Raw genomic sequence first — 72,089 nt, forward strand, 5'->3', positions numbered from 1 at the left:
ATGCGGGCGTCGGTAATAACGGCGGCGTCGCGGCGGCGACGCTTGTGGTGGCGAGGTTGGCTTCCTCGGCGTCGCGGCGCGGCGGGCCGCACTACAGCGCGAGTTCACTCACAATCAGAGGCGCTCCCTTTTTAGTCGCACTCTCTTAACTCGGCGCTCATTTGGGCCGCTCGCGGCTGAATGTCGCCTTTTGAGGCCGCCTGCCGCTGAATGGCCGCCGAGGCAGCCACCTCCCCCTTTTGCTCTCATTTACTGTCCCTCCGACAATCGACGTTTGCGGTGGAGGAGAAAAAATGGCCTCGACGGCCAGGCTTCCAGAGAGAAATTGTGTGCCTTGTGGAGGGAGGCGTGGAGACAGCATCGGCGTGTGTGTTGTTCCTTTAAGGTTTTATCGTGGCAATGTCCATCTTCAGTGCTCTGACACAAGTAAAGTTACGTGAGAGCAGTACATGGTATTAACTCCCAATAGATATAAGGTTCCAATTGATGAATGTCACAATCTGGATAGGGATTTTCTACATCTAAATTCATACTCCGATAGCCACCTGACGGTGTGTAGCGGAGGGTACTTTGAATACCTCTATCAGCTCTCCCATCTATTCCAGCCTCGTATTGTTCGTGGAAAGAAAGATTGTCGGTATGCCTCTGTGTGGGCTCTAAATCTCTCTGATTTTATCCCCATGGTCTCTTCGCGAGATGTACGTAGGAGGGAGCAATATACTGCTTGACTCCTCCGTGAAGGTATGTTCTCGAAACTTCAACAAAAGCCCGTACCGAGCTACTGAGCGTCTCTCCCGCAAAGGCTTCCACTGGAGTTTATCTATCATCTCCGTAACGCTTTCGCGATTACTAAATGATCCCGTAACGAAGTGCGCTGCTCTCCGTTGGATCTTCTCTATCTCTTTTATCAACCATATCTGGCACGGATCCCACACTAGTGAGCATTATTCAAGCAGTGGGTGAACAAGTGTACTGTAACCTACATCCTTTGTTTTCGGATTGCATTTCCTTAGGATCCTTCCAATGAATCTCAGTCTGGCATCTGCTTTACCGACGATCAACTTTATATGATCGTTCCATTTAAATCACTCCTAATGCCTACTCCCAGATAATTTATGGAATTAACTGCTTCCAGTTGCTGACCTGCTATATTGTTGGATCTTTCTTTCTCTGTATCCGCAGCACATTACACTTCTCTACATTGAGATTCAATTGCCATTCCCTGCACCATGCGTCGATTCTTTGCAGATCCTCCTGCATTTCAGTACAATTTTCCATTCTTACAACCTCTCGATATACCACAGCATCATCCGCAAAAAGCCTCAGTGAACTTCCGATGTTATCCACAAGGTCGTTTATGTATATTGTGAATAGCCACGGTCCTACGACGCTCCCCTGCGGCACACCTGTAATCACTCTTACTTCGGAAGACTTCTCTCCATTGAGAATGACATGCTGTGTTCTGTTATCTAGGAACTCTTCACTCCAATCACACAATTGGTCTGATAGTCCATATGCTCTTACTGTGTTCATTAAACGACTGTGGGGAACTGTATCGAACGCCTTGCGGAAGTCAAGAAACACGGCATCTACCTGGGAACCCGTGTCTATGGCCCTCTGTGTCTCGCGGACGAATAGCGAGAGCTCTGTCAGATCAAATTTCTACATCACATTAAATACAGATCTTGGAATTTTGACAGTAAAACTAAACCTCTGATATCCATATCCGTGTACAAATACATTCACCAAGACATCGACAAGTATTTTTATGTTCCCATTCTTCGAGAACTTAAAAATAGGTCAGATCCTTTGCTTTCGATCAAGGTTTTTGGAAGGTTTTCCTTGGTTATGTAGAAAATTCTGGACTGGAACCTATCAAATAGACCTCCCTGGGGATCGTTTTACCCCATTCCAATTTTACTGGGCTTTGGCTGGAAAGATCTAAGTACTACAACTGCCCACCCAGTCCTCACAAAACATGTTTGTCTGCTCATTGCACTTTCGTGTCCACATATTTTTTGTCACTTTGATATCATCACTGCCTCCATTGGTGCCACTGCCTCTGTTTCGACGCCTCCCAAGTCTCCTTCTGATTTCCACTGCTCCCTCTGAATGTTCCAAGTAACATTCTATCTTCTGGCAACAACACTTGAATCCCAGTCAGTTACCCATGTGACTATCAAAACTGCTGTACCAGAAAGCCTAGCAAATAGACACAGACAATAGCGCTCAATAGCATTCCATACAATCAGGGTGTTAGGGGTATAGGTACAGATTTCAATTTCATGCCGATGCCTCAGAAATTTTCCATAATATTGTGCCTCAGTTGTTGTATTCATTAAGATATGTCATATTAATCCGCGTGTTCTCTTAATATTTGCAAGAACACAGGACGATGTAGGAAAATGTATTATCAGGGTGAAATTATCGGTCCGCATTAAAAGTGAATTTGAGAAGAAGGATTTTTGGCACCTTCAGGTCACCCATAAGACTTAAGTCAGGTGTACTGAGGAGATTCGGAAGGTGGTTTTTGTAGTGTGCGTACTGTAAAACCTTCGGTACACGTACCATCAGATTATTTGACTTTTCGCTCTAACGAAGTAGGCGAGTGTCAGCAACATGTCTCGTGGTCTTATCGTGGCGTGTTTATCTTCTGCTGTTAGGTCACACGATAGAAATGCCACTTGCACGCTTAGAGTAGCAGATTGACGGTGACCAACTTTAAATAGAACTTGATTAATTTTCACACACATTTATTAAAATAAGAACAAGCATAAAAATAACTTGGTTCTGGATGCTATTTACAATTGACAGTCTGAAGTTCCTTTGGTCTTGGTATGTTAATCTTATTCTCACATATCTCTGATACTTGACAAAAGTGTCTATACATTTATCTTCATGGCTATGTACAGGAATATGGTAATCTTATTAGGCGCAGACTGAAACTTGACTATAGACTGGTACAGACAAATGCAGACTAATGCAGACTGAATAATCGGAGGTCTGTACACTCGTTATAATACCTCGAGCTTTCAGGTATCACTGTGCGAGTGTGATCCGCGAGGAGAAAAGGTTCTACGTTAGCAGCAATCTCATTGGCTGCGTGACATATTAATACGCGGATCGGCGGAAGCAGAATTTGGTCCGTCTCTAAGACAGCGCCATCTCATAGTGCGGAGACGGACGAGCGCTGCGCCTACGCTGTTGTGCTTAGCGGGGCGCGCTCTAGTGGGAAAGTTGTGTACGCGCTGACTACGCGGAACTATGTACACAACACTTTTAGTCTTCGAATTGCACGTTATGGAGCCGCAAGTACTTGACAATGTACTGGAAGCATGAGGTTGGAGGACCGTACGTGTATTACATTCTACAATAAACCTTCCATCTGTGTTGATTAGATGCTTTGGTTTCCACTGCTGAAGAGCTGAACATCGCAAATCAATAAGGGCGGGGGAAGGGTTAGAACGTAATTATCAGGATGCCTACATGGATTTCGAACAATTTGAAATTGTTTCCTTGCGAAAGGAAAGCGAAAGGCATGTTTTTGGTGCGACGAAGAGGGGCATTTCGTGCGTCGGTGCCCTGTTCAACGGAGGGAGAGGCCAGACAGCTGAGACCATCAGAGACAGAAGAGGCGTATAGGCTGTGGTTTGGCAAAATGCTGTCTCAGTATTAGTGCTGTGGTGGGGGAGCCTCTGTCTTACCTTTGTGGCCAAATCAATCAGGATACTGTGTGGTTATTTTTTCTTCCTTGACTACCGGTGGTACATGGAATTTAGGGCTGCTTGTAAGGTCGCTTTCTTGCTCCCTTCCTCCTGGGGATGTAAGGCTATTAACGAGCAGATGTTGCCTGTGGTTAGAGATTTGTGACTGAAATTGAGTGTTTATAACTTTTTGTGGCTGATTAACTTTGTTGGCGGTCAAGAATTTATCAGTTATCTTGATTCTGGGTTGGGATTTTCTATGAAGCAGAGGTTGGATGTTGGATTCGCAGGATTTGGTTGTTTAGGTTTCGTCTGGCTGAGAGGCTTCCCTTGTGCTCCTGTCGAAGTTCATTGGGAATCTGTAGTGTGGTACAGTCTTCCTCAATATTTGAGGTCAGTCATTTGGGTCTGGTTGAGGCAAACCAGCTCTCAGAAGTCCTTGGCCGCTTCCAGTGGTGTTAACAGACAAACTGAGGGTTAGCAGTGAAACTGAGTAGAAGATCCGCCATACTGATGAGATCCTAGTGAGGCAAGCTCTGTATAGGGTCTTTGCCACCGAAGATGAAGAGTTTACAAGGTTTCATTTATGGTATGTTGCGTGAAGGGATCAGCAGGCTTTCCACGTCACCGTACGCTTCATCCATCTTTCTGGTACTTAAGGGGGAAAGTGAGAGTTTCGTCTGGTGCTTAATTATATGTTAGTCAATGAAAAGGTGGTTCTAGAGTCTGTACTGCTCCCAGATTTGCATAATTGTTTCTCTTGGTTTGCTGAGTTCCAGTTTTTTTACAGCTCTTGACCAAACAAGCCATATTATCAGATTTCCTTAACCGAGGATGCCAAGTATATTATCCCCTGGGATGTCGGTTTTAGGTGGAACGAAAGTTCTTAGACATTCTTTGAAGCCATTAAGTCTGCTCTTAGCAATCCACTCCTTTTGGCTATTCCCAACTTTGTGCTTTTGTTTGCGGTCCAAACGGATGTGTCTAATTCTGCAGCAGCGATATTCCCCTTGCAAGAGTAAAATGTTGAGCGACATCCAATAGCTTATGCGTAGAGGAAATTATCGTCTGCTGAGATTAAATACTATATATACTAATGGGAAGCCTTGGCGGTTCTCTTTGATCTCGAAAAGTTGAAGATTTATCTGGAGCAGAGTTAGTTTCCTCTAGAAACCGATAACCAGTCGTTTACCTGGGTTCTGGTGCATCCCAGAAAATCTAGACTAATTGCTCAGTGGGTGATCCGCATTTCCAACTTTTGATTTGGAATCAGGCATATCTGTGGCTCAGATAATCTGTTGGTGGATGCCCTAAGTCACATGTTCGAGGGGTGAGGGACCGGACTGCGATGAGCAAGCAGCTTCCACTCATGACTGGGTAAGAAGGGTGTTGACGGAGGTTCCGGAGCTGTTTACGAACGTAGAGAGCAAAAAGACGATTCTGCGATTTCCGATATTAAGCAGAGATCGTTGCAAGGAGAAAAGGTGTTTGGGTATAGCTTTTATCGTGGACTGCTTTGCTACGCAGCGAGCGCAAACGCCCAAGGAGCTGCTAGTGACCGGGTATCGTTATTTCCACAGCACTGTGGTAGGCAGCTTGGGCATTTATAAGACTATTGCTAAGTACAAGCAACGCAGCACTTGGCCTACTCTTTGTAAAGACATTCAGATATTGGTGGGGGAGTGCGGAAGCTATTAGAGCCCTAAGCTTAACCCTAATTCCGGTAAGGGGTTTTTGCAGTCAGTCAGGGAGGAGCACCCTATGGGCAAAATTTCTATCGATTACGTAGGACCACTCCCTCGTACTCGCTTCGGAATAGGTACATCTTGGTTATTGTGGAAGTCTTCTTGTTGGCAGGTTCTGAGAAGAAAGGTGACGGCGTCTTTAACTATTCATCACCTGTCTGGAGTTTTTTCCATTTTTGGACCACCCAGAACACTCATTGGTGATAATGCGCCTGCCTTTATTTCCGAGGTATTTAAAAGGTTCTGCTTTGAGAATGCCATCCAGCATGTCTCTACTACACCTTATTATCCATAGCCGTCTTTTGTGGAGCGGATGAACCGTAACCTAAAGGCAGCTCTCAGTATATTTAAAAGCAAATCTCAGAGGAAGTAACATCTCTCGATATCCTGTCTCAACTTCGCATTCAGTACTATGCAACCATAGTCTCTTAGGCCTTATCAGGTTAATCTTGGGTCTATTAACGATCTTCTTACATAGCAGGTTGCTCCAAAAGCTATACAGCAGAACTGGAGGAAACCTAGGCAGAACTTCCTGATTGCACATAACAGGTTGGCCAGACATTACAATCAAGGTCAAAGTGAGATCAGGGCTAAGGTTGGGGCTGGGTGTTCTTGTGCAGTCCCAGCACTGCATCCAACAGGTTGAACTAGCGATTCCTCGCCACAGTTGCTTTCCAACTACGCCGTGCAGCCACACCGTCGTAAGCAGCTGGACGGTTGCTGTCGGTGTCAGTGCGGTTTGTGGCATCAAGTCGGACTTGGTTCGGCACTTTTGCCGTTACTGTTTGGTATGAGGCCTCTTGACACGGCGGTTCTCTGACATTATTCCCGAGTGCGCGTTACCGTAAGCGATTCTGACCGTGTATGTTCCTTGAGTGCCGAAATTTATTTAATTTGTATGTTCAAGTCACTTTCCTGTCATTTGGAGATTCAGTTTGTATGAACTAATGTATGGAGCGACTCGTGTTTTGGAGACTATGATTCATCACGAACTTTGGACTTTGGGTATGGGATTAACTTGTTGTCTGTCAGCCCACTGAGCTTGGAGTTCGTTAAGCACGTTAGAGGAAGTCAGTAGAAGGCGGTATCGGTGGTGTCTGGGTTTGTTTGCTGTCCCAGTATCTTGACTCCCGGTGTTAGGCAGAAGAAAGGGACTGCAACGCCTGAGATGTGGATCTACTAATCACATTGTTGATCCTTATGCTCAGCAGTAAATCTGAATGTGTGAAATATTTTAAATTGTATAAACCGTTGGTGACTCCTTGTGCAGAGAATTGTTGACTTTCGTGAAGATGGTGCCTGACTGAACACCCGATCATAGGAGATTGTGGAAGGGGATAGAGGTGCCTCAACTTAGACGCTCCCTTAGCCTGTTCCAGTCTTACTCATACTGTGACATACGCATAGGACTCTGAACCTGTTGGGCCCACAGCTCTCTTGTGGATTGGCTGCCTGCATGCATTGGCTCACGACATTGTCTTTGCTGAGCGTGCCATCTCCTCCATCACCTCACGTTGCGTTAAATTAAGTTATGCAACCTTGTTACGGGCTTCAGTAACAACGATTGTAATATTTTTGTTTAATTTTTCTTTTTTTTAAAGTGATATTATCCTATTTTGTGTTTTAATTAATGCAAGTTAAGAGTTTCACATTGTTAGGCTAATGATTTTTATTGTCTGGCGCCGGCCAGATTTAAATTTTTGAAGAGCCACGGTTAGCCGTTTGTTCTGTTGATAAATTTTCATCAAGGTTTTATTACGTGGCGCTGGCCAAGATTTCTTAATCAAGGGGTCTTTTACATGTAGAGACAATATATTAATGGGATGCATTTATAAGTAATTGTCATTATTACCTATCATGTTCTCGGTTTCATAATAGTCGGGACTCCGTTTGTAGATTTGAATTGAGGTATAAGATTCTAGAAGGCCAGCTGGTCCATTTTTATCAGAATAATTACACCGCATGTTGGCATTGATAGTTTTTTTCCTTTATTTCCTAAATGTGTAAACTCTAAATTAGAGTAAATACCGTTAGTTCTTGTTCAAGTTTTATTTAAGTTCCCTGTATCCTTGTTGAATTCAGTCCACTTTAAATTTATTAAGTGGCAATAGCCGTTGGGTACATTCAGAAAGCGTGCCTATTGTACAATCTGATGTTTGCACTTTATAATCTTTTATAATAAATGTTTTACGAAAGGTGAATGATGTTTATCTATACCCCAGTCCAGTCCTTCCACGTAAAATATCCTAAGCACCTGGGCGCGATTTGAATATTTTTCACGAATCTAGATACAATAATGGAACAAAATGGCTAAACCGATGTGATTGAAAGTTCTGTGTATTCTATTTTCATATCTAGTCTCCCCATTAATTTTTTTTCTCTTTTTTATAAGCTGAAGATAATGAAAACAGTAAATGAATCATTAATTATTGATAATTTCCACAGTTGTAATCAATCTGTTGTTAGAATTATCCAGAAATTAACAAAAAAGTGTTGTACTGGCAGTGACATTCGATCCCGGGACTTCCTGTTTATAATACCAACGGCTTACTAGCTCGGCTGCGCATTCGTTGGTAAAGAGTGATCATATGAAGCAAATAACAACGCCTAAAATTTTCAAACGCGATTTTTTCGAAAACGGTTGTGATCTGCGTCTTCCTGTTCGCATATGTTAAAGGTCCGAGTCATTCACTGCACATCCAGTCAATATGAATCAAATCGGTGGGGGAGAACTTCGTTCGGTCGCCTGGTTAGCATTGGTGCCAGTGAGAAAATGAAACAATTTAAAATGAAGCGCCTTGCGGAGTGGAGCCGCAGTGAGACTCGGGAAGGAAAGAAAGTGTTTGGAGAGTCGTGTGTGGGGGGAGGTGGGGGTGAGTGGGTGTTGGTACGGTCGCTACAGGCCGCGCCGCAGGGCGACGCCCGCTCGGCGGCAGATACCGCGACCGCCGACTCTGCCACGTCGCGTCCCGTGCCTTCCCGTGTTTCTAAGATTCCCCCAGACGGCAGTCACGATAGCGCCGCGGCTCGCTGTGAAATGGCCCGTGACGCCATAAAGATAATGCCTCGCCAAATAATAACCGCGCAGCGCCGCGCCGCTGCTAGCGTGGGCGGCAGTTCCTCCGCACAGTACTTAGCGGCTGCCTTTACATCCAATGTCCCGCCGACTCGGCGTGACCCCAGGTGGCAGACATCCGTGTCACCTAACAAGACTCCGTGACGCAAAATACAGGCAAGTGGCAGCACTCTGCCAGTGGGCATGTGCAGGGCAATTTACTGAAGGAAAAAATCGCAACACGAAAAAAAATTAATGTAGAATAATGATATTCTGGGAATGCGTCTGTCTAGGTAACACATTTAATTGTTTAATATTGGAGGATCACAGGTTAATGCACGCACCAGATAAGCCATTGCAAAGCTGAATGCTGATACATTAATAACGGGACTAATCTCCTGATTATTGAATGCGAGCATGTAAACTTGAATGCGTTGTACTGTACAGGTGCTCTATGTCTGTTTTTGGGACGGAGTTCCATGCCTGTTTCACTTCTATGGCCAAGTTAATGCTGGGTGTGGATGACGCTGGAGATGGCGTCTGACGGTATCCCATAGGTACTGATTGGCATCGGATCTGATGATCGAGCAGACCAAGACAACATATCGACTCTCTGTACAGTATGATCGGTTACAACAGCGTTATTTGGCCGAGCGTTATCCTGTTGGAAAACATTCCCCGGAACGCTATTCATGATGGCTGCACAACAGGTCGAGTCACAGGACTGACGTACAAATTTTCAGTCAGGGTGCGTCATTTGCTAATCACGAGAGTGCTCCTGCTGTCATATGAAATCGCACCCGAGACTATAACTCAAGGTGTAGGTCTAATGTGTCCAGGTCGCAGACAGGCTGGTTGCAGGCCCTCAGCTGGCCTCCTTCTAACCAACACACGGCTATCACTGGCACCGTGGCAGAACCAGCTTTGAAAACACAATAGACCTCCTCCCCTAGACTTAGAACTACTTAAACCTAACTAACCTAAGGACATCACACACATCCATGCCCGAGGCAGTAGTCGAACCTGCGACCGTAGTAGCAATGCCGTTCCGGACTGAAGCGTCTAGAACCGCTCGGCCACAACAGCTGGCCCTTTGGGATGTGAAACTGCCATTAAAGGTAGAAGACTCAGCCATGATCGAGGCATGATGATATAGACTGCAATGGAAACTAATGCAATAAAGTCACTTAATTTGTATCCACAGGACATGTGACCTGTGATGGAAAAAGTGTTATGATGATCCCTCAATTGGCGAAAGAGTCCGGAATAGTCCCCATTCGGATCTCCGGGAGGGGACTGCCAAGGAGAAGGTGACCATGCGAAAAAGACTGAATAACTAACGAAAGGATGAGGTTCTACGAGTCCGAGCGTTGTTGTCAGAAGCATGAACATGGCAGGGAAGATAGAAAATCTTAGAAGGGTAATATAAAGGCTCAATCTAGATATAGTGAGGGTCATTGAAGTGAAATGGAAAGAAGACAAGGATTTATCGTCAGATGAGTATAGGGTAATGTCAACAACAGTAGAAAATTGTGAACGGGAGTAGGATTCGATATGAATAGGAAGGTATAGCAGAGGGTGGGCTACTGTGAGTAGTCCATTGATAGAGTTGTTTTCATCTGATTCGACAGTAAACCGGCACCAACAGCGGTAGTTCAGATATGCATCGTCAGGTGCAATGAAGAGATAGAGAATGTATATGAGCATATTGAAAGGGTTATGGGAGATGAGAATGTAATCGTCATGGGGGGCTGGAATGTGGTTGAAAGAGAAGCAGTAGAAGAAAGGGTTAGGGGAAAATATGGGGTTGATACTAGGAATGAGAGAGAAGGAAGACTAATTGAGTTCTGCAGTAAATTTCAGCTAGCAGTAGCGAATACTCCGTTCAAGAATCACAAGAGGAGGAAGAGGTACACTTGGGAAAGGCCGGGAGATAAGTGAAGAATTCAGTTAGATTACATCATGATCAAGCAGAGATTCCGAAATCAGATACTGGATTGTAAGGCGTGCCCTCGAGCAAATGTAGACTCAGATGGCAATGTAGTAGTGATGAAGAGTAGGCTAAAGTTTAAGAGATTAGTCAGGATGAATCAGTTCATAAAGAAGTGGGATACAGAAGTACTAAAGAATGGAGAGATATACTTGAAGTTCTCTAAGGCTATAGAAACTGCAGTAAGAAATAGCTCAGTAGGCAGCACAGTTGAATAGGAATGGACATCTCTAAAAACGCCAAACACGGAAAGAAAAACATAGGTACGAAGAAGGTAACTGCGAAGAAACCATCGGTGACAGAAGAAATACTTCAGCTGATCGATAAAAGAAGGAAGAACAAAAATGTTCAAGTAAATTCAGGAATATGTAAGTCACTGAGGAATGAAATAAACAAGAAGTGCAGGAAGCTAAAACGAAATGGATGCATGAAAAATGAGAAAAGTCGAAAAAAAATTATTGTTGGACAGACTGACTCAGAATATAGGAAAGTCAAAACAACGTTTGGTGAAATTAAAAGCAGGGGTGGTAACATTAAGAGTGCAACGGGAATTCCACTGGCAAATGAAGAGGAGAAAGTGGATCCATGGAAAGAGTCGATATAGAAGACGTAGGGGATCCAGTATCAGAATCAGATCCTCAAAAGGGCTTTGAAAGACTTAAAATCAGTTAAAACAGAAGGGATACATTACATTCCACCTCAATTCTAAAATCATTGGGGGAAGTTGCAACAAAACGTCTATTTCCGTTGGTTTGTATAATGTATGAGTCTGGCGATATGCCATCTGACTTTCGGAAAAATCATTCACACAATTTCAAAAACTGCGAGAATTATCGCACAATCAACTTGAAAGTCCATTCATGCAAGTTACTGACAAGAATAATATACAGAAGAATGGAAAAGAAAATTGAGGATAAGTGATGACGATCAGTTTGGCTTTAGGAAGGGTAAAGGCGTCACAGAGGCAATTCTGACGTTGCTGCTGATAATGAAACAAAGACTAAAGAAAAATCATAATACATTAATAGAAATTGCCGACCTGGGAAAAGCGTTAGGCAGTGTCAAATGGTGCAACATGTTCAAAATTCTGAGGATAATATGGGTAACCCATACAGAAATACGGGTAATATACAACATGTAAAAGAGCCAAGAGGGAATAATATGAGTGCAAAACCAAGAACAAAGTCTTCGATTAAAAATGCTGTAACACAGGGATGTAGTCTTTCGCGCTACTGTTCAGTATACATATTGAAGAAACAATGAGAAAATAAATAAAAGAAAGCTTGTGACATTCGCCTGCTTTATTTCTTCATTGATGGTCTATGAACTGCGTTGTTATACCGGCTGAAAAATAGGGTGTATGTGACAGCAGTCAGCTGCATAATGGAATGACGACACTGGAAACTTGTGCTGGGCTGTGGCTCGCACTCAGACTTACCGCTTATTGAGAGCGGTCGCCTTACCGTTAGGCTATCCGAGCGCGCTTCACGGACAGACCCAAACTTCCATATGTCGTCATCCATGTGTATACGATCTGGATTCGTACATCCATTATGTATGTTCTCTTACAGGGCAGGCATTTTAGTTGAAAGTCGCTTCCCCAGTGTCAGTGTATTTATGCGCCGACACCAGACAAGCGACTTTCAACAGAACGAGCGGGAGATCCGGATTCGAGTACCCGTCCGACACAAATTTTCATTATCGTTATTCCATTACGCAATGATGGTTAACCATATTAGCAAATGCGAATACATTTCATGTAGTGCAAACAGAGTCTTTGCTCGATGTACTAGTTTGCAACTCGCACTGTGATATTTCATATGAAAGGTGTTTTTTTTTTTCAAAAGAAGTATTTCAACTCAAAACTCTGACTAGCTTTGGTTCTTCGTGCTCTACGTAGCTGAGAACCTAGAACGAAGCAGGTGATCTTCTCCTTTGTTGGTAGTAAAACCGTCTTCGACATAAACAATACTTGTCTACACCATCACGTATTAGTAGAGCACTTGCCTTCGAAAGACAAAGGACCCGAGTTCGAGTCTCAGTCCGGCACACAGTTTTAATCTGCCAGGAAGTTTCATAACTGCGCGCACTACGCTGCAGAGTGAAAATTTCATTCTGGCAACATCCTCCAGGCTGTGGCAAAGCCATGTCCCCGCATTATCCTTTCTTCCAGGAGTGCTAGTTCTGCAAGGTTCGCACGAGTTTGGAATGTAGGAGACGAGGTACTGGCGGAATTAAAAGCTGTGAGAACGGGTCGTGAGTGGTGCTTGGGTAGCTCAGATGGTAGAGCACTTGCCCGCGAAGGGCAAAGGTCCCGAGTACGAGTCTCAGTCCGGCACACAGTTTTAATCTGCCAGGAAGTTTCATTGTGGGTAAATGATACAACTCTAATAATGTTTTACAACGGACGAAGACACTGCACAGGTTCCCAACAGCTTTCCTGCTTAACGCGGAGGTGTCTTCGCTTGGCCCGTCTGTAATGCTCCATGGTGCTGAGGGGCATTATTGTTTGCGCTGGTATTCCTACTGTACACGTAGAGGCCAAATTAACTGCTCGAGTTTGATGTATACTGTCTAGATTGATACAGCCCTCTCCTAATTGCCAGTAAGAGCATATTACGTAGCTCCGTACCTTTCTGCTCCGGGTGCTTAAGAGCCATAATTTGTCATATGCCGTTGGTGTTTACCACAGGCGACCATTCCCAGAAATGTCTTCGGTGTTTCTTGTCTCACGAAAACTTTTCAATCCCGGATGATGTGGATGTGGTGTGCTCCAATTCGGTCGATAATTTTGCTTTCTGAAAATCTTCCACCCACGAAAATGGCACAGTCTAAGCTCAAAATCACCCTCACAGATAAACAGACAGACTGAAGTGTACAGAAACCGCATTGTCTCATTGATGACTCGAGTGCACAGCGTTCTTCAAAATTGCTGAGAAAAATTGCTCTACTACACAAATAGCTATATCTTGTGATTTCTTGTAGTCAGAAGTGTATTGAGCAAGACGTTTCCAATTTTCTTAAACAAAAAGGAGAGAAAAAATGGCAAGATATGAGTATTGTGAAGAACTTTCTTTAACTGTTTAAGGGGGGGGGGGGGGGGGGTAGGACGTCAAACGGGCCGAATTGGAGCAGGAGAGGCACCACAGGACATTTTAATTTCCACTGTCTGTACTTTAACAAGCAAATTCATAAAACTTTGTCAGCATGACCAGGAAGGATTCAGGATTCACACTCGTAGCAGCGGAAGTTCAAAAACACAACAAAATAATTTTTTTACATGTGAAATTTCATCATTTTTTCACTTACTATTGGCTGCATTTGTTGCCATAGGTACACTTTTCTTCTTAAGTAAGAGAGACTGTTCGATGAATTTTGCACAGAATACAAACCATACTTACAGGTGTCTGAAACTCTAGAATCTATTTAATTTATGAAAAAATGAATGAGCTGTTTCGTTTTAAACTTTATGTTTACAAAAAATTAAATTTTGTAGTTAATTATCTCAATTTTTACCACAGTTTTTAATAGATTTTGAAAATTCTAGAGTTTCATACAGCTGTAAGTATGGTTTGTACGCTGTGCAAAATTTATCAAAGAATCTCTTTTACTTGTGAAGAAAAATGTATCTATAGTAACAAATGCAGCCAACAGTAAGTGAAAAAATGATGAAATATCATATCTAAAAAAAATTTATTTTGTTATGTTTTTGCACTTCCACTGCTATGAGTGTGAATCCTGAATCCTTCCTGGTCATGCTGACAAAGATTTATGAATTTATTTGTAAAAGTATAGACAGTAGAAAATAAAATGTCCTGTGGTGCCTCTCCTGCTCCAAGTCGGCCCGTTTGACGTCCTACCCCCCTTAATGAGCGGGCTCTTTACAAGAGAATGATGTTACTACTTTAATGTTAACATTTAAAAGATACACAATTTCTTTTAATTCTCTCCTATCAGTGGTGTCAGCGTTCTCATTAGGGAAAGCCAAAAAAGTTCCTTGCTCATTCGTGGGTGACGTTCACATGAGAGTTGCAAGAATTGGAATGGTTATTTTGTAGAACTCGTTTATTACTCAAGAGGAATTGGAAAACCGCTTCTACATTTGTCATCTTCTTTGAAGATTATTTCTTTGTCTTCATTTAGCTATTTGCATGCCGGAAAGGAATTCATAATAAATTAATAAACACAGGCGCAGCTCCGGCTGTAGCTGAGTGCGTACGTAATAATTCATCACGACGGGCATCAGCCGCCGCGAGCACTCCATTACGGAACACCGCGTGGGCTGCACCTGGGCCGCACCTACTGTCATCCCATCGAGTTGTTCGACAATGGGGCTGCGACGGGCGGATGGACGGGTCACCATCGAATCCCGAAACAGCCACTGCCTGCAGTGACTTCAACAAGGTGAAATTTCCACCCGTCGTAAAGAGGCCATCCCAATGTGGTTAGAAGACACGTGTTCCAGAGCAAATTCGGGTGCTGCCAACGTAAAATTGCTACTCCTTCATAAAATTAACACCTTTTTTATGTTTCTCGCCTGACGATGATAATGACCGTAGCGACAGAAAGCTCGCCGTTACATCCGATTTGACTTAGCTCGGCTACCAGGAGAGATTTACTTATTTGTGCGTTTGTTTCACCTGGCGAGACCCTCTCACATATCTAACATAACATCACTATAGACAAGCAGTGAGTAACAGGTCATGAGCTGCTCGTACCATCAATAATAACAATAAATTTTGGGAAACTCTCTAAGATGCAGCACCCAAAATTTCTCACCATTATTTCAGAATCTTTTTCAGTAACTTCAGTGCTCAAATGGGTACAGAAAACAAATATCGAACGACAGTGTGTCACATAAAAGAACCAATGAAATGGGGGAAAAACTCATCTCCTTTTGTGAACAATTCAACTTGCAATTCGGCCGGAGTGGCCGAGCGATTCTAGGGGCTTCAGTCTGGAACCGTGTGACCGCTACGGTCGCAGGTACGAATCCTGTCTTGGGCATGGATGTGAGTCCTTAGGTTAGTTGGGTTTAAGTAGTTCTAGGTTTTAGGGGACTGATGACCTCAGCTGTTAAGTCCCATAGTGCTCAGAGCCATTTGAACCATTTGAGCCAACCAACTTGCAATTAATATCCACATATTACAAAGTCCTTCTAAGTATGTAGAAAACTTGAATTTCTACTAACACGATGTTAGGGGAGTTCCAAATTGGTCGTGCTGTGATAACAGTCCGAAACTGAAAAGGAGCTCTGAACGTCAAAGTAAGAAAGTGCGCCAACTTCGACCTCTCAGAGATCAAAGTGAGATGTGATCCAAGCAGACCAGAGGGGAATATGAACAAGAAACCTTGAATGAACACGGAGACTTCGAAGCAAGACACAGATAAGGTCCTCAAAAACCTGTCTAACATGGAGATCAACAACTGGGAAGAAATTAAAGAATCCTCAATCAAAGCACCTGAAAAAATGGTGGGCCCTCCGTGGAAACGGAGGCACAGGAGATGGAAGGAACAGTGATAATAATAAGGAACACTTGAAAGAGATTTAAAATTCTGGAGGAGCTGGCACCTTAACAACATTGAGGAAAATTAAGAAGACTTCACGAGAGAAAGGAAATAAACAGCAAAGATAATTAGAGCAGAAAAGATAAAATAAGGCAAAACAGAGTTGAAAAAGTGGAAAAAGGGTAGAAAAGGAACAACACCAAGGAGTTTCACACGACCTAAAAAGAATTTATATGGGTATCAGCCAACAAGTCTGTGCTTTCAGGCGAACTGTTGGAAGCAGAGTTACAAGCGACTAAGAAAACTGTTAATGCTTGTCAGAGGATTTCAAATTCCTGCTAAACTCCGAAGAGCCTCGGGAAGGTCTGGATGCTCAGAAACAAATCCACGATTAGACTACAAACAACCGATCCTTAGTGAAGTCACGGATAATAAAGCTCCAGGGTGTGAATGTATCGTGACAGAAATGTGAACGATTGGAAGGCAAGTCGCTTCAAGTGGAATACACCGCCTTATAAAATAAATACGGAAAACTCAAATCATGCTGCAATATTCAAAATGTGCACTCATACATGCAAAATGGCTGTGAGCACTATGGGACTTAACATCTGTGGTCATCAGTCCCCTAGAACTTAGAACTACTTAAACCTAACTAACCTAAGGACATCACACACATCCATGCCCGAGGCAGGATTCGAACCTTCGACCGTAGAGGTCACGCTGTTCCGGACTGAGCGCCTAGAACCGCTAGACCACCACGGCCGGCATCTCATACATGCACTCCACAAGAAAGGCAACCAGGCAGATACGAACAATTACGGAAGTATCTCCTTACTTTCATTTGTTTATAGGCCGCTCTCCAAGCCCTGCTGAGAAGAGATGAAGAATAGTTCCCATCATCTCACTGGAGAGTACCAAGTTGGTTTCCAAAAACGCAGGTCAGGTGCGATACAAATATTCTACGTCAAGCGCATTCTGAGAACTAGAGCAGTAAGAAGCCAGAATATAGCATTAACTTTTGTCAACTTCAAGAAGCATACCATTCGACTGACAGACAATCTAGATTTGCGGTTGTAATGAAATTCCAAATTGACTGAAACCCGAGCAAAATACTAATAACCTCTGACAGACACCAGCTCGAAAGTTAATTTTTTTGGAGAGTTCTCTAAGCCCTTCTAATTAAAGACAGGTGTTATGTAAGGAGATGGATTATCCCCAATCCTCTTCAATATCTTCCTGGAGAAAATCATGAAAACTGATGAAGAGCTTCTGAGGTTTGAAGAAGTAAATAAGACACACCTTGGGAAGCAAGGTAGAAACTTGAAAAAGTCCATAAATATGAATTTGCGCAGATATGTGGAAGGTAGCTGGGAAGAAACCACAAGCAATAGAAGAAATACTTCAATTAATCAATGAAAGAAGGAAATAGAAGAAAAGTGTTAAGGAAAGACAGGATAAAGCAATATAAGTCATTTAGAAATGAAAACAACAGAAAGTTGAGAGGAGCTAAAAAGAAATCGCCGAAGGAAAAAACTGTTCTTATCTTAAAGCAAATGATTCCCAGCAGTTAAAGCAATGAGGTCAACTTTAAGACGATGAAACGAATACAGCTGTTGAACGCAGAAAAGAGTACCAACAGCTGGAAAGAGTATATTGACGATCTTTACAAGGGAAAGGGTTTTCTGAAGTGATTGAAGAAGAAACGAGAGTAGATCTGGAAGACTTAAAGGGTACAGCACTAGAGTTTGACAGCGCTTAGGGACACTTGTGGTTAAATAAGGCAGAAGGTGTCAGGGTATGGATGAGACTTTGACATACCCCTGTGATTTATTTATGCATTTATTCCATTGTAGCCCGTTACCTGTAATTTAAACATTGGCTGTGTTGATTCCTACATAGATTGTTACACACGTTATGCAATAAATATTATTACCTCCTATATAATACCACGATACCTCCTATTACCTCCCCAGGGATTCACAACATTTAATGAAAAAGATGTAACTCGACAGAGACAGGGTGGCCCTAGCAAACGTGAGAACTGGATGCTGTAACTCATACAAGATAACAAACAGTGTGTTCCTCTAAATACGGAATGCATTTACCATTGTTTATTACAATATTCTCTGCTGACAGACATGAATAACGCATTAGTGTTGGATCAGTTGGATCACAAGAAATGCGGAGAAAGATAAAACTATTAACTACTGACATGGAAAGCTATAAATCTAACATGCGACTACCTCAACGAAGATTGAGTAATTCAGATCGATGAGAGAAATCCGGAATGTGCACATGTTTATCGATACCTAAATCCGTGGTTATTACGCACTGATTGTCTGTGTCCCCCAAAATCAAGAAAGAATTACACTCCAAATAACATCTGGGATTCATTCGCAATGAGACTGCAAACGCTCGCTAATGTGAGGGGTTCTGAAAGGTGCCTAGCTGTAACTATGTTCCAATAAACGCATATGCTTTATCGCACCCTGCTCGCCAAAACTGCAATCTCTCACCATACTCAGCATTCTGATGGGTGGAGCAAAGTGACCGGTGTGTACTTCCACAGACTGCGACACATCAGCTGAAAACTCTAAGTTAGGTGTTCTCCCTCCCAAGGAGCACACAGAAGTCTGTCCTCTACCGAGAGCTGATATGAAGTGTGCTGTGTGTTCTCTATCGATATTTGAGTTCGTTCTGTATTTTGAAACTGTGCCGATACTATGACACAAATGGCAACTGCTCAGCAAAGTACTGCTCAATCGTATATTTCTTAGGACGTCAACAATTCCCACTCCAAGTTAAAGTTTCACAACATCAACTAGTTGTTACATTTTACTTCTGGAGGTCTTCATCAGCCCTCAGTTTCTTTCCCATTTGCCGAGCAGTTCGATGTTTTAGCCATTGCAGCTGCGTCATGTCTTCCCCAACTCTACAATCTATTTTGGTTAGCCAATTAGGAGACCTCTTACAATTTTCTAGACGCATAGTCCTCCACCTCGCTTAAGGTGGCAACAGATGGGTGGCTGAAGGAGGAAAGAATTTCTGTTCACGAAGCAGGCTATTCTTTTCTCACAGCATGCCAAGATGTTTACCTACCTCTGACTACCCCTCACATAGCATTCGTGGAAAGTGGGTCTTTGGCGCCAAAAACTTCCTTTGTAGATTGCTTGCCTCGGGCGCTCTTGCTTGTAAAAATCGCTGCCTTCACCCAAATGCACGTGTATGTCAAGCCACGTTAGGTGTTTCCATGACTGCAGACTTGGACCCACAACATTCAGAGCACAAAGCAGTATGTGAATTCGGCAGGAAGGAGGCTAGTTGTCGCCAGTTCCTGACAATAACAAGACACAGCACCCAGTACCCAGTTTGTTGCAGTCACTGTGGTTGACATAGTCAGCCGGAATGGCAGCCATCAGCCGTAGGACACCCTAGCATTGTGTCACTGTCTTGGCCCTCCATCAGTCACTCAGCTGAACTACAGAAAAATTCACCCAAGACCTCCACCCGGGAAAAAGGTAGTTAGACAGAGTTAGATGACTTCATCTGGCAATCACTGATGTTATTTATTACATTCATTAATTTTTTATCAAAAAACAGGGATTTAACTCAGTTCTGATTTCCAATCAAATTATGATTAGCAGATGAGATGATCTATCCAGCAATATATTGTCACGTATCATCACTGCCATTTCTTGGAGAAAACGTGTCCAAATTTAGTTCCACTGAGACTTGTCACAGTGCGTCTACATCAAGAAAATTTATCATTGGTATTTTCTACCCTCAGTGACAAGGATTTCTCAGGATAACCAGAAGAGGTTCTTTTCCAGGGAAACATCTTGATATTCACCATATTCTCATTCTGTACGTTATCTCAACTGTTCACCCCAAATACTGGAGTGAAGGGGATGAAAGCCTTAGTTGTCGGGAACACAGTATGATAATGCTAGCTCGTCCTCTTTATAGATCTCCACTCTGGTTACTCTCTAGATATTTTCCACGTTCGTACTTAGATGTTCCTACGAACTGGCGTAGATTCTGACTCATTCTTATTCACATCCAAGGATGGTTTGCTTGACTGTTCACTTACACTCTTTATTAGAAAAATTCTTTGTCAAATCACATTCACTCCGTATTTTAAACAATTGTGTATATTTTTTTACAAACTTTCACACATGTGTCTATTGCGCATGACAACACAGATAATACAAATATCTATTTAAACACAAAACTGCGAAATTCAGTTAAGATTCCAGAATCACCAGTGCATAGATTCTTTGTAAAAAATTGGAAATACAATTTGAGCTTCTATTGCTCCATATAACAGATAACATCAGAAACACACAAAAAATCAACAGCATTTGGTAAACTGTAAATATGAATTAAGTGGACTATCAAGGTATCTTCATGAAATAAAGCCATTTAGCAATTTGTGTAACGTGCACAAAAATAATAGTACATACTTGTAAATAGAATTACTAATAGTGAATAAAACTTCTAAGAATTAACCTAAAATGTCTGAAACATGAATTACATACTCTCTACAGGGGGACTCAACATTTCACAATAAAGATACAAAACTTTACAGTCGTTAAAGGCAAGATTCCAAATATCACATAACTGATGGTGTTGTTAAGAATATGCCATTACACTGGCACTTGTGTCATGTACTGAAATCACAAAACAATAATCTACACATTCAAATGTCGCTGTTAATTATCAGGACATACTGGTCAGTCGCTGAAATGGAAAACTATAATACACATTACCAATCATCTCTTTGGGGTTTCTCTTAGTTTGTTACATGAGCTTGGTTTGCTTCACTTTGTCTGCGTGAGCCAAAGACATGCAGTTTCTGTTCACTGGGGGCAAGTCGAATTCATTTTTCGTGTCTAACTAATGATGCATGGTTCCAGACAATCTTGTGAAACTCGCTTCAGTTCAATGTTTCTCTAGCCTACTCTACCTGTTACCGAAATCTCGTCATTCACTACATTGTTCAGTCTATAAACTGCCACAACACCATCTTACTATCAAGGGGTTCAACCCAAAAGCTATGTATCCACCATCTCTACTTGGTTTGATTTTCACTCATTCTTAATATGTCTATTGAATGAATAAAATGCTGACATCGCAACAATGCTTCTTAACATTTCAAACAAAATATAGTGTCCTTGTAGTTGCTTAAGAAGTATGTCTCCAAATAGTAGTTCATCTTGAGATGCCTAACGTTGATTACGGGAAATGTGATCGACCTCAGTTTCTGTCATTTATCCCCCCCCCCCCCTCCAATACAAAGATGCTTTCACATTAGGTGCAAATTGTCTGATAATCATTCTCTCCTTGGCATATGATCTGCTTTATGTTTGTCCAGGATTGCCTGTAAAGGAAGTAGATATATTCTCTTTATTCCGTCATGCAGGCAGTAAAAATGACAATTGTCATAATGCAGATACCATGTGGATATCATTGTACCAGCAACCATTTCTGTCGAAGTGTGCTTATCATTCAATTGTGTTGTTCTCTCCTGAGTAGATAGATGAATCGTGGGGCCGTTGTGGAACTCGAACGGCTTCTCCTGGCATCTCCCCACAGGGATTTCGATCGTCTGGAATAGGTAGTCTGCTGTGTGGTTTCAGATAGTGGTGTCCCATTGTGCAGTCCCACTCAGGATATGGGCCATGTGTCCTTGATTAGCTGATTGGGTGAAGATGGCAGCCTGGCTCATGCCATAAGTCATCTTGGGGGGACACCTCTTCAAAAGCAGCTTCTAGCTCAGGTGCAGACAAGGCTGGACCTCCAACTGGGTCCCCACAGTGCCACACCCATAAATCAGCTTGCACTCTTGTGTCTCGCCTCCACATGTGGCTCCGTACAACCTCAGTGTTATAACTGAGATTGACGTTACTACAAGAATTATATTTTTATAAACCACAAAGCTATTAGTTTTCAACACAAGACTATTTAACTGCTTTAGAAAAGCAACGCAAAAATTGTAAATTAGTTTTTCAAGAGTTAAGTTATATTACCAGCATATTCTTAACAGCAATTTCTTACGTATCAGTTCATCATTTTAGCAATAAGATAACATTATCATTTTTCCGTAACAAAATGAAAAGAATGGGATTAATTCTTGTCTCATCTTAATCTATTAATAACATGTTTACAATTTTGTCGTCATTGGGAGTGCAGGTAGGTTTGTCAGAAGGTAATGGTTACAGTTTCTACTGTCATTTCTTTACAATATGCTGTTAACTGCGATATGCACTATTAATTAGGATATTCATTGACGTAAGTGCATTCGTCTCAGTATCATCTGATCAAGATTCACATGGACTCCATCGACCATCTCACGACCTTATTATTAACTAGTTAATTTCTTTACTGCTTATGACACAGTCGTTTCTCTCTGACATACTAGTAAACACAGCAACAACATCGACAACACTCAACGCTACATTACTTCGTAAAAACTATTTATTATGTTAAGTTAAATTCTTGAACATTTCATCCTTACCACCACCTTACCTTGGTTGTAACCATGTACTTAATACTCACCTCCTGGAGTTTATCTTTTGTTCGTCTGCATACTTCGCAAGTCTACATAAATTATGATGATGGTTCTCCTTTGCCACGCCTAAAAAAATGGATCTCTCACATCATTCTCCTTTCCCTTTTTGCTGAGTGGGGATCTTCCATTATGGCGATACTCTTCCTGTCAATGACAAAATTATACACAAAACTAAAAGCTCTTCATTTCGTCACTGGCCTCATATCAACTAGGTCCTTGCTTCATGTTACTACAACATCATCAAGTCACTGGCTCAGTGCATTTCTCACAACGAGCTCCACTAATTCCCATATTTAACTACTCAGTACACTTGACCTCAAAACAACGCGAATAAGTCTTGGACACTTCATCATCATTTTGGGTACTTTTCGTCAATGACGTGCATAACATTGCTGTTACTCGGATCAACCTGAAGCTACTGATCACACAGAAATCGGTACTCGCGTAAGTTTACGATTGCTATTAAAAGGACAGGGCTACACACATATTGTAGAGATATATTCATCCTTTTTATGGACAATGAGACAGGTTGCATCGTATCTAAACATTGATACTATACTCCTAGAACTTTGTAACGTTCAAAATTGTTGTTCCCCATTCGACTTACGACTTCATAGTGTCTCATGTTCGACAACATTACTCTGTACTATTTTCTTATTCGGTAAGCACCACAATAGATACAAAAGAATTAGTTGCATTGATATCTACCCTTGTTCAAGTATCTCCTTGATCTCATGTTAGTCCTTATATTCACTGAGGCTGTTGAACCGATACCCACATTCTTTTCCTATACACACTCTATATTACTTCACGTAACCCACCTAACATAAAGCGAAAATTTATATACTAAGAAAACACTATTCTTCATGACAGAACACTCTCCTTAATACCACCAATATGCACTTCCGATCTGCTCTGAACCTTTCTGAAACAGATCACCTCAGGGGTAGTCCTCAATGTCACGGTCCTGTACTTCATGTCAAATACCTCTTATGAACTGCGTCTCCCTGATTACCAGCGCCAGACTACCTTATGTATTTTCACCATAAATCTTTCCTCTTGTTCTTCTTTCACGTTTCATCATTTTCAGAATCGTACTCAGTATCAGTCCGCACATCCTCCTCAGGTGCATGCAATAGAACATCATAAAACTCTCTCAGATTGTAAATGTCAAAGTTTGGACCTCTATCTTTGAGGATGTTACACCCCACATATTAAGTGTCCTCATCATCTGACTAACTGGTGACCACGTCCTTCTAGTCGTCGTTATTGTCTTCATACTCGTTAAGCCATCTTCTTCACTCTCATAGGTTAATGACTTCGTAGTCATGTTCGCCAGAGAGACTGATAGTTGGTCAAGTGCACAGTTTCTTTTGTCTTAGTACCTTGCTTCACCGTTGTTCATACCTCTTCACCATTCATCTTCCCTTCCTAAAGTCACTGAATGACATCATCAGTGTCCAAGAGTCCTAAAACACTGAATCTGTCTTCTCCAATTCTTCTGAATTTTTTAAAATTTTAATTTGACCTCCTGATCATTCACAGGTAACACAGCAAACCTTTCCTGGACGTGCAAAACTATTTCCTACTGCTTTAAGAAATCAAGTCCTAGGACTGCTTTCGCTGCAGTATTTTAAACAACTAAAAAATTCACACTGAACATGTGTGACTGGCATTCAAAATTCATGGCGATCGCTTTTCCTTTTCGCATGCCTCATATACTTCATTATAACGCACTGAAACCTGTGCCACCACTCATAATTACATTTATTCTTTGACAGGCAATACCCTTGTCAATTACCCCACGAAATAACGTTTTCCGGAGTTCATCAGAGTTAATAACTAAGTCTGAGTGACGTCGGAGCCACCATTGCTAGTCACGTGCTACACCCATCTTTCTACTCATGACTCCACTGGTTATATTGTGGGTTAGGGTTGTAGATCTCTACTATCTCCGCTCTACTACCTCTGTTTGGTCAACCACGGTCATTTCTCCCACAGTACGACCACTCATCCTTCCTATGGTCAGCTGATCAGTGACTTGCTGATTGTGCCTGTTCCATTGAGTATAATTTCATCTTGGTAGATGTTTCATTCTGCAGTTGTAACTGCCCTGTCCTAGCCTCTATAGGTGACAATTACTTTGTACAAACTGTACAGATTCTCATGCGTCAGCGTTGTGGTCACAACCTTGCAGTAAATTTTGAAAGTCTCTCACATCCTGCATGCCTCTTCCGAGTATAGTGATTTGACACTGTATTCGATATGGGAACTTTGTTAGAAAATTTCGTATCAGCTTGGCCAGACCATGTGAGGTATCACAGAGCTGATTACGACTGGCCATTGTCTTGAAATACTGTATCGTGCTCTGGTGCCTCGACTTTCCATATGTTTGTGTTTCCCTGGGTCCATGGAAGAATCCGATTCCACCCGTCTTCGACCCGTGACGTAAGGGTGTTTTGATGTGTGTTGTCATTACGTCCCGGTGTTTATGAGTTGGTTGTGTTTGTAGATGTCGTCTTTTTGTGTTTCATGGTGCCCTCTGGTGGTGTGTGTGTATGTGCTGAGTATAATGTGTATATTGGTTTCCTTTGAGCCTTGGTGTTGGATGTGTGAAGTCGTTGGCAGTGTTTGTAATTCCAAACGTAAGGTTTGGAAGTTTTTCCAGTGAGTTATCAATTATTTTTGTTTGTGTGTTTGTCGTTTTCGTTAGGTGTTACTGGTTTGTTGTTTGTACTGTGGTAAGACGTTTAATTCGTGCGTGGGGCGGTGGGGCGGTGGGTGGGGGGGGGGGGGGGGGGGAGGTTGGGCTAGCCGACCTAGTTTGAAGCGCCAGAATTTGTTGGTGGTTAAAAAATGGTTCAAATGGCTCTGAGCACTATGGGACTTAACTTCTGTGGTCATCAGTCCCCTAGAACTTAGAACTACTTAAACCTAACTAACCTAAGGACATCACACACATCCATCCCCGAGGCAGGATTCGAACCTGCGACCGTAGCAGTCCCGCGGTTCCGGACTGCGCGCCTAGAACCACTAGACCACCGCGGCCGGCTTGTTGGTGGTTATTAATTGTTTTTTTTTCTTTTTATGGTCTGTTCTCCTCGAGTTCGATGTTACGTGTATTTATGGTGTACTGAATGTGTTTTAATTTATGAAGGGATGTTTGCTTTGTGGATTTTTGAGACTGTGGTTTTGGTTTTATTTTTGGTAGTTGTAGGTGTTGGGTTTTTGGTATAAGTAGTTGTGGTTGACCTATATAGTTCACTGTAAATAATCGATTCCCAGTTTTGTAGTTGTAGATGTTGGTGTTTTGGTACCAATAGTTGTGGTTGATCTATATAGGTCACCGGAAATGACCGATTCACATTATCGTAGTTGTATGTGTTGGTATCGTCATATGTAGTTGACTTATATAGGTCAAGGGCAATGTCCGATTTCAATTTTCGTAGTTTTATTTGTAGGTATTGGTGTTTTGGTATCGTCACCTGTGGTTGACGTATATATGCCAAGGGAAGTGTCTGATTCCTGCAGATTTTGTTGGTCTATGTTTTAATTTTTATTTTTGTTCGTCATTTTGTGTTTTGTGATCGTGGTGTGTGTTTTTTTACTATTATATTTAGCTTGTTCTCACCCTAAAATCCCTAATTTCCCGCGATTGTCCCGTTAGTTTGATTGTATTTTTGGAGGGAGATGTTATTGTGTTATTTATATGTATTTTTGTGTTTGTTGCCGTCTGAATGTAGTGACGTCGTAGGCGCCATATTGGAGACGCTTCAAATAGCCATTTCCGCCATATTGATGACGTCATGGGTCAAAGCAGACGGGTGGAATCGGACACTTCTGTAATCCCGTTTCCCTCACGAGTATCACCAGTTTTACTTGAAACTGGTTTGCCTTGGACAAACATTCGTTGAAAAACACATGCCCTGAAACTGTCGTACGCTCTGCAATCATTCGCAGTCACTCTTATGTGCCCATGGCCTCTTTCAGGAAGTGTGTGCAAATAAAATTACTCCTCATCATGTGATACTAAGACATGGGGAGCACCTCCTGGAATTCATCGATCCAGATCTTTGGATGGAAGGGTCAGGGAACAGTGGGTATATCCGTACTACGACAAAAGCCATCAGATCTCATTTTCATCACACCTCAGTGTGTGCTGATGAATGAACCAGTGTGCGTCTGATGTAACAAAGAGTATCAGTCGTATGGTGCAGCTCCTCTCCCTTGCGTAGCTAATCCACCCATACTAGTTTCTAACTCTTCCCAATCGTTATTTGAACTACTACTGTGATCCGTCTCCCGCTGCTGCTGAAGCAATGCTTCTCGGTTTTACTGATTAATGTACAGCTGTGTTTCTTTAAACTGCAGCAAATCTATTATTGGACTGAAAGTACTTCCTGACACTTAAATCTATACTCGATATTAACAAATTTCTCTCCTCCAGAAACACATTTCTTTCCATTACTAGTCTACATTTTATGTCCACTCTGCTTCCGCCAACATCAGTTATTTCTCTGCTCAAATAGCAAAACTCATCGACTACTTCAAGTATCTCATTTGCTAATCAAATTACCTCAGCATCACCTGATTTAATTTGACTACATTCCATTATCCTCGGTTAGTTTTTGTTGACGCTTATTTTGTATCTCCCATTCAAGACACTGTCCATTCCGTTCAACTGCCGTCCCTAGCCCTTTGCTGTCTCTTACAGGATTATGATGTCATCGGCAACGTCATAATTTTTATTTCTTCTCCCTGATCTTTAATTCCTATTCCAAATTTTCGTTTGTTTCCTGTACTGCTTGCTAAGTATACAGATTGAATAACATCGGGGATAGGCCAACGCCCTGTCTCACTCCCTTCTCAACCACTGGTTTCCTTTCTGCATCTCGACCCTTATAACTGCATCTGGTTTCTGTACAAAGTGCAAAAAACCTTTCGCTTCGTGTATTTAACCCCTGCCAGCTTTACTTTGTAAATTAAAAATACAATTATACAGTTTCAATTTTGCGGTTCATCGATCAGACAGCGTTTCCATAATTACACTACTTGTATTGTTCAGGACCACAAAACAGATACACGAGTATAAAGAACAGCAGATCAGTATACTTTAGTACTCATTTCATGAAAACAAAAGCTAGTAAAAAAGTTGCAGAAGACAAATACATTTAAGCCACTCTGCAGCTTACAACACATAAAAGATTCAAAACTTCCAGAAACAGCAACACTTTTGTTATTCGAATTGGAAAGCAAGGCATGTACATAGCACACACAGTAGACAATTCTATCCTAAACTGCATTTCAAAACCGATAAGAAACAGAAATATACCAGGAAGCAGGCATATATCAATTGCAAAGTACCACAAGTATCAATTGTGAACACAGGTACTTGGGCAAACAGGTTGAACGCTCGATGTTCGATACACAGAACACTTGAGAACCTAGAAGTATTCGAAAAATCATTCTACATTTGCAGAATATCCCAGAGAACACAATCAAAAATAAACCTCTAGATAGCAAGGCATGAAAATAATCAGAATAAATAATAAGGAACACTTTCTAACTTCGGAAGAAAATTATCATATAGAACTACATAGAATCAAAGCTGAAAAAGAAATGAAATGTCGTGTGGTGAGGGCCTCCCGGCCGGAAAAAACAACCTTTGAATGATCAAGTGTACATGAAATATAACTCACTGTTTGCATTAACTGATAGAGTAGTAGAATAACAGATGATCATCAGAATAATGTCACACAACCCCTTTCCCCTCACCCTTCCCTGATCCTCTAAGCCAAAGATTCAATCATCCGAACGCCTACAACTTTTTATCCAGCTTCTGACATCTTCTAGTTTCACATCAACCTTCTCAACCCCCTCTCTGAGTAACCACGAGCCGCGCTTCCAAATGTCTTGGCATTATGTTAACATGTCGGAAAATAATACACACGCAGACGCACATATACACAGAGAGAGAGAGAGAGAGAGAGGGGGGGGGGGGGGGGAATGAGTGAGAAGGGGGACTGAGGGGAAAGAGAGAGAGAGAGAGAGAGAGGAAACAGAAATCAGTCTTTAGTTTGGCGACAGGCCGGCCGGTGAGGCCGAGCGGTTCTAGTCGCTTTAGTCTGGAACCGCGAGACCGCTACGATCGCAGGTTCGAATCCTGCCTCGGGCGTGGATGTGTGTCATGTTCTTACGTTAGTTAGGTTTAAGTAGTTCTTAGTTCTAGGGGACTGATGACCTTAGATGTTAAGTCCCACAGTGCTCAGAGCCATTTGAACGAAGTGAACGTGTAGCTACGTCAGAAAGTACTCAAAGTTCTCGTAAGAAAAATCCGCAGTTAGTACTAGACCTCAGCGGTGTTCCACACCAGTTAGTTTACAGAATATTAAAACTACAACAAAAGAAGTAGTGACGTGAAAATATGTGGATGTGTCATAGGGGAAGTAACATTGTGATCTCTAAAGTATGGTAAGATGAGAGGAAATGCTGATTAGTCCGCACATAGAAACTAAACTGTATTGAAGAAGCCTTGATGTAAAAGATGAAATGCGTCTGGAACATAAATAAGATACTGATTGCAGCAATAAAATGGCCTTTCAGTTAATAAAACAATTTCATCTATACTCGGAAGCATAAACTGGTACCACTTTCATTTCCACCCTTCCCTGTTCCTCTCCGGATGTGTAGGAAAAACAGCTGTCGACAAATGAGTTATAATTCCTCTGATTAGTTCGCCATGGTCATCTATGTGAGACATATGTGGGAGAAAGTAATATGCTTCCCGACTCTTCTTCGAAAGTACTCTCTCGGGATTTCAACACCAAATCTTTCCGTGACGTACAACGCCTTTCTTTTAGCGGCTGCCACTGAAATTCTTTGAGAATCTCCATAACGCTCTCTCTGTTATTAAAAGATACCGCGAGGACGCGCTCTCCTCTTCTATGAATCTCTTCCGTCTCCTCTATTAACCCAACATAGAAGAGTCCACACACTGACGACTAGTATCCAAGTATCAGTCGACAAAGTGTTCAGCACGCCACGTTTTCCACGATGAAATATATTTTTCTGATGACAGCCTGGACTCTGTTTTCCCCCGAATTAGTTTTGTATGGTCGTATCATTTCACGTCGCTTAAAAAGTTTACTCCACGGCATTTTATGGTTGTTACCTTTTCTAGTAATTTTAAACTAATGAGGAACTAGATTCCTTCACGTATTCACGCACAGCACATTTTCATTCATTTAAGTTAGAGTCAACTGCCAGCCCCTGCACCAATGGTCGATCTCGCCCAGATCTTCCTGCACATCGCTACAGTTGAGGCGATATCACGAGCAAGCTCCGACTGCTATAGTTTTTATTCTCTTCTATTTCCCAAGGTTTCTAATCGAGACGCAGTTGGTGTTGTTCTGTAAGCACTTACCAGTTGTAATAAGACTGTGTAAGGTACCCACCATTTTCAGATTATATTTCATTTCCTTATTTTCCAGATTTGCATTTTATATTGGGAAAACACAGTCATTCTGGTGCGAAGCAATTAACTTTGTTTAATAAATGTTTTGTGGTAAAAGCCACTTTTCCACTGTGGATATTAGGTGAAGCCTATTGGTCATAAACACTTTCTTAGAAGAATGTTACGACGGCGCATGAAATCAGTCATTTCAATGAGCAAATGAACAATGTTTGAGATTACGAAGTTGTACGAACAGCTACGATGGTTCACGATTGTAAGCACAAGATCCAGAATGGGCGCCGTAGTAGTCAGTCGCCGACAGGATGGCTTTCCATCTAGTTCTTGTGGTATACTGAGACACCACACAAGAAGAGTTTGTGTTAGTTGGTAACAGAAGTACTCTGGACGTCCTCCCGCAGCAGAAACATCGCTGTCGCAGACCGATCACGTTGCCCACGAGAATCTCGCCCACTGGACTGGCAGCAAAATTTGGAAGAGATAAGCGCGCTTAAGTAGCCGTGTACGAGCAGAAGTCAGTTGCAAGTTGTAAGTCAGTCCAAGTCTTCCTAGGGAGTTCCTGCACAACGTTCGTCGTGCCTTCCCGTCTTCAAGTCGTTGAGTGAGATGGAAACAGTGGCCGATAGATATAGGCAGTAGTTAGTCCTCAGCAGAAACAGGACAGTGAATAGAATTATCGTGCATGCACGTATGCCACCTGTTTAGAGAATTAACTGAGTACTGCTAGTCTGGAACTGTTCCTCGAGTAGTGCATCAAGACTGAACGTTAATTTTCTCCTGACTTTATTTCAGAAAACATTATTTAGTTTATATATGAAGATAGTAACTGTTCTCGAAAGAACAGATACTATTGATGAGCGTGCAGCTTCTCTAGAATAAGTTATAATTAATTGAAACGCCATCGAGGTATATCAACAACACATGTTGGCAGCTGAAGGATTCAATTAATTATCATTTATTCTAGAGAAGCTGCACGGTCATCAATGGTATCTGTTCTTTTGGGAACAGTTACTATCTTCATATATATAGCTAAAGGCTACCCAGCCATTGACCTTCGTCTGTGCGAATGCGCACAGGTTGCCCGAACTCTTACGGGAATCGTCACCTTAGTGTGCGCGAGTAATGAGTGGATGGGCAAATATCTATTAGGTACATTACGTATGTAGATTGTGGACAGTTGGGAATGTGGGTCTTACGGGAACCGTGCTAGGAATAGGTCCCTGCAATCGCGCTATTCATCTGTATTCTCGGTTGTGCAGATGGATAGAGCGTCTGCCATGTAAGCAGCAGCTCCAGGATTCGAGTCCCGGTCGGGGCACACATTTTCAACTGTCCCTATCGAGGTATATCAACAACACCTTTCGGCAGCTGAGGGTTTCAATCAATTATCGTTTACTATTTAGTTTGAGTTCATCGCACTGTAGTCACCGCAGGACAGATAGGCTAAACCTGCATTGGTTCAAATGGTTCTGAGCACTATGGGACTTAACATCTGAGGTCATCAGTCCCCTAGAACTTAGAACTACTTAAACCTAACTAACCTAAGGACATTACACACATCCATGCCCGAGGCAGGATTCGAACCTGCGACCGTAGTGGTCGCGCGGTTCCAAGCTGCAGCGCCTAGAACCGCTTGGCCACACCGGCCGGCTAAACCTGCATTCTACAATTTCTATTACCAGCGTTATCCAAGTTGAGTAATGTATGTTGCTGTTCACTATCGTGTGTTACTTTCATGGCGTGTGTGTGCTGCCGTAGAACCCACGCATCCGTCCTACCGGGTCTTTTCCAGCGACAGCAAGATTTTCATCAAAGCTGACGCCCCCAGTATTCAACATTGATCAGTCGACAACAGTTCTGTCGTCAGACCATGCTCTGAAGACATTGCTAGTTTTGAGTTAATAAGTCACGTATTGTTTCATTTATTATCAGATTTCGTAATTAACAACATCCTAAGGGCACCGACGGGCATAATTTCAAGAAATATACCTTTCCGGCCAGCCGCTGTGGCCGAGCGGTTCTAAACGCTTCAGTCTGGAACCGCGCGACCGCTACGGTCACAGGTTCAAATCGTGCCTCTTGCGCCATATTCACTAAGCTGAAACAGTTCTGGAGGGCCGGCCGGAGTGGCCCTGCGGTTCTAGGTTCTACAGTCTGGAGCCGAGAGACCGCTACGGTCGCAGGTTCGAATCCTGCCTCGGGCATGGATGTGTGTGATGTCCTTCGGTTAGTTAGGTTTAATTAGTTCTAAGTTCTAGGCGACTGATGACCTCAGAAGTTAAGTCGCATAGTGCTCCGAGCCATTTAGCCATTAGTTCTGGAGGTTTAGTAAAACGTGGGAGGGGGGGGGGGGCGATTTTACAACGAAATGGTTCAAATGGCTCTGAGCACTATGGGACTTAACATCTGAGGTCATCAGTCCCCTAGAACTTGGAAACTACTTAAACCTAACTAACCTAAGGACATCACACACATGCTGCCCGAGGCAGGATTCGAACCTGCGACCGCAGCCGTCGCGTGGTTCCAGACTGAAGCGCCTAGAACCGCTCGGCCACATCGGCCGCCGATCTTACAACCACCACAAGGTGCTGCTAATGAAACTACAGCCGCCAGGACTGCCCCATGTTGTCTGAATGTGTGAGAGCCGTCAAGGTTCCGCAAGGGCAGGTGCATCTAAGTTTCTGCAGCGACGCTATAGTTCTGAAAGCCACACCTCTGGCGGCGAACTTGGTGCGCAAGGCGGTTGCAGTGACGTAGGTGGGAGCTGAGGACAGGAACTTGCGTGAACCACACCGACGCGCTCGCCGGAGGATCGCGAGTAATGTAACACCGCACCCGTTGCTCGTCCGATTCTTGCATGTGTTCGCCCCTGACAAACAACTTACAGAGAAATTGGGAGTGGAAATGTACGCAAAAATGGCTAACGATAAATTTAAATGTGACCCTGTCACCCATAATTAATCTGCGGTGGTAGCGTCGACGATAAATCACACCTGTTTTTACTCCCAAACATGAACGATCACGAACACTTAGGGTGTTCAATGACATCAAACCCATACGCAAAGCCGGCCGCGGTGGTCTAGCGGTTCTAGGCGCTCAGTCCGGAACCGCGCGACTGCTACGGTCGCAGGTTCGAATCCTGCCTCGGGCATGGATGTGTGTGATGTTCTTAGGTTACTTAGGTTTAAGTAGTTCTAAGTTCTAGGGGACTGATGACCACAGATGTTAGGTCGCATAGTGCTCAGAGCCATTTGAACCATTTGAACATACACAAAAATAAAATAAAGCAAAAGGGTGAATTCAGGATCAAGTACTGAAAGTAAAGTCTCTACTGAATCACAATAATTTTATTATATCCTTCAGATCAATGCAGAATAAAACACAATGAACAATTTACAAAGTATCCTCCTGATTGGCATTGGCAGTGAACTGTGTTAAAATTGGTCCAAAACGCGATCTCTTATAACTTGGCCGGCCGCGGTGGTCTCGCGGTTCTAGGCGCGCAGTCCGGAACCGAGCGACTGCTACGGTCGCAGGTTCGAATCCTGCCTCGGGCATGGATGTGTGTGATGTCCTTAGGTTAGTTCGGTTTAAGTAGTTCTAAGTTCTAGGGGACTGATGACCACAGCTGTTAAGTCCCATAGTGCTCAGAGCCATTTGAACCATTTTTATAACTTGGCTGACCGACTGACATCGACACAAAATGTAAAATACGAAGAACCACTACACCACAAAGTACCGTGAAACCTTTGTGGAAACAGCAATTGCACGTGATTCAACTATTTAACGTTACTCCTAACACAGGCCGAAGCGGGAGCGATCTCACCATAATGGTCCTGTTGCAGCGGCGGCGTCCGATGGCGACAGCGCGGCTGCGCGGTTGGTGTGTGACATCTCGGTAAGTACACTCCTACACTACTCGAACAACAGACCGCTGTCCATAAACTTCTCTATTTGCAACGATCTTCCCGGCAGCAAAGAGCTGGCGCGGCTAACGTCCACTCAGAACGAAAGACGAAGATGGGAGACGACTTGGCTAACGTCCTCTCAGTACGAGAGCCCAGAACGGAAGACCTCTACCGAGTGCCAGCAAGATCGCTCTTCACATTTCTTTTCTCACCTTCACTCTTACCGAGTGAATCACATCACTAGAAGCTCTGAAAATAGCCAGTTTGCCAGTGCCAACCAATGTACGGCCTGGGAGCAGAACTCTTTTCCACCATTCTTTCATTTCTACAAAATTTCACAAGTAAACTGCGCCCTCGCCGGGCACATTTACTGGAAGTTTTCTCCCAAGAGACCACTTGAGATTTTCCCGGCAAGATTCCCCGTCGTAGCGAACACAGATTCTTGCATTGAAAGTTTGTTATTCGGAACTCCTGGCCGGCCCCACTTGAGTTACTCGAAGGCGTAAAATTAGTGGGACATAGGCGAGAACATGCACAGGAAAACCCGTCCAGCTATCCACTGCTCTGTTTTGGTAAGCACTTGAACACCTGCAGCAGCACGTCCTTCGGAGGTTGGCGACCGCTGTGGCCTCTCTAAACAGATTACAGAAATCCCCAAGTTCACCATTTATACCGTTAGGCTGTGGCCTTCGGCGGCTAGGTCGGGAGGTAGCCGAGCTCTGTCTCGCGTGCTGTCTTTCCGCAAAATCTTATAATTACAAAATCGCGAAATTCTCGCGTGCCGACGCGTTTCCGCATAAATTTCCTACATCGTAATTCAGAGTATTACTCCAACAAAACCTCAAGTGTCACGCTAAATGGAATCATATAAGGTGCAAGGCCGTTGACACCTTACAAACTACTTACACCAAAACTAACCTAAGGACATCACACACATCCATGCCCGAGGCGGATTCGAGCCTGCGACCGTATCGGTCGCGCGGTTCCAGACTGAAGCCCCTAGCACTGCTCGGCCACACCGACCGGCGATCTTACAACCACCACAAGGTGCTTTAATGAAACTAGCCGCCAGGACTGCCCCATGTTGTTGTCTGAATGTGTGAGAGCCGTCGAGTTTCAGCAAGGGCAGGTGCATCCAAGTTTCGGCAGTGACGCTATAGTTCTAAAAGCCACACCTCTGGCGGCGAACTTGGCGCGCAAGGAGGTGGCAGTGACGTAGGTGGGAGCTGAGGACAAAAAGCGGCGTGAACCGCGCCGACGCGCTCGCCGGAGGTTCGCGAGTAGGGACGGCAGGGGTTAAGCGTAGATTCCGCAAAGATGCTGTATTATGTGCTGCTCCCTGGCGCACTTTGCAGGAATTTATGATTATTCACGGAAAAGTGGCTCCTCCCGGCGGGAATAGGGGCGGCCGGGGCTGAGTGTGGTAATTCCTAAGTGGGGGTTAGCGGCGACCCGACGCGACGCGGCCGCGCCCGCTCCTCGCCTGAATATTTAATGCCGCATTATCTTATATCAGCGGCGCCGGCAGCCGGCAGCAGTAGCGGCAGCCGACGTCTTTAGCCGCTTAGCGCGGCGCGTCCCCGTGATGTATCGCGCGCGCATGACGCTGTCGGACCCGCAGGGTCAATGTGGCAGCGGAACGACAAGACAAGCGCCGCCGCCGGAGAGAAATGGAGCGCGCCCGCCGGGGGACAGGTGACGCTGGGGCGACGCGTAGGGGTCTCTGCGCAGATCAGACGTCTGGCTCCTACTGTAACGTCATTCCCACAGGGCTCGGTTCTCGTAATAAGTTGTTCTGTACCTACATCTGCATCCGCACTCCGCAAGCCACCTGACGGTGTGTGGCGGAGGGTACTTTGAGTACCTCTATCGGTTCTCCCTTCTATTCCAGTCTCGTATTGTTCGTGGAAAGAAGGATTGTCGGTATGCCTCTGTGTGGGCTCTGATCTCTCTGATTTTATCCTCATAATCTCTTCTCGAGGTATACGTAGGAGGGAGCAACATACTGCTTGACTCGTCGGTGAAGGTATGTTCTCGGAACTTCATCAAAAGCCCGTACCGAGCTACTGAGCGTCTCTCCTGCAGAGTCTTCCACTGGACTTTATCTATCATATCCGTAACGCTTTCACGATTACTAAGTGATCCTGTAACCAAGCGCGCTGCTCTCCGTTGCGTTGGATCTTCTCTATCTCTTCTATCAACGCTATCTGGTTCGGATCCCACACCGGTGAGCAATATTCAAGCAGTGGGCGAACAATAATCTACTTCCTTTGTTTTCGGATTGCATTTCCTTAGGATTCTTCCAATGAATCTGTCTGGCATCTGCTTTACCGACGATTAATTTTATATGGTCATTCCATTTTAAAACACTCTTAATGTCTACTCCCTGATAATTTATGGAATTAACTGCTTCAACTTGCTGATCTGCTACAGGGTGGCGCAAGAAATGTGTTACCAGTTGTTTCTTTCACAATTTACGACACACATTAGATATCCCGTTGAGATCTCTCCAGCAGTACCAGCAGAGCTTGGAAAAACAAATGAGTTACGAAATGATGTGTAATTCACGCTACTACCGCTAGGAGACTAGTAAGCAGCAATGGCTGACAATGGCAGACTGACGACACAGCAACGTTCCGCAATTGTGTTACTTTTTCATGAAACGAAAAGCCTTGTTGTGACTCAGAGGCGTTTTCGACAACAGTTTAACACACGATGGGTCCCTTGCAATAAGACCATCCACAGGTTGTACGATAAATTTGTACAGGAAGGAACAGTATTGGAAGAGAAAGCGACCTGGGCCTAAGCCTGTTTGTTCGCCGGAGAATATTGAAACGGTACGAGTTGATGTACAGAGAAGTGCCGGGAAATCGTGTAGAAAGACAGCAGTGAAAATGGGAATATCCAGACGCTCCGTTCAACGCATTCTTAAAAGTGACCTCCATATGTACCCATACAAGATGACCTGTGCACAGAAGCTCACTGAAGAACACCAACAGCAGAGACTACTGTTTGCTCAGTGGGCGGAGGATAGGGAAGAAACTCTCACCAACCTTTGGTTTTCAGACGAGGCGCATTTTCATTTAGACGGTGTGGTTAACAAACAAAATGTACGCTTTTGGGCCACTGAAAACCCACAAGTGCTTCATGAACGACAACATTATGCTCCGCGGATTACAGCGTGGGCAGCAATTTCCAGTCACGGACTTATTGGACCCTTTTTCTTTGAAGAAACTGTGAACAGCGAGCGTTATTTGAGCATGCTTCGCAATAGCTTCATTCCACAGCTTCTTGCTACAACCTTGCCCTTCAACACGCAGTGGTTCATACAAGATGGAGCAAGGCCACTCAGGTTTCCATGTCGCTTCCATGACGGACAAAATTGGCCCCCCAATCGTCCAGACCTCAATCCATGTGACTTTTTTCTTTGGAGGTACCTAAAGGAAAAAATTTTCCCGAAACGTCCGCGTGATTTAATGGATCTCAGAAGACTTATTCTTCAACCTTGCAGTGAAATTACTGAAGACATGTACCGTAGGGTAATCACTAACTTCAGTGTTCGTTTCAAGGAAGTTAGGAAACAAAATGGTGGACATATTGAGCATGTGCTGAATTAGAACAAATCTCCATGGACGGCTCTTCGTTGTATATGTTCCTTTCAGATTGTACTGACCATACAGTTTCTATTCAAAAACAAAATGGTAACACATTTCGTGCGCCACCCTGTATATTGTAACTAAATGATAAAGGATCTTTCTTTCTATGTACCCCCAGCACATTACACTTATCTACATTGAGAATCAATTGCCATTCCCTGCGCCATGCGTCAATTCGCTGCAGATCCTCCTGCATTTCAGTACAATTTTCCATTGTTATAACCTCTCGATATAGTTCAGCATCGTCCGCAAAAAGCCTCAGTGAACTTCCGATGTTATCCACAAGGTGGTTCATGTATATTATGAATAGCAACGGTCTTACGACGCTACCCTGCGGCACACCTGAAATCACTCTTACTTCGGAAGACTTCTCTCCATTGAGAATGACATGCTGCGTTCTGTTATCTATCAACTCTTCAGTCCAATCACACAATTGGTCTGATAGTCCATATGCTCTTACTATGTTCATTAAACGACTGTAGGGAACTGTATCGAACGCCTTGCGGAAGTCAAGAAACACGGCATCTACCTGGGAACCCGTGTGTATGGCCCTCTGCGTCTCGTGGACGAATAGCGGGAGCTGGGTTTCACACGATCGTCTTTTTCGAAACCCTTGGTGATTCCTGCAGAGTAGATTTCTAGTCTCCAGAAAAGTCATTATACTCGAACATAATACGTGTTCGAAAATTCTACAACTTTAGAGATATAGGTCTATAGTTCTGCACATCTGTTCGACGTCCCCTCTTGAAAACGGGGATGACCTGTGCCCTTTTCCAATCCTTTGGAACGCCACGCTCTTCTAGAGACCTACGGTACACCGCTGCAAAATGGGGGGGCAAGTTCCTTCGCGTACTCTGTGTAAAATCGAACTGGTATCCCATCAGGTCCAGCGGCCTTTCCTCTTTTGAGCGAATTTAATTCTTTTTCCATCCCTCTGTCATCTATTTCGATATCTGTGCGACAATCTAGAGAAGGAACTACAGTGCAGTCTTCCTCTGTGAAACAGCTTTGGTAAAAGACATTTAGTATTTCGGCCTTTAGTCTGTCATCCTCTGTTTCAGTACCTCTTTTAATATCATCGGAAAAAGACGACAATTGGGCTTCATGAGGCGAAATACGTGGATACATGTCGTATATTAGATTTTAGCCGCGCATATTACTTGATCTAAATACACTGCCGTAAACAAATTAGTACAGTATTTTAGAGGTTCACATTTCACTCAAGATTTATTGTTGCAACAGCGTATGTGGAGTACATTTAAGTATCAACAGCACATGCGGTTCTGAGGTATGAGATATCGACCCAGGCTGGAATATCCATTTTTAGTACGTTGTGTCGCCTCCACGGGTGGCAATGCAGGCGCTGACTTTGGCATCCAGTCGATCGTACAGATAGCGAATACTGTCCTAGGTTACGTTACGCCACGCCTGCTCGACCTGTTCACGTACTTATACAGGGTGGAGCAGAGGAAACGCATGTTTCTTGAACCGCTAGTACGCGGTGACGAGAGGCAGTATTGACCTTGAATGAGTGTTGGCAGACTGCCCATACAATGCAGTTTCATTCGCTATGGAGCGTTGGAGCGTAGAGCATCGTACCGCAGTACTTTAGAAACAATGATTCCGTAGTCACAGTGCAACGTCTTTTCCGTCAAAATTTTAGAGTTGGACGTCGAGGTGCAGTGCGTGATCTAAATACTATACTCCGATGGGTTGCAGCGTTTAGAAGTACTGGATATGTGATGAAAGAGAAACGATCTGGTCTTCCCCGTTCAATTCGTACTTCGGAAATGTAGACCTAGTGAGAACGGCAGTTGTTGCTAGTCCGAAACGATCGGCTAGACGACAGGCTGTAGCGCTGGGTATGTCACGTCGTTAGCTTCACCGCATCCTAAAAAATGGTTGAAATGGCTCTGAGCACTATGGGACTTAACTTCTAAGGTCATCAGTCCCCTAGAACTTAGAACTACTTTAACCTAACTAACCTAAGGACATCACACGCATCCATGCCCGATGCCGGATTCGAACCTGTGACAGTAGCGGTCGCGCGGTTCCAGACTGTTGCGCCTAGAACCGCTCGGCCACCCCGGCCGGCACCGCATCCTACATGATGATCTTAAGTTTCACCTGTACAAGATAATGATCCTCCAGCAGCTTAGTGAAAAAGATTTTATGCAGCGCAAAAAGTTTTGTCAAGTAATGGACGAAATTTTTACGGAAGAAGCAAATGCACAGTCTTCATGAATGATGAAGCACATTTTCATGTAGACCACTACGTCAGTGTTCAAAATTGTCGGTATTGGGCGCCGGAGAACCCACATGGATTACACCAAAGGCCTCTCCACAGCTTAAAGGTAACAGTGTGGTGCTGCATTTCAAAGATGAGGATTGTTGGACCCCATTTTTTTGAAGAGGAAGGAACTGCTGTTACTGTGACATCACCGCGCTACGTTAAAATGTCAAACAACTTTCTTCGTCGAGAACTTGAAAGGCGTCAAGTGAACTTGAGAAAAATATGGTTTCAGCAGAATGGTGCCACAGCTCACGTCCACGTCCCAGGACGTGTTATTTCGAGATATGTTGATGTTTACTGGCCCCCTTCGCTCACCCAATTTGTCGATAAGCGACTTCTTATTGTGGGGATATTTAAAATCGAAAGTCTACATGAACAAGCCTCGCACAACCATTGACCTGAAGAATTCCATTCGTCAGGAAATTGAAGCCGTTCCGAATGAAATGTTGGAGAGAGCCGTGCGTAACTTCTGGGAGAGGATCCAGATTTGCATCTAGCAAGAAGGACGTCATCTCCAAGACATTATTTTTCGAACCTAATTAAATTATGTATATTTAAAAACTGCTTTAAAAATTTATCACTTAATGCTTGTTTTTATTATTTTTATCAAACCGTGTCCCAGTCGTTCAGTAGCGAAAAACATGCGTTTCCTCTGCTCTACCCTGTATAAGAGTCACTTCTCATCTCGTCATATCACACACGTGCTCAATTGGATACGAGTCTGGAGATCGTGCTGCCCAAGGATGTTGCTGCACGTCTTGCAGAACACGTAGACTGCACTCAGCGTGTGGGAGATCATTAGCCTGCCGGAAAAACAGATCACCTTCCTTTTCCAAGAGCGGCCAAAGAATGGATCTAACGACGTTCTGCACCGACCGAGCGCTGGATGGCGTCTCCTCCAGAAACACCAAAGGTGAACGAGAGATGTAGCTTATCGCACACCGGACCGTAAGGCCGGCGATGAGGCCAGTGTATCTTGGACGAACGCACTCTGAGACAATGCTCACCAGGTCTGCGTCGTACGTGCAAACGACCGTCAGTTGCAGGCAAATAGAATTTGCTTTCATGGCTGAAGACCATGGCACTTCGTTCCATCTTTGAAGTATCGTCTGACAGCACTAGCCGAGGCATGCACGTCGTTACTGTGGCGTCAGTGGGAGACGGGCTAGAGGTGTGCGTGCCGTAGTTGCTCTGGTAATAACCGGTTCGCAACAGTTCGTGTCGATATGTCTGGGCTCCGAGCCCTTGTACCTGTACTAGCTGTACGATCTGCCACTGCTGTTCTTACAATACGACGATCCTGGCGGGCGTCTGAGCTACGTGGACGTCCAGAACCTCGTCTATGAATGTGAGAATTTTCGCGTGATCACTGTTACCAGCATCGTTGCACAACTGACTCAACATGTCCGTCTTGCGTGGCCCGGAACGACCAATCCCAATCGGAAGGCCGCAATTTGACTATTCGCACGAGCTCAGCTGGCTGCAGGAAGCACGGGTGCGTCTCCGTGGCTTGCTTGCCTGCTTGCTTCACACGTTTGCAACTCACCCTTCTGTCTCTGAGCGTTCCCTATTAAAGGGTCGACACAGGTGGCAGTCTGGTAGCTATGACATTTGTAAGGAGTATGCTTCGCCGGCGATGGGCGAAGCATGACAGAATCTCTGACCAGAGAGTAGTTTATTGTTAGTTGTTGCTTGTCGCGAGTCTGCACTAGTCTGCGCGAGTCGACAGTAGTAGTCGGTCGGCTGTAGTAGCGAGTGGACGGTTGTAGTCTGCGGGAGTCGGCATGCGTCGGGTGTGTGCTCTGCTCGCGACTCTGGTCAGGACTCTGGAGGATGAGTATTGTTGTAGAAGGTAAAGAAGCAGCCTTGCGCATATTTAATAATGTATGTTAATTGTAATTGACTTTCTTCTAAAAAAAATGCCCCAATAATAATTTTTATAATATAAAGTAACTCTTTTAAAGAAAAGCATTCATTTCAATTTCCAATGCATTATCATTGCTTCCAAGAATCAAAAAAAATATACGCCAACATTGCACGAAGCTGTGTCGAAGAATGTATAATTAAGAGCAGATATAGATGTAGTTTTTATTGAAGTAAGAATTTTAGTTTTTTTATTCAGAATACAGGGCCGAAGGTCAGCGCTGCTGCCCTTATAAAATTTACCAGATATTATTATTTCTGTTGAAAGGTTACATTTGGTTCATGGTTCATTATTTAATTAATATTATTGTGGGTTCATGGTCAATTAAAATTTTTTTTAATTTTTGTGGGGAGGTTACGCTTGGCTCCATTTTGCATTTTTATTTAACAATATTTCGTGCGGAGAGGTTACACTTGGCGACATCCGGCCAGGATCGTATTTCTTTGGGAATCTTCTGATAAGTAGTCACATATCTGCTCTTATTTACTTAAACGTAGTTTGCATCTGGCGCAACGCATTTACTAATTTGTCACTCTTTCTTCCACAGATCATCGGCAATTTGTTGCTCTTTGTTGTATTTGTGTTTGTTGCATATTGCATTGTCTTTGTTTCATTTGTGAATAATTTTGATTAGTGAAAAATGCAGCGAAAAACTGTTAACAGTACATCGCGATGTACAATGAGTGAAATAGCCGATTCTAATAACTTGATTGATAATATTTGCGACACTCAGTGTAATGATGACAATCCTCCATTTACAGACAATCAGTGCGTACCGACCACTAATAATGATTTTTATCTTAATGATGAACAAACGAATTCAATTGTGTCCTCTGTTAATTTGACGACAATTGATGACGCGGGACGTTCTGTTACAATGAACGCTGCCCAGCTTGACACACCCGGTTTGCAAAATATACGTAATGAACAGACAAATTTTTCTAACGAAAATGAACAGTGTACTCAAAGTATGGCAGATTTATTTGATTCCGAGGTAGTGACTAACAGTGCACATCCGATTGGGAAACCTTTTCGAGAATCACAGAAGGACCGAATGGTTACACAAGACGTGACAATTGCAGGTACACCAGCACACAGCACAGAGAATATAGTAGGTAATATTGGCATGGATCAAGTTATGGCATTATTGGTACAACTTAGTGAAAATTTCAAACAACAACTTAATGAAAATTCGATACAACAGAATGAAAGACAAGAGAACAATCACAAACAACTTAATGAAAAATTAGACAACAATTCCAAACAACTTAGTGAACAGATCAAACAGCTTAATGAAAAACAAGACAACCTTAATGAAAAATTAGACAACAATTCCAGACAGCTCAGTGAACAGATTACAGCCGTTGCCGCGCAGTGTCATGATACTAAAGAACAATTACGTGAGGAAATTGAGGCTTGTGCTAGGAAAAGTAGTGAAGAAATTAGATCTGTTGCTCAAGAATTAAGGGATATGCAAACAGCTACAACAGAATCACTTAGAGGCGAAATTAGTGCAGTCGGTAAACAATGCTCTGAAAAAGCAACACAGTTACGCGACGAGTTTAAATTAATGACAGTAGAACTTTCGCGCACACTGGATGCAAAAATAGACGCGACAGAACAGTCAAACTGACGAACGTTTTAATCACCACCTGCAAAACAGTGAAACGCGTTTCCGTAAACTTATACAGGAACAAAATAAAGTAAAACGACAAGTCATGGAAACAATTACCGTACAGAGACAGGAAGATAAACGTAAATTGTTTGCGAAAGCAAAAACATACGTAGACAACAATATTGCTACAGTATCAGACGAAATTAACACTATCAAACAGTTGAACACCGAATTGCGTGATGAAATTTCCGATCTAAAATCAAAAACAGATACACACACAGTAGACTTTCAGACAGTGACCGACAGACTCGAACAATTAGACCCAACACAGGATTCCGATGTCATTAAAGCTGACGTTAAAAAATTGAACGAAACCACACGTAAAATACAAAAACAAATTAATGCTTCTGACACTAAAAACGATGATCATGGTAAAAATACTGACTGAAAAATATGATGAATTGGCCAGTCGTATTGACGTTATTGAAAGTAATAATGACAGCAAATCAGACGATGCTTCACCGATTTCGTTTAATCAGACACCTGAATTCCAAAATCTACAGCAGACAATCAGTGAGATAGATTCGTCTAATAGTACATTACGTAGAAAATTGTAAACTTTACAGCAAGAAGTGACAGAGATAAAAAATATTTCAGTTAATAACACGTCACAGCATATGGCACATTCCGAACATTTCTCACACTCGTACAGCCAGTATAACTTAAGTAATTTACAGAAACTACGTGACTTAAAATCCGAAAACACACAGAAAAACAGATTCTTATGCAATTCTGAATCTGTTCAAAATGGTTCAAATGGCTCTGAGCACTATGGGACTTAACATCTATGGTCATCAGTCCCCTAGAACTTAGAACTACTTAAACCTAACTAACCTAAGGACATCACACAACACCCAGCCATCACGAGGCAGAGAAAATCCCAGACCCCGCCGGGAATCGAACCCGGGAACCCGGGCGTGGGAAGTGAGAACACTACCGCACGACCACGAGATGCAGGCTCTGAACCTGTTCACACATTCAGTGACGATAACGTTGATTACGAGCAATTTTTATCCGTAAGAAAATCTAAGGTATTTAAAAATGACAAAGCACAGGTACACGCATTGAACTGGATACGACAGTTTGCCTTTGTATTTTCAACAGCATTGCCTGTAATGCAGAAATTAGAATTAGCATGGATACAGCAATTTGCTTCTGAATTTTCAACGGCATTGCCTGTAACGCAAAAACTAAAATTTATTTGCACCGCGTAATTGACCTCAGGGGATTCATTACGCTTTAATGAATATGTGCCGTAGCGTGCACAGGGCCTCGAGCCGTAGTAGTGCTGTTTCAACTTTAGTTTTCTGCACTGCTGCCTTCTCTTCTACTATCCTTTATATCTATCAAAACAGCTCTTCAACTATTGCTCTACCTAGGATTAAGATACGTGTAAAGAAAACCCGATATGACAAATTTTACCGAAAGTGACAGTTATCTTTAGACACTCCCGAAATGACAACTATCGCCGTAATTTAAATAACATATAATATTGTAATCATCAGTATGTACAGCATTTTCAGCTATCGTCAAAATTATCAGCAACAGGAACCACGTTTTGGCAACAATAGAGGTTTTTCTCCGCAACAGCAACAAAACCAGCCGGTTAGCATACCTAACCAACAATGCAGTCTACAAGGTCAACCAAGCTTTAATGTCTCGCCGCGTACGCGTATAGCGTCGGCCTCAACAAATAATAACGCACAGCAACAAGGTTGGTTCAAATGGCTCTGAGCACTATGGGACTTAACATCTATGGTCATCAGTCCCCTAGAACTTAGAACTACTTAAACCTAACTAACCTAAGGACATCACACAACACCCAGCCATCACGAGGCAGAGAAAATCCCTGACCTCGGCGGGAATCGAACCCGGGAACCCGGGCGCGGGAAGCGAGAACGCTACCGCACGACCACGAGATGCGGGCAGCAACAAGGAAATCAGTACGTACAGAAAACACACTATTTCAATTCCTATCGCACTGCGCCGTATAGAAATGACTATCATGACAGACGTAAAAATAATGAGCACAATTTTCAGCGTACATTTAATAACAGTCGATCTCATCAGCAGCAAGAACATTAGCAACAACATATTATCATGAATGAACCAGACAGTAGGTATCATCCAGAACGTAAGACGTCAGGAAGAAATAATAGAACAGTACAAATAGTGGAAATGCCACAGCATCCTCCCGAAAATAATGACACGTCAGATAGAATTTGACTAAATACAGTACAGGTTGCATATTCCAGTAACGCAAGCAATACTTTTGACACGCAGAATCTTGTTCACGAGAATGTTATTTGAAACATGCTTTGTTGAATGCACCATTTTTATCGCACCCAGATCTTACCAGAAATTTTTCCATTGCCACCGACAGGTCTAACACCGCTTTAAGCGTATATATTTTTCAGGAAATTGAAGAAGATGGTTGTACAGTAATTAAAAACATCGCTTTTGCAAGTCGCATTCTGTCACCTGCTAAACGAAATTATTCTGTTACAGAACTTGAAACATTATGTGTCGTATGTACTACCGTTTACACAGATCATAGAGCGATACAATTTTTACTTTCGGCTAAATTTACACACGACAGATTAAGTAGATGGAAAATTTATTGCAGGAATTTAATTTTACAATTGTTCACATTCTCGGCACACAAAATATTGTAGCAGACGCACTATCCCGTTCTCTCAGCAACAATCAGCAAGACATCGCAACCAACTTCTGCAAAGCAAATGTCAGCGTCATGTACATTCACCAAGTTGCATTTGAAAATTTCATTTCGTCGTCATTACAAGACATAGCACAAGAGCAGAGTATAGACACCGTGTCGAAAGAAATTAAACACCTTTGGCAAGATAGGAATAATGTTACCATTATAAACCATTACACTGTACGCAATGACATTCTGTTTCGCCGCTCTCATCCTGACAGCAATAATTGGTTATTATGCATTCCTGACGAACTTGTTAACAAATTAACTGGTATACTCATTTAAGTTACGCACATTACGGAGCCAGAAAATGTTTTCTTATACTGAGACAGAACTGTTATTTTACCAACATGGAGAAACGTATTCGACGAGTTTTAGCGTCATGTAAAATCTGCCAGAAAGCTAAATCAGATACGACTTCACATATTCCTCCATTACATCCCATTGTTCCTGTTGAATTAAGACACATGGACGCTGTAGACATTTTTGGTCCGATTCCTAGAACTAATAGAGGTATTTGCTACATCTTTGTCGCTGTGGAACTCACTTCAAAATTTGTTACCTTCACTCCGTTACGCAAAGCTACTGCTAAAACTGTTTCGAAAGCATTTGTAAAACATTTTCTATTTCATGTAGGGCATGTGTTGAACGTAATTTCCGACAATGGATCACAGTTTCGATCTGCTATATGGACACGTATGTTACGAGCTAGAAGCATTTCTCCGGTCTATATGTCCAGGTACCATGCTTCTTCGAACCCTCGTGAACGATTAATGAAAGAAATTGGCAAACTGTGTAGAATTTACGGCCATAAAAAACATATTGATTGGGACACACACATACTCTCATTCCAAGATGTAATTAATTCCATACCAAATGAATCTACTATGCTATCTCCGTCTGTTATACTGAAAAATGTCGAACCACCTAACAAAATTAAACAATTAGTAACATTTCCTACATCTCGTCGACTACGACACCATGAAATAATTGACATTGCGCTGAACAGCATCAAACGTGCCGCAGAGCGCCGGAAATAAAGCAAAAACAGGTTTCTACACGCCGTGACTCTCACATTGGACAGAAGATATTAGTACGTACACACTATTTATCCAACAAAGGAAAGAGTAGATGCAGTAAATTTGAGCTTCTATACGCAGGTCCATATCGGATTCGCAGCATTCCTCACCCCAATGTAGTACACGTCGAAACATTGAGAACCAGAAAAACCAAAGGGAACCACCACGTGTCGAACGTCAAAGCTTTTATTTAATGAAGATACTTTATGATTTATCACACTGTAATGCCATTTCCTAATTTTTTACGACCGCTTATGCAATTATATTCACATGAACACCTACTGATGATTATCGTAATTTTTTCTTGGCAAGTGCCCGGCAAGGTAAGGTTAGCAGGCCGCTCTTTTTGTCGTTACACATCAGACCGTGCATATTTTTCCACATGAACTTATACATTTTATGATCACTTATGGAATTATATTTATGTGACTACTTGCTGATGATTGTCGTATTTTTTCTTGGCAAATGCCCGGCAAGGTAAGGTTAGCAGGTCGCTTTTCTTGTCGTTACACATCAGACAGTGCACATTTTCCAGATAAACTTACGTATCTTATGAATACTTATGCAATTTTATCTAGTGACATATTAATTTTATTAAATTCTCTCTCCATTAAAGTCTTTAATTCTCGCCTCTATTAACTACACAACATACAAGCTGAACACAAAGAAGGTCATATTGCTTGTCATCATATATCAGACCGTGCATATTTTCCATTTTTCATGTATGTATGATTGTTTTCCTGTTTTGTTTGTATGCACTATGAAATATTTAAGATATAACAAACACCAGTTGATAATATCTCAACATCGTGACTACTTTTTTTTTTTTTGCTGCTACATTGTGATACTCTGTGTACATTTTTTTGCACCTGCACACTGTCTATGTTTTTTTTTTTTGGACATAGAACGTTTCCTGTCATGCTATGCTGTATGCTCAATTATGTTACTATAAACCAGTTTTTATCTAATGGGTGTATGAATTAAATGCAAGACATTAATACTTGTTCATCATTTTCAGAAAGAAGTAACGTATAAATGAAATAAATTAAACAGAAATGGGAATTTCACCTTCGGAATGAACGAAAGAGGATGCAATACCTCGTGATGAAGAATAAATGGATCAGAATTAACAAGCATTAACAAGAATATACTATACACGTCGTATGATAGCAGTCTTAACTAATTTTTTCTTTCAGAATACGAGGCGATTGATGCAGGCTGTCAGACAGAACTACACATCTTAATTTTAGTGATGAAATATGCTAGAAATATTGAATAGTTGTATAATGAATAATGAAGTGACTTTTCTTTGCAGATGAGGATAATGAATGATGATGAATAATGATGAAGAATATGCTACTATGGATAATGAAGTTTTTCTTTGCAGATGAAAATAATGATGAAGTTTATATATTTACTGTTAGTTAAGAGATGCTATGTAGTTATTTAAGTATTTGTTGCAGTTCGTTTTGACAGTATGTCTTATATCGCATGGTATGGTGACTGAAGGTTTTGGAAAGGACAGCTAGAGAACATATATATTTTTATACACATTTCACTACCCGTTAATTCGAAGTTCACTACTTTTCAGCATAATATGCGTTTCTTCTTTCAGTTTCATAATCCATTTTGTATATTTTGCAGGAGAAATTATTCATGAAATTAATGTGGTATAAATAGTTGTTTATTAAACCTATGTCGTTTGTGAATGTGATCACATATACTCTACTTGTTTCATAACCTTGCTACAGCTGACTCATGACGAATGACGTTACACATCTTCATTTGCAGCAATAACTCAAAAGCAAACAAAGTAATTACCAGTCCCAAATAATGCTACTAGTTTAAGAGAGTTCTGAGTAATACTGATCAGCTCTGAATAGTAGTCACTTCAATAATGACTTCTGAATAATACATACAAAAAAAAGTTTTGTAACTGGCCCATGAATGCCACTGATTATTGTAATAAGATGACCTATGATGCCAATGATTACTATAATTAGATTAATTATATATAAATGGTATGCCAATAATTAACTCATTTTGAATAATGACTTCTGAAAAATACAAAAAAAAATGCTTTGTAGCTGGCAAATGAATGCCACTGATTACTGTAATAAGATGACCTATGATGCCAATGATTACTATAATTAAGTGAATTATGTTAATACTACGCCATTCATTAGCTTCTGTTTTGAATGATGACTTCTGATGGTTTGTAACTGGGCAGTGAGTGCCAATAATTACTATATTCAGATAATTTATGAACATTATTCTGTAATACTACATACATGGTACAGAAATGTTCAGTAACTGGGCGATGAGTGCCACCAATTACTCAAATCAATTGTTAGACTAGTGTAATTCTCAACGAAGACTACTCTGTGACCTAATGTCCTTCACCTTCTGACCTAATTACCAGAAATTACTGCAATATCCATTTGTCCTGTCTATCCTCATGATCATGGAGCACTATATTTGGTTTTTGCACTAATTCTACGTTGGTCTACTTCACAAGAACATGGTGTTGACACGACATGGTGTCCACCACCTTGAGCGATGGAGATGTTATTATGGTCCCACTGTTTGGTGTACCTAGCGTACTACCAAAATGATAGCATGGAATATTATTACGACATTTCAGTGTCTTGGCTAAACTGATTAATACTTCAAGGAAAAGAGCTTCAGATTGTCTTACTTGGTGTTGTGCTTCTGTAGAAAGATATGGACTTTCAGTGCAGCTGTGTGCAACCTAAAGTGCTACAACCATGACGCAATCCTTCCCATTCCTTTCCTAATTCTTGTAAAATGATAAAGACATATACAGTGCGTGTGCACTTTATGCCATTTGTTAATATGATTTGTACTCATTACGTATACTTTTTTTTTGTGATTCCCAGATATGTTCTGTATTACAGTGCGTGTGCACTTTCGTCATTTTGTTAACATGATTTGTATTCATTGCATATACATTTTTGTGATTTGTTGATATGCTCTGAACCTTAGTGCGTGTGCACTTTTGTCATTTGTCAATATGATTTGTACTCATTATGTTTATTTGTTGTAAAAAAAATGCTAAAGAGTTTTACAGTGCATGTGCACTTTTGCTATTTGTTAATATGTTTTGTACTCATTGTGTATACATTTTGTCTTTACTTGATATGTTCTGAACTTCAGTGCGTGTGCACTTTTGTCATTTGTCAATATGACTTGTACTCATTATTTATATTTGTTGTAAAAATATTAGAGAGTTTTACAGTGCATGTGCACTTTATGCCATTAGTACTCATTACGTATACATTTTTGTGATTTGCTGATATGTTCTGAATTATAGTGCGTGTGCACTTTTGTCATTTGTCAATATGATTTGTACTCATTATGTTTATTTGTTGTAAAAATATTAGAGAGTTTTACAGTGCGTGTGCACTTCATGCCATTTGTACTCATTACGTATACATTTTTTTTGTGATTCCCAGATATGTTCTGTATTACAGTGCGTGTGTACTTTCGTCATTTTGTTAATATGATTTGTATTCATTGCATTTTGTGATTTGCTGATATGTTCTGAACTACCGTGCGTGTGAACTTTTGCCATTTGTTAATATGTTTTGTACTCATTGTGTATACATTTTGTCGTTGCTTGATATGTCTGTACTCAGTGCATGTGCACTATATTTTATTTCATGTTCTGCACCTATATATATATGTATATATTCTGTGATTGTAAAGTTAATTAATTATGAAAAATTTGTTGCTCATGGCAAGTCCAATTGACTCACCATCGCTGCCAAATTTTGCCCCCCCCCCCCCCCCCCCCCAGTGGAGGGTTATGTAAGGAGTATGCTTCGCTGGCGATGGGCGAAGCATGACAGAATCTCTGACCAGAGAGTAGTTTATTGTTAGTTGTTGCTTGTCGCGAGTCTGCACTAGCCTGCGCGAGTCGACAGTAGTAGTCGGTCGGCTGTAGTAGCGAGTGACCGGTTGTAGTCTGTGGGAGTCGGCATGCGTCGGCTGTGTGCTCTGCTCGCGACTCTGGTCAGGACTCTGGAGGATGAGTATTGTAGAAGGTAAAGAAGCAGCCTTGCGCATATTTAGTAATGTATGTTAATTGTAATTAATTTTGTTCAAAAAAATGCCCCAATAATAATTTTTATAATATAAAGTAACTCTTTTAAAGAAAAGCATTCATTTCAATTTCCAATGCATTATCATTGCTTCCAAGAATAAAAAAAAATATACGCCAACATTGCACGAAGCTGTGTTGAAGAATGTATAATTAAGAGCAGATATAGATGCAGTTTTTATTGAGGTAAGAATTTTAGTTTTTTTATTCAGAATACAGGGCCGAAGGTCAGCGCTGCTGCCCTTATAAAATTTACCAGATATTATTATTTCTGTTGAGAGGTTACATTTGGTTCATGGTTCATTATTTAATTAATATTATTGTGGGTTCATGGTCAATAACCTTTTTTTTAATTTTTGTGGGGAGGTTACGCTTGGCTCCATTTTGCATTTTTATTTAGCAATATTTCGTGCGGAGAGGTTACACATTACGCTATCCGTTGGCCGACTACGTTGAAACCATTATCAACTCATGGGCTATCCCTCATGTGGGATATGCTGTCATCGGATGGAAATCGATGTCATTTTTCCAGGTGTACGACACAGTATATAAACATGGAACCGGACTTGTGGTCAATAAAACTGCAGCATCAGCAAGGTTAGAAAATAACGAAATTTTCCTTATTGTCCGCATACAGCATAATAGGGAGAATACATTATTAAACTGGCACGTTACCTCAGAGCCCCACAAATATGTGACCTTTTTTGACGTTTTTTAAAAAATATAACTCCCTTAACACATCAAGTGGAAAGCTAAGAATTGTACTCAACCTAACTTTCAAATTCCGTCTTTTCAAAAAATTTGTCTCTTATAGGAATGGGCGATCAATTTCTTTCGTGTCTCACTTTGGTGGAAATTCAAGTTGCCCATCTGCGTGAGACTCCTCATTCTACATAGAAACTCATCCATAGTGGACGTGTCACATTCTTGTAGTGCCTTTATTAGAATTTACACGTTCTACTTGCAACAAATTTCAATCCACAGAACTTCAAAATATAAATTTTTGGAAAGAAATTTAGAAACAGATCAAAGTGATCTTCTAGCAATAGAAACAGGCACATAGACACACACATTCACACGTACACACACACACACACACACACATATATATATATATATATATATATATATATATATATATGTGTGTGTGTGTGTGTGTGTGTGTGTGTGAACAAGGAAATTCACTGCTTCAGGTCGTCAATAAAAAGATACCTGGTGCGATTTCTTGTGGTGAATCCATTCGGTGAACAGCTTGGCGTGCCTTATAACATACAGCAACAGGAGAATTGGACCACGTTTAGAAATTTCCTTGTTTGATCATGGCTGTTATTAGTGCTTCTCCTATCAAGTCGGGAGCGGAAAGCTTTAGCCCAGGGCATAATTTCCCGTAGTATATCACAACTACGTAGAAACAATTCTCTTGCGTAGTATGAGGTCGGCCACCACTTCTGCAGCAATCGTCACTTTGTATGCTGACGTTACTTTTTCTCCTCGAACTTGGGAACCAGCTTCCGAAACAGTCATCTACCAGGGCAACATTCGTAGGCGACAAGGCATGTTTGTGCAGCAGTTAGCATCATCTGCTCCACTGATGATCGTCGCAGTCAGGCACTGGTGCGTTTAAGTTCGATGCTCTGTAGCGTCGTTGGATAAAGTTGCCGGGCACGGGTTCCTAACCTCAATTTTTTTTCTCAAGACGCCATCTACAAATCCTCGCAGTTTGTCGGCATCGTTTTGTAACATCCTGTATATATGAAGGGTCAATTTCAATAGTGGTACAAGTCCATTTTTGTTCATTCTGAGATACAGAGTCTTAAAGTTAAATGCGTGCTGAAAAATCTGCAGTTGAGATACCAGAAATATTCAAGCATATGACTTCTTGCCAGAGATGAACCTTTCTTTCTGTTTGTTTGGATCATTAATTTCAGAAGCATTATAGGCAGAAAAGTGGAGGTAATGGCCTTGTACCACTATTGAAATAAGCCCTTCATATACACCTGCTACCTCATATGTTTACGGAAAGAAATGCAATTGGCCGGGAATGCACCTATGTCGGGAACTCTCACAATGGAAAGGAATACATAATCCATAAACGTAAACAAAAATCGCTTTCGACAAAAAATAATATTTTTTGAATGGCACATGTGTGTTTTTCTACAGAAATGAAAACTAGAGGTACAACTAGTGGCGGCAGATATTTTTTCACTATCCTAAAGCTCACACATTCTGAAATACGTAGACTATAAAGGACTGCAACTGCTCCACAGTTTCTGACGTAATGCGCAGAGCCTGGGTTGCCTACAGCAGGCTTCAGGGCAGTGCAGGATACCCGCATTACGGCGTTACTGCAGTACATCACTGCGGTAGAAACTGTGGTACCGTTCCCATGAAGTATAAGTATATATTCCAGAAGGTATAAGGTTTAGAGCAGTTAAATTAGGTCTGTCATCGCTAATTGTACCTCTAGTTTTCATTTCAGTAGAAAAAAACTTACGTAAGCCACGTACAATATCGTAACTTTCTCTTGATACTGATGTTTATTTACGTTTGGCGATTGGGCATTCCTGCCAATTGTGTGAGCCCCTAACATAGGTGCGCCCATGGCCAATTGCATTTTTCACATTTTATTTCATTTCGGAAGTATAAGACATGGAAAAGTTATATGGGACACCTTGAATACGTAATTTGGGATTCTGAGAGGGAGAGAGAGAGAGAGAGAGAGAGAGAGAGGGGGGGGGGGAGAGAATAATGGTTCAAATGGCTCAAATGGCTCTGAGCACTATGGGACTTAACATGTGAGGTCATCAGTCCCCTAGAACCTACAACTACTTAAACCCAACTAACCTAAGGACATCACACACATCCATGCCCGAGGCAGGATTCGAACCTCGCTCGGTTACGGACTGAAGCGCCTAGAACAGCTCGGCCACACCGGCTGGTTCCCTCCGCCTAGCCGGCCGCGGTGGCCGTGCGGTTCTAGGCGCTGCAGTCCGGAACCGTGGGACTGCTACAGTCGCAGGTTCGAATCCTGCCTGGGGCATGGATGTGTGTGATGTCCTTAGGTTAGTTAGGTTTAAGTAGTTCTAAGTTCTAGGGGACTGATGACCTAAGATGTTAAGTCCCATAGTGCTCAGAGCCATTTGAACCCTCCGCCTAATAGGTGCTGCTCATGCATGGTTGTTAACATCTTTGGCCGAGTTTATGACACCTCTGAACAGTCAAAGGGACAGTGTCAGTGATACAATATCCACAGTCAACATCTATCTTCCAGAGTTCTGGGAACCGGAGTGCTGCAAAACTTTCTTTGATGCGTGTACTTTAATTATGGCGTTGCGCTGCGAGAAAGTAAGTAACGCTACAAAATACACAATGAAACTGGTGAGATCGAGTTTTACTTCACTTATGAGTCAGTTTTCATATAAAGAGGATATTTCAGGGCAGTAAAATTAAGGATCGAGGGTCGTAGAATTTTGTGAACTCACAGAGTAAAAAGTAAAGTTGTGAAAGACTTTCTAACTAGAGCTTCAAACCTGATATAACGTCATTGAAATTCGGCCCAGCTGCTCAAAGAAAATAGCGATTGTTGTTGTATGGATGCAATGTGTATCGTTCTGCAGCGCAATGTGGTAGAATATTATTGTTTATTAGCTTTTGTCGTATAGCTCACATTTAATGCACACTTTCTATTCCTTGTCATCAGTACTAAATACACAATATTGCTTAACACAAGTTATATGCTGTCCTGGAAAAGATGTAGTAATATGTTTATGGTTGTAATCAGTCTCAGAACATTATTAGTTCAAATGTTTGTGTTGCTTATATGGAAATAGTACAACGCGTTTCATACTTCAGTCAATCAATTGGTGCCATTTTTGCTGAGGACTAACACAAAACATATCTTTAGGTTCAAAACAAAATTAAATAAATCATTCTGTCTTAACCTGTTGTAGCAGTTTTTTTGCTATTGCTGATGTCAGTTCTTTGTTTATACAGCAACATGGTAAATTCGACTGGTGTTGTAAATGCAGTATAACAGTGAAGTTAGATTATATGGCTCGGTGTGTAAATGTTGTTAGAAAATGCAATATTGCTTATCGTCTTGACGAGTGATGCGGAAGAATACATATTTTCGTGTGTCAAAGCTGCTGGTTTTGTGAATTTAGGTAGAACATCTCACATATTTTAGTAAATACTTTCTACTATATTTTCTTTAGTTGTTGTTGTTGTTGTTATTGTTGTTTTCTTTAGTATTATTATGTATTATTATTATGTATTATTATTAGTCAGAGAGCCAGTCTTGACGAAACTCTACCATCTGGTGAGCAAGATGTATGAAACAGGCGAAATACCCTCAGACTTAAAGAAGAATATAACAATTCCAATCCCAAAGAAAGCAGGTGTTGGCAAATGTGAAAATTACCGAACTATCAGTTTAATAAGTCACGGCTGCAAAATACTAACGCGGATTCTTCACAGTCGAATGGAAAAACTAGTAGAAGCGGACCTCGGGGAAGATTCCGTAGAAATGTTGGAACACGTGAGGCAATACTGACCCTAAGACTTATCTTAGAAGCTAGATTAAGGACAGGCAAACCTACGTTTCTAGCATTTGTAGACTTAGAGAAAGCATTTGACAATGTTGACTGGAATACTCTTTCAAATTCTGAAGGTGGCAGGGGTAAAATACAGGGAGCGAAAGGCTATTTACAATTTGTACAGAAACCAGATGGCAGTTATAAGAGTCGAGGGACATGAAAGGGAAGCAGTGGTTGGGAAGGGAGTGAGACAGTGTTGTAGTCTCTCCCCGATGTTATTCAATCTGTATATTGAGCAAACAGTGAAGGAAACAAAAGAAAAATTCAGAGTAGGTATTAAAATCCATGGAGAAGAAATAAAAACTTTGAGGTTCGCCGATGATATTGTAATTCTGTCGGAGACAGCAAAGGACTTGGAAGAGCAGTTGAATGGAATGGATACTGTCTTGAAAGGAGGGTATAAGATGAACATCAACAAAAGCAAAACGAGGATAATGGAATGTAGTCGAATTAAGTCGGGTGATGCTGAGGGAATTAGATAAGAAAATGAGATACTTAATGTAGTAAAGGAATTTTGCTATTTGGGGAGCAAAATAACTGATGATGCTCGAAGTAGAGAGGATATAAAATGTAGACTGCCAATGGCAAGGAAAGCGTTTCTGAAGAAGAGAAATTTGTTAACATCGAGTATAGATTTAAGTGTCAGGAAGTCATTTCTGAAAGTATTTGTATAGAAGTGAAACATGGACGATAAATAGTTTGGACAAGAAGAGAATAGAAGCTTTTGAAATGTGGTGCTACAGAAGAATGCTGAAGATTAGATGGGTAGATCACATAACTAATGAGGAAGTATTGAATAGGATTGGGGAGAAGAGAAGTTTGTGGCACAACTTGACTAGAAGAAGGGATCGGTTGGTAGGACATGTGTTGGGGCATCAAGGGATCACCAATTTAGTATTGGAGGGCAGCGTGGAGGGTAAAAATCGTAGAGGGAGACCAAGAGCTGAATACACTAAGCAGATTCGGAAGGATGTAGGTTGCAGTAGGTACTGGGAGATGTGAACCATCAGGTTCATATCAGTCGAATTTGTTGGCCCAAACAAGAACGCCAGTTCACTATCATGCTCTTCAAACCATTAGAGCATGTTTCTGGCCTTGTGACATGGACATTCCAAACGGTTCAAATGGCTCTGAGCACTATGGGACTTAACGTCTGAGATCATCAGTCCCCTAGAACTTAGAACTACTTAAACCTAACTAACCTAAGGACATCACACACATCCATGCCCGAGGCAGCATTCTAACCTGCGACCGCAGCGGTCGCGCGGTTCCAGACTGTAGAGGCTAGAAACGCTCGGCCACTCCGGCCGGCTCGAAGGGTTTACATGAGGCGAATTTGGTCGCCGAGACATCAACGTGAGTTCACTATTATGTTCCTCAAACAACTGTGGCACAGTTCGGGCTCCGATACATGGACAATTATACTGTTGAAAATTGACATCGCCGTCGAATAAGATATCAAACATGAAGGGATGCAGGTGGTTCGCTGCTGTCAGCATGTCTCCAATTACTACTACAGACCTCCAGATACCATTCAAGCGAAGGAGTATGTCTCCCATAGCATAATGCTGCTCCCGTTGCGCACTGGACATTTAGAGCCACCGTTCACCTCCATGACGGGGTTGACCACCGACCTACCGTAGCAAAAATGTGATTCACCCGAACAGCCGACAGCTTTCCATTGATCGACGTTGGAATGTCGATGGTCCCGCGCCCACAGCAATCGTAATTGACGATGTCGTTGGGTCAACATCTTTACACGTAGGGGTGGTCTGCTGCGAACCTCCATGTGCAACAATGGACGATGAACAGCGTGCTTCGAAACAGTTGTGCGTGCACCAGCATTGTGCCCATTCGGCAGAGATGCCACAGATCACCATCTGTCCTACTTTACACAGAAGACAAGCTTCCGAAGCCCACGTTCTGTCAAGAGTCGTAGACATCCAACCACTTAGCGCTTGGTGGTAGTTTCTCCGTCCATCCACCCCTTTTCATAGATCGTCACGACAGTAGCACGTGAACATTCGATTAGCTTCGCCGTTTTCGAGGTAATCGTTTACAGGCTCTGTGTAATAATAACCAGTCATTTATGATAGTCACTTATTTTAATGTATTTCCCCATTCGCAGCCCTTATCTTCGCTAGGATGATCACCTATCCATGTCTGCACCACTTACAAACTTTTTTTACCTTGCCAAGTGCCAGCGACCCCACCGCATGGCATCCATCGTCGCGCTGGGCAGTGATCATAGTGTTTCGGCTTATCGGTGTGTATCAGGGGCGTTTATTACCATTTTTCTTCTATTATTTGGCTGCTGAGGATGAGTTGAGCTCGTTGTTCTACATCTACATCTACACTGAAGAGCAAAAGAAACTGTTAAACCTGCCAATATCGTGTAGTACCTCCACGAGCACGCAGATGGTCGCAAAACGACGTGGCGTAGAATCGTCTAATGTCTGACATAGTGCTGGAGGTAACTGACACTGTGAGCCTTGCAGGGCTGTACATAAATCCTTAAGAGTACGAGGTGGTTGAGATCTCTTCTTAATAGCGCGTGGCAAGGCATCCCAGATATGCTCAATAATGTTCATGTCTGGGGAGTTTGGTGGCGAGCGGAAGTGTTTAAACTCAGATAAGTGTTCCTGGAGCCACTCCTTAGCAATACTGGATGTGTGGGGCGTCGCATTGTCCTGCTGGAATTGCCCAACACAGTCGGAATGCACAATGGACGGATGCAGGTGATCAGATAGGATGTTTATGAACGTGTCACCTGCCAGACTCGTATCTAGATGTATCAGGGTCCTATATCACTCCAACTGCATATGCCCCACACCAATCCAAAGCCTCCACCAGCTTGAACAGTCCTTTGCTGATACGCACGGTCATTGGATTCATGAGGTTGTCTCCATACCCGTAAACATCCATCCGCTAGATACGATTTGAAACGAGAGTCGTTCGACCAGGCAACATGCTTCCAGTCATCAACAGTCTGGTATCGGTGTGGACGGGCCCAGGCGAGGCGTAAAGCCTTTGTCGTGCAGTCATCAAGGGTACCCGAGTGAGCCTTCGGCTCCGAAAGCCCTTATAGCTGGAGTTTCGTTGAATGGTTCGCACGCTGACACTTTTCGATGGTCCAGCACAGAAAGCGTCTGCAATTTGCGGAAGAATTGCTCTTCTGTTACGTTGAACGAGTCTCCTCAGTCGTCGTTGGTTCCGTTCTTGCAGGATCTTCTTTCGGTCGCAGCGATGTCTGAGATTTGATGTTTGACAGGATTCCTGGTATCCACGGTACACTCGTGAAATGGTCGTACGGGAAAATCCCAACTTCATCGCTACCTCGTAGATGCTGTGTCCCATGGCTCGTGCGCCGACAATAAGACCACGTTACAACTCACTTAAATCTTGATAACCTGCCATTGTAGCAGCAGTAACCGATCTAACGGCTGCACCAGACACTTGTCTTATATGGGCGTTGCCGACCGCAGCGCTGTATTCTGCGTATTTGAATACGCATGCTGCGGCGGGGCGGGGTCGGTCGTCTACGTTTTTGTTAACGCTCTCGTTCAGTCCACCTACCTCGATAGGATTCTTGCCGATGTCCCTTCACTATGTGGTAGCAGATACGTGCTAGGCAGTGTAAAGCAGCGTTGATGAAGCCACCACCTAATACGTACCACACAGAGGCCACCTAACTCTAGTTGAAAGTCAATCCCTGAAAGTTCATGATTAAAAAAAAATCGGGCGTTCGGGATCTTCAGTCTACTTGCTTTTAAAATTAGAATAACTCTGCTTTTTATTCATATTGAAACACAAGAAATGGCTACCAAGTCCGTATTTAATATGGTGAAACGTTATCATTCAAAGTTCACTGTCTGTATAACAAATATTCACTTAGAAAGCAGCCAGAATTTTAGTAAGTCCCACCATACTAATTTTCACGTTCTACCAGTCACATACCCACAACTATTCGCGAGTTAAACATTCGGTCATTTCAGTTGTCTTCGTAAGAGGTGCTCGCCAAAATATTCCGTACAGAGCACAAAACACGCCACGCGGAGTTGTTCCTACGAACAGAAAGTTCACACGCTCGTGTCTCTCAAACTATTTAACTTAGAAACCGAACACTTTCCCACGCCCGGGTTCCCGGGTTCGATTCCCGGCGGGGTCAGGGATTTTCTCTGCCTCGTGATGACTGGGTGTTGTGTGATGTCCTTAGGGTAGTTAGGTTTAAGTAGTTCTAAGTTCTAGGGGACTGATGACCATAGATGTTAAGTCCCATAGTGCTCAGAGCCATTTGAACCATTTTGAACCGAACACTTTCATTAAAATGTTTGTAACTTCAGTTGATTCAGTCACGATATGTTCCAACCGAAATTAGCTCACTATTTCCTCATCTTAAAGAGTATTTTTAAGGAGCAATCTGACATCGTGTTATCCGTAGCCCGGCTCGCAAGCATCTCCTCTTCGAGGTACTCTCCTATATGCTCACTCCTATTTTCACGCGGGAACAGATTAATTCTCATCGGCTGTTGATCTAAACGACTAATCAGAGCGTTCCTTCCAGATCATTCTCGCGGCACACACCGACATACGTCACCTGAATCGTGGTTGCAACATAACTTTCCCACGGATCGTTAGTACAAGGTTTTACGTAAAATGAAATATTAAATTTTAACGTATGTCCCACATACACGCTCTCAATCATTCTCACGCACTCAAACGGCAAAATATAATCAAATAATAATTCTGACCGATTTTTGCATTAAGTAACGCACAGTCTGAAAAAGAAAATTCTAATTAATTGATTTTTATGCATTAATAACCTTCGAATGACTTCAAATGATAATGAAAGACAATCTGATATTGTTCCTAACTTCGTTTTAAAAAACAAACATAGGTTTAAGGAGTTTTAGGTAATTCTCTTTATCTCCAAAAGTACAATAAACAGAAATCTGAAATTTTGACAGCATCATTCCATTAATAACAAAAGACTCTGTACCACATTTGAACAAAATTGGATAATAACTAATATGGATTATTTAGATTCGTAGATGATATGAATCTTCGTATCGACTGAATGTTACTTTATCAGTTCCCATGGCAGTCAGCGTCAGCTGTGCTGTGAGCAAAGCGAAAACAAACATAGCCATCCTGCAGCCACAGTACTAGACGGCTGCGTGCCTTTTCTGCAACGAATGTCATGTCGTAATAACTTGGTGCGTTACAATACCTATACCAGTTTCTTTGGCACTTCAATGTACATCTACGCGGATACTCTGCAAATCACATTTAACCCATGATCACTCGCGTTGTTAGAAAAAATCTAATATTTATAATTTTAGTTAGATATTCCAGCACATTTCAAAGCTAATGAACTGACGATCAAGAAATGCTCTCTTTCATATCCCGTGCTTCAGTTAGTCTGTGACTCGATAGCTAAATTTCAACGATAGCTTGGTAGTTGTGCCATTATTTGCAGTGGTGCGCTCTGTTAGATTTTTTCTAGCAGGGGAGTCTCTACGTAACAAATACTTCTCCTTTCGTGGAATGCCGCCTTGCTTCACTTTTAGTTTTTTTCTTGTACATGTAACATGCGGCTATGTTCGTTTGTTTTCTCCTGAATGTGTTCAGCGTATGTTGCGTCTTTTATCAGAAAAGTAAGTATTTTTATTGGGTTTTACGAATTGAATGAAGAAATTGTTTGTACAGAGTACACGACATTATCTGTCGGAGATGAAAATATACAAAACTTTTCAGGGAAGTAGTCATGTCAGAGGAACAGATATTGTAGCTATATGAACCACTAGATGAGGATATTTACATATAGTTTCTGTCATCAGATACTGACGCACGCTCTGAGCATGAAGAGGTCAATACTGCAACGCTTCAGTCAGACAGCGAATCTGGTACTTCTGCTACAGCTGTTTCTCAATATACAGATTGTGAAACATTTCGTGGTAAGGATGGAATAACAGAATGGTTGAAGCAACACGCTCCTCCAGCAAAAACTGCCCGTCAGAATATTGTAACACAGCTTCCAGGTGTGAAGGGTGTTGCAAAAAATTCGAAAACAGCTTTGGAATGCTGGAAATAATTTTTTCCAGATAGTGTAATTGGTCGCGTTGTGGAATACACAAACTAAGAACTTGACAGAATGGCAGCATATTATTCACGAAGTGTTCGACACTGCACACGGACAGATTTTGAAGAGTTATCTGCCTTACTTGGTGTATTATATCTCGCAGTAGTGAAGAAGGCACAGCATCTCAATACTGATGAGATATGCGCCACTGATGGATTTCTTTATTGTGTCGATGAGCAAACGAAGGTTCCACACACTTCTCCAAGCTATACGTTTTGACGACGAATCTACGAGAGCTCAGATGAAGGAAGCAGATAATCTGGCACCTATTAGAGAAATATTTGACGAATTTGTGGATGTTTACAAGAAGAGGTATAGTGCCGCTGCATTGACAACGATAGACGAGATGTTAGAACCGTTCCGTGGAAGTTGCGAATTCTGTGGGTATATAACAAACAAGCCTGCAAAATATGGCGTCAAGGTACATGCGCTCTGCGATGCCAGAACGTTTTATACGCTAAATATGGGAGTTGTTGTTGTTGTGGTCTTCAGTCCTGAGACTGGTTTGATGCACCTCTCCATGCTACTCTATCCTGTGCAAGCTTCTTCATCTCCCAGTACCTACTGCAACCTACATCCTTCTGAATCTGTTTAGTGTATTCAACTCTTGGTCTCCCTCTACAATTTTGACCCTCCAGGCTGCCCTCCAATACTAAAATGGTGATCCCTTGATGCCTCAGAACATGTCCTACCAACCTATCCCTTCTTCTAGTCAAGTTGTGCCACAAATTTCTCTTCTCTCCAATTCTATTCAATACTTCCTCATTAGTTATGTGATCTACCCACCTAATCTTCAGTATTCTTCTGTAGCACCACATTTAGAAAGCTTCTATTCTCTTCTTGTCCAAACTATTTATCGTCCACGTTTCACTTCCATACATGGCTACACTCCATACAAATACTTTTGGGAACGACTTCCTGACACTTAAATCAATACTCGATGTTAACAAATTTCTCTCTTCAGAAATGCTTTCCTTGCCATTGCCAGTCTACATTTTATATCCTCTCTACTTCGACCATCATCAGTTATTTTGCTCCCCAAATAACAAAATTCATTTACTACTTTAAGCGTCTCATTTCCTAATCTAATTCCCGATTTAATTCGGCTACATTCCATTATCCTGGTTTTGCTTTTATTGATGTTCATCTTATATTCTCCTTTCAAGACACTATCCATTCCATTCAACTGCTCTTCCAGGTCCTTTGCTCTCTCTTACAGAATTACAATGTCATCGGCGAACCTCAAAGATTTTATTTATTCTCCATGGATTTTAATTCCTACTCCATATTTTTCTTTTGTTTCCTTTACTGCTTGCTCAATATACAGGGGAGAGGCTACAACCCTGTCTCACTCCCTTCCCAACCACTGCTTCCCTTTCATGCCCGTCGACTCTTATAACTGCCATCTGGTTTCTGTACAAATTGTAAATAGCATTTCGCTCCCTGTATTTTACCCCTGCTTTCTCTAAGTCTACAAATGCTAGATACGTAGGTTTGCCTTCCCTTAATCTATTTTCTAAGATAAGTCCTAGGGTCAGTACTGCCTTACGTGTTCCAACATTTCTATGGAATCCAAACTGATCATCCCCGAGGTCAAATTCTACCAGTTTTTCCATTCATCTGTAAAGAATTCGTGTTAGTAATTTGCAGCCGCGGCTTATGTGCAGGCAAACAGCCTACTGGGCCGTATCAAGAACCCAATGACGCAGAGAATGTAGTGTTGCGATTGATTCGACCGATTGACAAAACAGGCTGAAACGTGACGGACAGTTATTTTACATCTATACCATTGTCTAACAAAACGTACGCCAATCAACGACTCACAGTAGTAGGTACTCTAACGAAGAATAAAAGAGAAATTCCACCGGAACTTGGTGGACGTAAAGTGTAGGCAACTGAACAGCAGCATATTCGCATTTGGAGATAAACCAAGCAACAACTGCTTGATTTGCTCATACGTCCCAAAAAAGAAACAGAAAAAGAATGTTCTAATGTTATCCACCATGCACAGCGATGATGCTATAGACGCTGACTGTGCCGAAGCGAACAACCCTGAAGTCATTACATTTCACAGTCTCACAAAAGGAGGTATAGATGTTGTCGACCGTTTGAAATCAGAATATTCTGTTTCAAGAATAACCATCCGCTGGCCCCTTACACTGTTTTTCAGCTTGTTGAACATCGAAGCAATAAATGATCAAATAATACATAAGATAAACACAAATGACTTAATTCCACGGAGAAGATTCATCACAAAACTGAGTATGCGCTTACAGAAGCCCACATGATCAAACGCATGTCGATTCCGAGGATATTACTTCGCTTGAAGGGGAAAATAAAAGATGTTGTACACATTTGCAAACTACCGACAGCTAAAGGAGAAAACAAATCAAGAGAGAAAACAAGATGTCACTGCTGCCCTAAAAGGAAAACAGATTCACACAACATCGCTGCTATCATTGTTCCAGCCCTATCTGTAAAGAACATACATCTACATGGATACTCTGCAAATCACATTTAAGTGCCTGGCAGAGGGTTCATCGAACCACCTTCACAATTCTCTATTATTCCAATCTCGTATAGCGCGCGGAAAGAATGAACACCTATATCTTTCCGTACGAGCTCTGATTTCCCTTATTTTATCATGGTGATCGTTCCTCCCTATGTAGGTAGGTGACAACAAAATATTTTCGCATTCGGAGGAGAAAGTTGGTGATTGGAATTTCGTGAGAAGATTCCGTCGCAACGAAAAACGCTTTTCTTTTATTGATGTCCAGCACAAATCCTGTATCATTTCTGTTGTGACTGACAATTCGCAATTTTTCACAAACAGAACTTTTATTGATGTAAGTTCACAAGGCTGAAGACTAAACATACAAACGAAAGGTAACAATAAGGAAAGAAGTCTCCTAATTGAGGCAAACAAAAGTTCACTTCTAATTTTCCACATAGGTTCGTGGTAGCACACTCACACACTAGTAACAGCCCAATTCCGAGACGAAGACATAATCTTAAACGGTCACAGTACATGAGGTCGACATACGGCGTGAACTGAACTTTGGAGCTTGTTCTAGCCACTCTATAGCTGTATCCAGCCACTCAGGTTTTGGCGTAGTGATACTTCCTACAGGCCGTGGCTCGAGCTCCTCCTGCAGGAAGTAGTGCTCGGAATGTCTGTTTCCATTATCTTGTATGTAAATAGCCGGTGTTTACCATGGTACTTTTGGTACGCCTTGGGATAGACAACCTCGTCCTCCGTGGTGTAATATGGGTTGCCGTCCCTCAGGGGCAATCTTGGCTCTGGTATAACAATTTCTGCGACACTCTCTCCCATGTTTCGCGATAATGCAAAACGTGCTGCCTTTCTTTGAACTTTTTCGATGTACTCCGTCAGTCCTATCTGGTAAGGATCCCACACAGCGCAGCAGTATTGTAAGAGGACGGACAAGCGTAGTGTAGGCAGTCTCCTTAGTAGGTCTGTTACATTTTCTAAGTGTCCCGCCAATAAAACGCAGTCTTTGGTTAGCCTTCCCCACAACATCGAGTGTTCTTATTGCCAGGAGTGTATGTCACAAGAAGCCATATCTGAATCTGACGAGTAAAAGGGACTGTGGTTAACCTTAATTTATCACTTGCTATAAATATTACGAACTACTGTTCAAACGGGTGTTATAATTGTAATGAAAGAAGTTTGTGAAATCTTTGCATGTTGAAATATTTTTAAGTTTAGCAAATTACATGTTCCACACCATGTTTATACTAATTTATAATGTTTTGGTAATAATAAAGAAATTATTTATTGTATAAACGTGTCTTTGTCTGGCATAAAGAGATAAAAAAGGTGAAAGATCTCGCTGTTAGAAAAGATCTAACACAGGAGTTATCGCGCGACAACAATATACGCGAGCGACCGCGTGTTAAACGCCTGGCAGAGGCATCTATTATTCCAATTTCGAACAGCGCGCGTAAAAAACGAACATCTATATCTTTCCGTGCGATCTCTGATTTCCTTTATTTTATTATGATGATCGTTTCTCACTATATAGGTCGGCGTCATCAACATATTTTCGCATTCCGAGGAGAAAGTTGGTGATTGAAACTTCGGAAGGAGATTCCGCAGGAACCGAAATACGTATTTGTTTTATTGATGTCCATCCCAAATCCCTTAACATGTCAATGACACTCTCTCCCCTACTTCGCGATAATACAAAACGTGCTGCCCTTCTCTGAACTTTCTCGATGTACTTCGTTAATCCTATCTGACACGATCCCAGACTATGCAGCAATACTGCAAAAGAGAACGGACAAGCGTAGTGTAGGCAGTCTCTTTAGTAGATCTTTTAAATTTTTTAAGTGTTCTGCCAATAAAACGGAGTCTTTGGTTTGCCTTCCTCATAAAATTTTCTATGTATTCTTTCCAATTTAAGTTGTTTTTAATTGTAATTCCTAGGTATTTAGTTGAATTGACGGCCTTTAGATTTGACTATTACTAACACTTCTGTAGATGGAGTTAATCTGTTGCTCACTCATTTAAAGAAGGTGAAGCAGTTGAGATCCGTCGGCTGTGATGAACAATTCTAGATGTATCTGATACAATATATTCTTTAGAAGTTTTCTATTTTTGCAGTTCTGTCGTATTTCATCCTGCAACCAAATATCATCCTAAATTTCTATTTAGCTGCGTTGACAGAACTGGAATGTTATCAGTCAATAGTTTAATGCGTCTTGAAACATAATGGCTTTACTGAACTCATTAGCTACGCTACATTCGCGCACCTTCCCTGTATGTATCGAATAGTTAGTCAATTTTTGAATTAGAAAAACTAGGGGCATTTTGACACTTGTTTGTCTGTGACTGTGACGAAAATGCAGTTATTATTTATGGACGCAACCAGTCATACACGATTATTAGTTGAAATGTTCTTATTACTTATATGAAAATAGTTACTAAAAGAAAGGAAATCATAAATTAATCATTTGACTTCTACAGTATACATTACTTCAGTAATTGTACGAGCGCTACAGTGTAAATGTAAATCTACTTTATTTTTAATGCAACGTAAAATATTCTGACTTGAAATATTATTAGATTTAGTTTTGTAAATCAGATTTCCTGTTTCTTATAATATCTGTTTTTAAGAGGACTACTTACGAAGAAATAACTGAAGGCTTATTGTTCTAGAGTAGATCCAAAAAAGGAAAGGATATGCCCCACACACACACAAAATCTTAAAATCAAGATCTGCTCAAGTCTTAAATCTCACGCGTAAAACCAGAGTGCAGTACGTCACCTGTTCTGTTATTACTCTGCAAATTCTCTGTGCATTTGTACGCGTAATAGTTCCTACAGTCTTCCAGTGACGTTTCGGCACTCGTGCTACAATCTGAAGTGCTTTGGAGCCGAACCAGCCTCAAGAAAAAAAATCCGTTAGCAGAACCTAAAGGTTAGAAGACGATAGCAGACACTATTATGTACGCTACTGGCCATTAAAACTGCTACACCAAGAAGAAATGCAGATGATAAACGGGTATTCATTAGACAAATATATTATACTAGAACTGACATGTCATTACATTTTCGCACAATTTGGGTGCATAGATCCTGAGAATTCAGTACCCAGAACAACCACCTGTGACCGTAATAACGGCCATGCTACGATTGACCATTGAGTCAAACAGAGCTTGGATGGCGTGTACAGGTACAGCTGCCCATGCAGCTTCAACACGATACCACAGTTCATCAAGAGTAGTGACTGGCGTATTGTGACGAGTCAGTTGCTCGGCCACCATAGACCACACGTTTTCAATTGGTGAGAGATCTGGAGAACGTGTTGGCCAGGTCAGCAGTCGAACATTTTCTGTATCCAGAACGGCCCGTACAGGACATGCAACATGCGGTCGTGCAGTATCCTGCTGAAATGTAGGCTTTCGCAGGGATCGAATGAAGGGTAGAGCCACCGGTCGTAACACATCTGAAATGTAACGTCCACTGTTCAAAGTGCCTTCATTGCGAACAAGAGGTGACCGAGACGTGTAACCAATGGCACCCCATACCATCGCGCCGGGTGATTCGCCAGTATGTCGATGACGAATAGACTCTTCCAATGTGCGTTCACCGCGATGTCGCCAAACACGAATGCGACCATCATGATGTTGTAAACAGAAGCTGGGTTCATCCGAAAAAATGACGTCTTGCCATTCGTGCACCTAGGTTCGTCGTTGATTACACGATCGCAGGCACTCCTGTCTGTGATGCAGCGTCAAGGGTAATCGCTGCCATGGTCTCCGAGCTAATAGTCCATGATGCTGCAAACGTCGTCGAACTGTTCGTGCAGATGGTTGTTGTCTTGCAAACGTCCTCATCTGTTGACTCAGGGATCGAGACGTGGCTGCACGATCTGTTACTGCCATGCGGATAAGATGCCTGTCATCTCGACTGCTAGTGATACGAGGTCGTTGGGATCCAGCACGGCGTTCCGTAGTACCCTCCTGAACCCACCGATTCCATATTCTGCTAACAGTCATTGGATCTTGACCAACGCGAGCAGCAATGTCGCGATACGATAAACAGCAATCGCGATAGGCTACAAACCGACCTTTATCAAAGTCGGAAACGTGACGGTGCGCATTTCTCCTCCTTACACGAGGCATCACAACAATGTTTCACCAAGCAACGCCGGTCAACTGCTGTTTATGTATGTGAAATCGGCTGGAAACTTTCCTCATGTCAGCACGTTGTAGGTGTCGCCACCGGCGCCAGCCTTGTGTGAATGGTCTTAAAAGCTAATCATTTGCATGTCACAGCATCTTCTTCCCGTCGTTTAAATTTAGCGTTTGTAGCACGTCGTTTTCTTGGTGTAGCAATTTTAATGCCCAGTAGTGTAGTAAGACAAACTAGTAATTATTATGATATGTTAAAGAGGCATTGAAAACCTCCAGTTAAATTACATATGTGACATTTCGCGAATATCTTGGACAGAGTGCTCTGTAGTCTGGAATAAATTCAGTTATGTACTTCTTATTTTAGGTCAGTATAAAAAGAATGAGCTCGCACTGCTTCTCAAGTGACCTCGCAGCCGAGCCGGCGCTAGACCGCGATCCCTCCCTCCTCCGCGGTCCTTACGCAACACGCAGCAGGTCCCTGGTGGTGCAGCCGCCCCTGCAACAGGCCACAGCGCCCGGTATCCGATGGCACAGCGTCTGCTGCTGCTGCTTGTTAACGGCGCTCTAATGGCCAGAGCTGCCTCTCGCTACAGAAAATCTCTTCACCTCCGCGGTACCAGCTCTTCCTAGAAGAGCGGCGGTATATTTTCAGCCAGTCATCTAATAGGCCCTTCTTAGCGGTACTGAAAGCACCAATAACGTGACGTAAATGATGGAGATTGGGTAAGCTTACACGCACAATGCCGCTTGTTAGATGTCATGCGTCGGTCTTCAGGCAGCACCAATTAAGTTCCTGCTGTAATTTCATCCCTCACGTTTCGAAATGCCTTTCTTATATCATACATTGTTAGCAGGAAAAGGATGTCTTATTCTGCTGGCTTTCTTTTACGTTTACTTTCAATATTTGAATACGATTATTATACTCGTTAGCAAGGTAAAGCTCATGGAAATTCCGTGAAGAACTACATTCTCCGTATCATTCACACCTAAATTCCTGAAGGAGCATACACATTTATGAAAGTCAGTTATTATCTAAAACAATAAGTACAGAACTCAAATGCGGTGTCAGTGATTAAGTCTCATTTTTTGTTTCGTGCTAACTACATGGAAACTACTTGTCACCTACTAAGTCATTCTCTTTCCAAGCAATTTCAGTAGACTGAAAATTCTTGATTTAGTTTCCTATTGTTTGTGTGGTCATCTTTCAATACAAAACATTCGCTTGCAATATTGCAAGTCGACATTTTGTACAAAGACGCTTCTGAATGATAGTATTTCTGTCCCTTCATATACAAGATGCTCCATTGATAGTGACCGGGCCAAGTATCTCACGAAAGAAGCATCAAACGAAAAAACTACAAAGAACGAAACTCGTCTAGCTTGAAGGGGAAAACCAGATGGCGCTATGGTTGTCCCGCTAGATGGCACTGCCATAGGTCAAACAGATATCAACTGCGTTTTTTTTTTTGTTTTTTTTTATAGGAACCCTCACTTTTAATTACATATTCTTGTAGTACGTACAGAAATATGAATGTTTTAGTTGGACCACTTTTTTCGCATTGTGATAGATGGCGCTGTAATAGTCGCAAACGTATAAGCATGTAGTATGACGCAACATTCCGCCAGTGCGGACGGTATTTGCTTCATGGTACATTACCCGTGTTAAAATGGACCGTTTACGAATTGCGGAAAAGGTCGATATCGTGTTGTTGTATGGGTATTGTGATCAAAATACCCAACGGGAGTGTGCTATGTATGCTGCTCGGTATCCTGGACGACATCATCCAAGTGTTCGGACCGTTCGCTAGATAGTTACGTTATTTAAGGAAACAGGAAGTGTTCAGCCACATGTGAAACGTCAACCACGACCTGCAACAAATGATATAGTTCAAGTAGGTGTTTTAGCTGCTGTTGCGGCTAATCCGCACATAAGTAGCAGACGAATTGCGAAAGAATCGGGAATCTCTAAAACGTCGGTGTTGAGAATGCTACATCTACATCGATTGCACCCGTACCATATTTCTATGGACCAGAAATTGCATGGCGACGACTTTGAATGTCATGTACAGTTTTGCCACTGGGCACAAGAGAAATTACGGGACGATGACAGATTTTTTGCACGCGTTCTATTTAGCGACGAAGCGTCATTCACCAACAGCGGTAACGTAAACCGGCATAATACCCACTATTGGGCAACGGAAAATCCACGATGGCTGCGACAAGTGGAACATCAGCGACCTTGGCGGATTAATGTATGGTGCGGCATTATGGAGGAAGGATAATTGGCAATCTAAATGGTGCAATGTATGCTGATTTCCTACGTAATGTTCTACCGATGTTACTACAAGATGTTTCACTGCATGACAGAATGGCGATGTACTTCCGGAATGATGGATGTCCGGCACATAGCTCGCGTGCAGTTGAAGCAGTATTGAATAGCATATTTCATGACAGGTGGATTGGTCGTCGAAGCACCATACCATGGCCCGCACGTTCACCGGATCTGATGTCCCCGGATTCCTTTCTGTGGGGAAAGTTGAAGGATATTTGCTATCGTCATCAACGGACAACGCCTGACAACTTGCGTCAGCACATTGGCAGTGCATGTACGAACATTACAGAAGGCGAACTATTCGCTGTTGAGAGGAATGTCGTTACACGTATTGTCAAATGCATTGAGGTTGACGGACATCATTTTGAGCATTTATTGCATTAATGTGGTATTTACAGGTAATCACGCTGTAACGGCATGCGTTCTCAGAAATGATATGTTCACAAAGGTACATGTATCACATTGGAACAGCCGAAATAAAATGTTCAAACGTACCTACGTTGTGTATTTTAATTTAACAAACCTACCTGTTACCAAATGTTCGTCTAAAATTGTGAGCCACATGTTTGTGACTATTACAGCGCCATCTATCACAAAGCGAAAAAAGTAGTCCAACTAAACCCTTCATATTTCTTTACGTACTACACGAATATGTAATAGAAATGGGGGTTCCTATTTTAAAAAACGCAGTTGACATCCGGTTGACCTATGGCAGCGCCATCTAGCGTTCCAACCATAGCGCCATCTGGTTTCCCCCTTCAAGCTAGAGAAGTTTCGTTCTTTGTAGTTTTTTCGCTTGAATCTTATTTCGTGAGATATTTGGCTCGGTCACGATCAATGGACCAACCTCTATATAAATCCAGATAATAATTTATTTTGGCAGAAATATTCGTATGATGGATGACTAGAGTTGGTTTTTTTTTTTCCCTCTTGCGT

Source organism: Schistocerca americana, chromosome 6, assembly GCF_021461395.2.
Source record: "Schistocerca americana isolate TAMUIC-IGC-003095 chromosome 6, iqSchAmer2.1, whole genome shotgun sequence".
NCBI classification, from domain to species: Eukaryota; Metazoa; Arthropoda; class Insecta; order Orthoptera; family Acrididae; genus Schistocerca; species Schistocerca americana.